At 44.4% G+C, this 72,089-nt stretch overlaps 1 protein-coding gene across 4 annotated transcripts; it reads right to left on the bottom strand.

Annotated features, from left to right (window-relative positions):
• Positions 1–6,104: 6,104 nt before the first annotated feature.
• On the bottom strand, positions 6,105–53,945 carry LOC124015743 (tumor necrosis factor receptor superfamily member 16-like). 4 transcript variants are annotated; one of them, XR_006835215.1, is made up of 7 exons: positions 53,563–53,945; positions 45,941–46,103; positions 35,087–35,449; positions 15,019–15,256; positions 13,662–13,849; positions 6,415–8,779; positions 6,105–6,252 (listed from the first exon to the last, which is right to left on the bottom strand). XR_006835215.1 is itself a non-coding variant. In XM_046331193.1 (6 exons), the coding sequence occupies exons 1-6, from the start codon at positions 53,599–53,601 to the stop codon at positions 8,733–8,735; spliced, it is 1,038 nt and encodes a 345-aa protein (XP_046187149.1). In that variant the 5' UTR covers positions 53,602–53,945; the 3' UTR covers positions 6,105–8,732. The 4 variants fall into 4 exon arrangements, 1 of the variants encoding a protein (XP_046187149.1); XR_006835214.1 differs by having other exon boundaries at positions 6,105–6,279; XR_006835213.1 differs by having other exon boundaries at positions 6,105–6,360.
• Positions 53,946–72,089: the final 18,144 nt, after the last annotated feature.

Below are 72,089 nucleotides of genomic sequence, written 5' to 3' on the forward strand. Positions count from 1 at the left end.
TGTGTGTCCGTGCGTGTGTGCATATATGGCTGTATGTGTGAGTGTGTGTGGCCTCATTTCCAGACTTTTGTATGAGTGAAAGTGTTGTGGGGTGTAGTAGTAGGGGAGGGAGGGAGGGAGTACAATTTGTGTTGCAATGCTGTAGGTTGTGAGCATTGGTACTGCAGCATTGGAAACAGATAATTGGATATAGATGAGTGAGGGTGTGTGTGAGTGGGTGGGTTGAGAGGGGAGTGGGGCAAGACACTTACAGGGTCGGGTGCTCACAGCTGGTCTCCATCCCAGGGAGGGGTATGTCTCTCTTTCCCTATTCTCCCTCTCCCTCTCTCATAAGGCAGAGTGTCAGACAGGGTGGTCCCTCTCCACCTGTGTGGGAGGATGGAGGAATGGAGGATGGGTGGGGCTGTTGGATTTACTCATGTGTTAATTGCTGTGGTGTTCCAGATGGTTTCCTCATGGGCGTTCTAACACCAAGTTCTAACACCAGTTTCTACTAGCCCAGAGAGTAGAGGACAGGAAACCGACATGTTGGATGATGCCCTGTAGCCTGTTCCAGCCATCTCCCCACTCAGGCCACTACAGAGACTTGTAAACAAACACCTGAGAAAACCCAGTAAAACCCAGCAGCAGGAACAGAAACAGAGCGACTTGATAATGATCTCTGTACAGCAGTAGTCCTACCTACCAATCTGTGGTCTATGTTCAGAAAGGGATGAAAGACTATAGGGTGGCTCTGCAGCTGTCTTTGGGTTGACTGCATGTGCCAACACATTCTGGGAGTGTGTTTCTGTGTATGTGAATCACTTTCTCTCAGGCATGCCTTGTTCTAGGCCTACGCCTGTGTCGTCTTCGATCAGGCAATACGATGCCTTCATCAATCACCTTGACCTTATTCTGAACTGCTTCCAACAGGCAAAGGCTCTGCTTACCAGAGTCTGTAGAGACAACAATGTGTGGTAAGAGTTCTGATGTCTCACAGGCTATTCAACATGGTCAGTGGATGAGATAAACGAGACAGTACACCAAGTCAGTACACCAAGTCAGAGTTTCTGTAGCATTCAGGTTAGCAGGGGTGTATTTTTTATGGGCCTAATCATAGAATTCCATATAGAATTGCTATTAATTCAATAGGATCTCTGTAGACCTAGTCGTAAAAATGTGTCATTTAACTTTTAAAATGTATTACCTTTCATTTTGGCATACAAACAACCAATCACGATGCCTTCATCTGATTGTCAAGCAATCACTTCAAAGGAATCCTTTACTAGGCTAACCTCGCACATTCATCCACTCTCAACATACAGTGCATTCAGAAAGTATTCAGACCCCTGGACTTTTTCCACATTATGTTATGTTACAGCCTTATTCTGTAACATTAAATTGTTCAGTTTTTTACCTCATCAATCCACACACAATACCCCATAATAACAAAGCAAAAGCACGTTTTTAGAAATGTTTGTACATTTATAAATAAATAAATAACTGAAATATCAAATTTACGTAAGTATTCAAACACTCAGTACTTTGTTGAAGCACCTTTGGCAGCAATTACAGCCTCGAGTCTTCTTGGGTATGACACTACAAGCATGGAACACCTGTATTTGGGGAGTTTCTTCCATTCTTCTCTGCAGATCCTCTCAAACTCTATCAGGTTGGATGGGGAGGATCGCTGCACAGCTATTTTCAGGTCTCTCCAAAGATGTTCGTTCGGGTTCATGTCCGGGCTCTGGCTGGGCCACTCAAGGACATTAAGAGACTTGCCCGGAAGCCACTCCTGCGGTGTCTTGGTTGTGTGCTTAGAGTCGTTGTCCTGTTGGAAGGTGAACCTTCACCCCAGCCTGAGGTCCTGAGTGCTCTGGACCAGGTTTTTTTTCTGTACTTTGCTCCATTCATCTTTCCCTCGATCCTGACTAGTCTCCCAGTCACTGCCGCTGAAAAACATCCCCACAGCATGATGCTGCCACCACCATGCTTCACCGTAGGGATGGTGCCAGGTTTCCTCCAGACGTAATGCTTGGCACTCAGATATTCAGGTTTTATCACACCAGAGAATCTTGTTTCTCATGGTCTGAGAGTCTTTAGGTGTCTTTTGGCAAACTCCAAGCGGGCTGTCATGTGCTTTTTACTGAGGAGTGGCTTCCGTCTGGTCACTCTACCATAAAGTCCTGATTGGTGGAGTGCTGCAGAGATGGTTGTCCATCTGGAAGGTTCTTCCATCTCCACAGAGGAACTTTGTAGCTCTGTCAGAGTAGCCATCAGGTTCTTGGTCACCTTCCTGACCAAGGCCCTTTTCCTCCGATTGCTCAGTTTGGCATTTAACCCATTTTAGAATAAGGCTGTAATGTATAAAAATGTGGGAAAGGAGAAAGGGTCTGAAGACTTTCTGAATGCTCTGTACATGCATGTCCCGCCTCCAAACAGTGGTGTGTGGAAAGATACTGTAACGAGTGAGTGTTTTAATAAACACATGACACAATAAACACGTAACACAAACAACTCACCGACATGAAAACAGGGTCAATAACACCTGAGGAAAGAACCAAGAGGAGTGACAGATATAGGGAAGTTAATTAAGGAGGTGATGGAGTCCAGCTGAGTGTCATGAGGCGCAGGTGCGCGAGACGATGGTGACAGGTGTGCGGGATAATCATACGTGCATACAAGCATACGAGCATACGTGACAGAGACATCTGTTGCACACAACACCAAACATTTGAATGAGGTTAGACTTATGAAGGTCAGTGTTTGTATATACTTTATACAGTAAGCATAATTAATGACATTACATTTACATCATCCACATTGAATGTAATCTCCTCAATCCCATCTCTGAACGCTTTTCCCCTGATCTCCACATACATCCATTTTATTCATCTTTTCCCCTGATCTCCACATACAACCATTTTATTCATCTTTTCCCCCGATCTCCACATACATCCATTTTATTCATCTTTTCCCCTGATCTCCACATACAACCATTTTATTCATCTTTTCCCCTGATCTCCACATACAACCATTTTATTCATCTTTTCCCCCGATCTCCACATACATCCATTTTATTCATCTTTTCCCCCGATCTCCACATACATCCATTTTATTCATCTTTTCCCCTGATCTCCACATACAACCATTTTATTCATCTTTTCCCCTGATCTCCACATACATCCATTTTATTCATCTTTTCCCCTGATCTCCACATACATCCATTTTATTCATCTTTTCCCCTGATCTCCACATACATCCATTTTATTCATCTTTTCCCCTGATCTCCACATACAACCATTTTATTCATCTTTTCCCCCGATCTCCACATACATCCATTTTATTCATCTTTTCCCCCGATCTCCACATACATCCATTTTATTCATCTTTTCCCCCGATCTCCACATACATCCATTTTATTCATCTTTTCCCCCGATCTCCACATACATCCATTTTATTCATCTTTTCCCCTGATCTCCACATACATCCATTTTATTCATCTTTTCCCCCCCGATCTCCACATACATCCATTTTATTCATCTTTTCCCCGATCTCCACATACATCCATTTTATTCATCTTTTCCCCCGATCTCCACATACATCCATTTTATTCATCTTTTCCCCCGATCTCCACATACATCCATTTTATTCATCTTTTCCCACGATCTCCACATACATCCATTTTATTCATGGTTGTTCTTTGTTCTCTCTTTAACGATGTTCCTTTCTTTGCAATTTCAGCTGACTCATGCTCTTGATTAATGTTCAGGTAGGAAAAAAATACGTTTCAGCATTTGATTAGCGCCTCTATTTGAACGGTCCTGGCTAATCAAATTAAACTATGTAGTGTGTCTAGCTCCCATCTGGTTTGCTGGTTTGGGATCAACCGCACATTCTGATGATTCAGCAATTCATCACACTGTGTGTGTGTGTGTGTGTGTGTGTGTGTGTGTGTGTGTGTGTGTGTGTGTGTGTGTGTGTGTGTGTGTGTGTGTGTGTGTGTGTGTGTGTGTGTGTGTGTGTGTGTGTGTGTGTGTGTGTGTGTGTGTGTGTGTGTGTGTGTGTGTGTGTGTGTGTGTGTGTGTGTGTGTGTGAACCATATCTCCATGTTATTGAACACTTACCTGATGATAATATAATAGAGAACTAGGCTCCAACAGTCCAATGAGCCCTCACATATGGTCCTGTTTTTAACTGTGGTTTGGCTAAGGTCACATGCTCCATACTTTGTGGTTTTAACATTTTATTTTCATTAGCTTGAGGCCTTTTTCAGAAATACTTTGGGGATAATTCTAAAGAGGTACCTTTTGGGTATTTTCATACAGAAAGCCAAAACTGTCAATGAGACACAAACCCACAGAGATTATTCCTGTAACTTTTGATAAAAGATCAGTTATACATGAGGGTCGGGAGAGTTTGTACTGGGTGCTGTCCAATATTGTTGTAATCAAGGAATACCCGGGAGAGATAGCAGACTACCAGTGTTAAACATTGGCAATTTTAGATGTTTTAAGCGAAGAAGCATATTTCAGTGTATTGTGTCCACTATATTTCTTTCCCAAGCAACAATGAATTCACAGTAGGGAATGAGAATCCATCAGCTGACTTGCTACATTATCAACATTCAGTATCGAGGACAAATGACTTGACAAAGGTGCAATTACATTTGTTTTTATTCTATCAGATAATTCATTTGTTTGCTTTTTCAATTTGATAGTGTTTTTATATATTGTAACAACTCTAAGAAATTCACATTTACACAATGCATTTTACACTAGTAGGTAAGTACATGTAACATTCAGCTTTTGGGGGGGGGGTCTGAAATTTCTGTGTGGATTTATTATATCTTGGATATTACCACAGAGAATCACAGTGAATCCTCCTCATACATGGCATGTCTGTCCACAACCTCTGGACAAACTGAACATGTAAAAACATACTGGTCATGCTCATCACATATTGCCACTTTTGCACTGTAGGTAGAGTATATTGTGGTCGGTAAAGTAGGACCACAGCAGATGGCATGTACGTAGATGATGCCATATGGATTTCAACAACATTAGTAGTACGTTTGAACCTATGGCCTATACTTCCTGAAACCTTCATTAACACTCAAATGAAACAAAACACAGATCATACAACAAGTGAGAATAAAAACAGAAGAAGAAGAACAACAGAAAGTGTTCTGAACAGAACTCAAAGACACCTGACTCTGTACACAGGCACTTGTATAACACAGGCACTTGTATAACACAGGCACTTGTATAACACAGGCACTTGTATAACACAGGCACTTGTATAACACAGGCACTTGTATAGCACAGTCTGTGAGTCTTTGCCTATTACATCTAATAAGTGCTAAAACAAGAAACCGTTTACAAAGAAATACTGATTTCAAAAAAGAGAATAATATTCATAACAAAAACAATAGAAGAACATTGAATGTTTTGCATATTTATGTCTGTAACGTTATTCAGCTTTACATTCTTATATTATCGCCCTTCACTCTACCAGTGTCCCCTGCTGTGGAGGAACAGTACAGATTGAGTCATACTGTAGATTCTATATTGACACCTCTATTCACGTGTGAGACAGCACAGTGTTAGATTGGGCCCGTGGGGCCACCAGCCACAGTGAAAGGTTCAGTTGTTCACTAGTCGTTGATGACAATCCCTCCTGTCAGTCAGTGGTATTATGCCAATCTGTTGGTCCACTGGGTCCTACTGCACTTCCATTGTGGAGCAATATGAATCACACTGCTGTCAATAATATTGTGTGAAACACTGTGTGGGTGAAGCCACTGGATATGTCACAAGGAGGCCCCCGGGGGGAATATAGTGTGGGTGTGTTGGTCTGTTTTCTATTCAAAAGCCTCAAAACTCACTACTATGAGAGCATCTTCCCTGCTGTATCTTTGCTACGCCAGATTATCTCTCTCTCTGTCTCTGTCTCTGTCTCTCTCTCTATCTCTCTCTCTCTCTCTCTCTCTCTCTCTCTCTCTCTCTCTCTCTCTCTCTCTCTCTCTCTCTCTCTCTCTCTCTCTCTCTCTCTCTCTCTCTCTCTCTCTATCTCTCTCTCTCTCTCTCTCTCTCTCTCTCTCTCTCTCTCTCTCTCTCTCTCTCTCTCTCTCTCTCTCTCTCTCTCTCTCTCTCTCTCTCTCTCTCTCTCTCTCTCTCTCTCTCTCTCTCTCTCTCTCTCTCTCTCTCTATCTCTCTCTCACACACACACACTCAAAAGTATCTCTGCTAATATCTCTACTTTGCTGTCTACCTACATCTAAATTCAAGCACTATCTACCTACATCTAAATTCAAGCACTATCTACCTACATCTAAATTCAAGCACTATCTACCTACATCTAAATTCAAGCACTATCTACCTACATCTAAATTCAAGCACTATTTACCTACATCTAAATTCAAGCACTATCTACCTACATCTAAATTCAAGCACCAAACCGCACCAAAGGGACCCTGAGTAATCGCATGTCCCTGGGAATCAAACCTGGACTTCAAAGCAGTACAGTTACAGTAAGCGTAGCTACATTGCTAACATCTAATACCTACTGCGTGTTCAGTATGCTGCGTATGCTTCAGTATGCTTCAGATCACTATTGTGATACAGTAAAATGTCACTGCTCTCTCAGACACATGAGAGGTGAGTAATGGTACTGTCACATTGTTGCCACTTTAAAAGCGTTCTGTATGTCTCTGTGCTGTACAGAACAGAGGGATTCAGATGAGAGCCAGCTGACTGAGTGAAGCTAAATGAACCTGAACCCCTGAGGTAATTATACCTGCCTGTCAGGAATGTCTCCCTAATGGCCCCTGTGTTTACACCCATACCCCTACCATACCATACCGCAGCAGACACATTAGCGCCACCGCACACTCTTTAGCACACACACATATCTGCACGTGAGTGTGTGTGTGCAAGTGCTTGTGTTTATTTCAGTGAGACGGAAGTCTCTGACGAGTGAGCAAGTACAATATAATTGATCATTAAGGGGAGTCTTGAGTATAACCTACTATATAGTGTTTGTATATAAACTGTGTACTATTTCTAGACAACTCTCGTCAGGCTACCATGGAACAGCCTCGAATACTGATACTGCAGAGCCTCTTTCTGATGATGTCACAGTTCCATTTTTGGCAGTTGGACATCACATTATGCGTCAGGTCAATGAGTCAGGAATGTTAAATAGTCCAAAAATGCTCCTCACATTGCATATCACAGCTCCTGGGGTAATGGAGCTGCACTGCTGAGGAGGCCTTGTAACTCAAACCACTAAGAGAGGCGGATGCGCCACAAACAGACACGAGAGAAACATCTAGAATCTGTTACATTCAAAGCATGACTCATTCCAACAGAATCCCGGAGTCCATGTTGGATGGAGAAAAGGACTCAAGTGTGTCAGAAAACAGAGGAGGGATGGTGTATCATGTTGCGGTGACGGAATGATGGAATGATCCACAGCCAATGAGAATAGGAGAGCAGTAATCAGAGGCAACAGTCTAACAACAACACAACACAACACCAGTGTCCGTCCCTGTACACCTTAGGAATGTCTGTGTCTGTGGTAAAGAAAAAGGATAGGAGATTTTGGAATGGGTGACTAATGCTGCATTTAGACGAGGGACACAGAAACCGTCATACAAGAAGAAAGCAAGTCAGCACGACGGTATGTGTTGCTATGGTGATTTTGGTAAACAAACAGTGCAAATCAACATCTGGTAGAAAACAACGCTACGACAGACAACAAAAGTTTAAATATTTTAACTCTGGTGGCATGTCCCGTCTACCGTGACCTCAACGGCATTTACCGCCGTGCTCTCATTGAAAACAATGACATGCGGACGCCGTCTACCTCGTACCATCTAAACGCAGCATAACCGTTCCCCCACTGAGTTGTGTTGAATAGATAACAGTGGGATACTATCAGACAGGTTCACATGGAGGATTACAACAAGCTGCTACTGCTGAGGTCTGAGAAGACAGTCTGGGGGTGTGACGGAGAGACTACTGCAGGACTTGCCCTGAGAACACACTCGGATAGGATAGGTACAGATGGAGGGATGGAAAGAGGGACAAATAGTTACACGCTGAGAGAGAGAGAGTACAGACAAGGGTCTATCTACCTCTGAGGCACAAACATTTGATGATGTGAGTGAGTAGGGGGGAATCGGGGGGTGGATGAATAATCATTTTAGCAAATGGTCAAAGGAAGTTGGCAGTGAACTTATGGGGACACAGGATGAAACTCCTTCATGGGATAACATGCTAACACACTTTTCATAATGATTGGTCAACACCAGCTGACAGAAAAGACGGAGACCAGGATATCTAACACAGTGATGCTTCTTGGATTATGGGTGGTAGTGATATTGCAACTTTAGTGACTTGAGGCAGACAGTTGGTTGGTGTTAGGGTTTGGGTTTGGGTTGGTGTTTGGCGTTGGTGTTAGGGTTGGTACTGGCGGAGAGGTTTAGTGTTCAAAGACACACTGGCAGAGTTGGGTTCTGTGTAGAGATACTGGGTCAGCCTCTGATGCTCCAGTCTGTCCAATAAGGGTCCATACTGGGACAAGAGTCCAGTCAGAAACCAGTGGCCACCCTTGGTGAAAAGGGGCGATAATGTCGTCAACTTCCTTGTTGTATCCAAGAAGCCCACTCAGTCCGTTCCCACATCAAGGTTTCCATGGCAACCCCACTTCCCCCTCTCCTCCATCCTGTCAGCGGCTTCTCCTCTTCCTCAGACCTGGGGGGGAGGTGAGTCAGGTCCCCCATCCACCCTCACCACTGAGAGAGAGAGAGAAACATGTTAAAAACATATATGATCAGTGGTGAAACATGCAGATGTTCTCTGGTCGTATGAAGTAACACAATATCAGTGGTCAGCGGTCTATAATGTTGTGTCCACTCTGACACACTTTGCCCTGTAGGGGGCCTTGTGAGGTCACAAACTCATCAACCCCTCCAACTGTTTCACTGAACTCATTACTACAGGGAGTGAGGAAGAGGGACAAATGTCCCCTTTTCCCATAAGCCCTCAACCTGTTGTCAATTGAGGGGTGCCATGGAAACGCTTCCGGAATAAGAGGCGTTTTTTAGAGGAGCTCTGAGCTCACTGGTTGTTTTCTTGTCTTGATCAATGCACCCCTGTGCCAGCCAGAAGAGAGCTCTAATTCTAAAGGTTCACAAGAAGGGCTTTTTTGTATCAACCACGCTATGACATCATCAGGCCTGTTTAAGTGTATGTGGTGCACACAGAGGCGGAGCTTCTGCTACAGTCGATCTTCTCTCATTCTACACACATTCCATTTTTTTCTGAAATCCTCTCTTTTTCCTCTGGCTCTCCTTTAGCTCTCGTTATTCATGTTGATTCTCTCCAGAGTACGTCATGCAGTCTGTGACTTGTTCTCCTTCCTGTTCAGACAGCCATCCTGCAGGCATGACAGACACTGCAGACAGACACTGAGCAGTCTTGCTGAATCATTCTGTCTTTTCATGATAGCAGCAAAATACTTGTGTTCCTCTTCAGGAACTCCACTTTGAATGGTTCATGCAGCCCTCCCTAGACTGCAAATGTTAACCTACTGAGTCAGTTGGTGGCTTCCTTGATAGATATTGTTGACACAGAAAATGTAATGGTTGCTTTAAATGGGAACCACTGTTTCACCCATTCCATTTCTAAGCTATTGACCAGTCTTTATCAGATTAAATTCTACTGGGCATGTTCAGAATAGTCGATCTAACAGTCGATCTTCCATTAGCATGTTCAGCCGTTGCTGATTTGATTTCAGCCCACTCCGAAGCTTTAAAGATAGCTGATTAAGACGGAGATTGAGATCGGTAGTGAATAGGCAATCAACTGCTCTCCTCTTAATGGCAAGAATGGAATACAGGAGACATGCTGATTACTTTCTGTTGCCCCAGGGTCATTTGACCAGCCCTGACCAGCCCTAACCACCACATACACTAACTGTCAATCAGCCGGCAATTACATGTACGTCATTGCCTCTGGCACTTTGAGGCGTTTCACATTCCTCCTCACATTCGATGACCCTCTCTGTGATGGGATTTTGCTTAAACAAGGACTGTGATTTGTGGTTGTCTTACCTACCTCAATTGAATGCACTGACTGTAAGTCTGTCTGGATAAGAGCATCTGCTAAATTACCAAAGTGTACATGCAAAATGTAAATATGACCTGGCCCTAGCTTGTCTGTCTGATTGTCACACTGTACCCCTCCCACCACTGACATCCCTCTTTCTTTTAGAACTGACTCAATACAGACTCAAGTTATTCTATTTTACTCAATACAGAGGTCCCCACTACAATATGTTACATTTATTCATGATTAATACTAATAATGGATTAGCATTTATATAGCTCTTCATTTAGTCTCAAAGTGCTTTGGACAACGCAATACGTCAGTATCTGTCCTGCTCTAAAGCTCTTGCTGTCTACCTCATCCACATCCCAGGGCTGCCTCCTCAACAGAAAGGGCTGCACAAACTACTCTCCTACCCCACTAGCTACTCTCCTACTCTACTAGCTACTCTTCTACTACACTAGCTACTCTTCTTCCCCACTAGCTACTCTCCTACCCCACCAACTACTATCCTACCCATCTAGCTACTCCTCTACCCCACTAGTTACTCTCCTACTACACTAGCTACTCTCCTACCCTACTAGCTACTCTACCAATGCACTAGCTACTCTCCTAACCATCTAGCTACTCTTATACCCTACTAGCTACTCTCCCACGCCACTAGCTACTCTCATACTCTACTAGATACTCTCCTACCCCACTAGCTACTCTTCTACCCCACTAGCTACACTCCTACCCCACTAGCTACTCTCTTATCCCACTAGCTAGCTACTCTCCTACCCCACTAGCTAGCTACTCGCCTACCCTACTAGCTACTCTCCCAATGTACTAGCTACTCTCCTAACCATATAGCTACTCTTCTACCCTACTAGCTACTCTTCTACCCCACTAGCTACTCTCCTACCCCTATAGCTACTCTTCTACCCTACTAGCTACTCTCCTACCCCACTAGCTACTCTCCTACCCCTATAGCTACTCTTCTACCCTACTAGCTACTCTCCTAACCATATAGCTACTCTTCTACCCTACTAGCTACTCTCCTACCCCACTAGCTACTCTCCTACCCCTATAGCTACTCTTCTACCCTACTAGCTACTCTCCTACACCACTAGCTACTCTCCTACCCCACTAGCTACTCTTCTACCTTACTAGCTACTTTCCTACTATACTAGCTACTCTCCTACTACACTAGCGTTGTACTACACTAGCTTTAGCCCACTGCCCCTCTAACCTGGGATGAGCAGACTTTGATTGACAGTTTCTGTGACTACCGTTCAGGTAGAGAATGGGATCAGATTAAGGACAGAGGCACGATGATGAGTGAGAGGTTTGAGTCCCATTTAAGTTTTAAACATCCCTCTGCCCCTTGAGGAATACTCCAGCATAAAGGGGAAGGGGCCTCAGAGGGAAAAGACAGATTGCTATTTAAAAGATCACCAGATTGCACTGGAGAGTAGAGAAGACGTATTATAGATGTCTGTAAGTCTTTTGGGAGTTCTTACCCCAAGGCTGGGACGCGGGGAGTCCTTTTGAGCTTGTCAATCAAAGCACAGGGTATCTTTTATAGATTTTCATATTTCACTTGAAATCTTAATTGACTTGTTTGACTGGGTATGACACCGTCTACAAAGAGTGCTGTGGGATTTTCAGTCATACTGTATGTGTAAAATGTGGTTCATTTGAAAAGGGAAATCCATATGATTTTATGGATTTATTGTACATATTCTCACCCCCTTGGGTGTTTTATATTTTAACAAGTCCCCATTTACTAGTGGAGTAGCCGCCCAGCCCACAGCATGCTGTGTGCAGTACTGTATTTTAATGGCTTCTGCGCCAGAAGACAGAGCTGACGCTAATCAGCAAGACATTAAACACTGTTACTGGATCAGATTTAAACAGGCAGGGGGATCGGGCCTGGCCTCCATCACACAACACCTGCTAATGAGCCAATCGCACAAAGAGACAAGGGTTAAAGGGGCGGGCATCTACTCAATGACCCAATCACATGCTAATCCCCAGGAAAAGATGCCCCCTTTTCTCCATTATACTGAGGCTTTGCATTTCTGAGTGGTGGGGAAATGAATAGAATTCCCACAACACAAAATAAAACAATAGCAGCATTTCCCAGGCTTCCCAGACATCACATGGGTATGGGTATGCATTTAGGTTCTGGGTAAGATCCAAAACAGCAGAGGTCCAGGGTCAGATCAGGGGATGGTGCATAAGTTAACTCAAGATTCACGAACATAACTTTATAATTGTCTTCTGAACTACCTCATTACTACTTCATAACTTCTTCAGTTATGCATTCATGATTGCATAGAGAGAGATGCTGAGTCACTGGATGTGTGGGGCCCCTTAGGCTCTGGCTCAGCACTTAGGAGGTTGGAAAAACAAACTCTTCACTCTGTAGTTGGTCTCCTCTCTTCCTTTTGACGACAAAGCTCTCTCTTTTACTCCTCTGAGTGGATAGAAACTGTGCCACGCCACTGAGACTCCAGAGAGAGAGAGGGAGAGATAAAGAAAAGGGGAGATAGAAAGGGAGGGAGAAAGAGTAGATATGTAGAGAGACACAGAAAGAGAGAGATAAGTTGAAAGAGCTAAAGAGATGGAGAGAGGAGTATGTAGAACATGGTTCTCCTCAGTATAAGAGGACTGACTGTGTCTCTGCCATGGATTTTTAAATGAAAGGAAGGTAGGTTGCTCCAGGCTCTATAGAGAGACCACTTCACATTCCTGAAGCTCTTGCTTTTGTTTTCACTTTCTTGTTTCGTTTAAAAAGTTGCTCTCCTCCTTCACGACCATTCATCATGTATTTCCCACAAGGCAGTGGTGCTGTCTCCCACCGAATACTGGACCACCCTGTCCTCTCTCTCTCTCTCTCTGTCTCTGTCTCTCTCTCTCTCTCTCTCTCTCTCTCTCTCTCTCTCTCTCTCTCTCTCTGTCTCTGTCTCTCTCTCTCTCTCTCTCTCTCTCTCTCTCTCTCTCTCTCTCTCTCTCTCTCTCTCTCTCTGTCTCTGTCTCTCTCTCTCTCTCTCTCTCTCTCTCTCTCTCTCTCTCTCTCTCTCTCTCTCTCTCTCTCTCTCTCTCTCTCTGTCTCTCTCTCTCTCTCTCTCTCTCTCTCTCTCTCTCTCTCTCTCTCTCTCTCTCTCTCTCTCTCTCTCTCTCTGTCTCTCTCTCTGTCTCTCTCTCTCTCACCCAAATATCGAATGCTGGGTCACATGTAGCATAGGTAAAGGGGTATACATTGGTATACACAGATATACACAGATATCAGATGTAAATTGTGTAGACCACTCATCCTTCCCACCTTCATAACCTCCCATGTTAAGACTTCTTTGGTGACATTTCCAAAGTCGTGTCTCAGTATGTACACACAACGGGATAATATCTATATCTACAATAATACAATATGTATCCTAAAATCACTGTGTTACCACTTTCATCTCTATATGCCTAGTCCAGCTAGCATAGAATCTCCATACAGACCCAACAGGTGAACACACACTCATACAGACTTCCATTACAGCATCTAGCTGAGTGTACAGTGTGTGTTGTAGAGCTCACCTATCTGTTCCTGTCTGTGTGTCTGTGTCTGGACCTGGGCTGCATGCTGCTGCTCCTGCAGACTCTGGCTGTCCACTGAGATGCCGCTGTCGCTGTGCAGCTTCTCCCCCTCCGGCGTCACCGTTTGACTGGCTGCTGTGGCTTGGTGGTTGTTAGCCGGCTGTTTGTTCTGCTTGCAGCTGTTCCACCTGGGAAGGTGTGAACGGAGAAGAAGTGAGTCAAGCCCACAACACTGTGTTCCCAGAAGTGGTTTAATTGATGTGATACAAGTAATGGACGTTTTGTGATTGGGATGGTCATCAGGAAACGTGGAAGGGAAGAGGAGTGATCAGTCATCAAACATCTCTGAAAGTCTTCCAGTAAACAGAAAGGACCAGCAGGGAAACAAGCCTTCTGACTTCATAGTGGTTTTATCCTCAGTAATTTTTACTGTAATGTTGTCTCTGGCTGGAACAGCCTCCTAGTCGTAATGATCCAATCTAATCAATCAGTCAATCAAGGCCTTTTAACAGACCGTGTTGGACCTCTTTATACAGTGGAAGGAGACAGATATTAAAGTAGCCCCGTAACTGTTTGTGTTGACGAAGTCGACACTCGGATTTCAACTGGACTGCACTTTACAATTGATACTGGATTTGATGATGAGCTTGTTAACTTGGTACATGGTGTGTTTGAATCGGCGTGTGTGTGTGTGTATGTGACGTGTGCAAATGCTTGTGTGTGTATGTGTGACCTTTGTGTGTGTGACCTTTGAAATGCATTATTGTGTGTGTGTGTGTGTGTGTGTGTGTGTGTGTGTGTGTGTGTGTGTGTGTGTGTGTGTGTGTGTGTGTGTGTGTGTGTGTGTGTGTGTGTGTGTGTGTGTGTGTGTGTGTGTGTGTGTGTGTGTGTGTGTGTGTGTGTGTGTGTGTGTGTGTGTGTAATCATGTGGTGTAACTGGGTCAATATCTTGCCATTCCACAACAGGCCTGAATATTACACCATACAATCGGGCTCCCTGCCTTTCTTTAGCCATGGGCTACATCACTCAAACACCATCCTGTCTGTCATTCCCCTTCCCTGACAAGTCAACCTCTCTGTCCTAGTTCACTCTCTCTCCCTCCTCCAGCCTGAGCCCACTGTCTGCATACATGTATCATCCTCCCTGCTTTGTCTCTGGTCCTATCTGTGTGATAGCTGCTTCTATCTGTGTGATAGCTGCTTCTATCTGCGTTGCTTCTATCTGTGTTGCTTATATCTGTGTGATAGCTGCTTCTATCTGTGTGATATATTATTCTATCTGTGTGATAGCTGCTTCTATCTGTGCTCATATCCTATCTCCCTGCTTTGTCCATGCTCCCACTCCATGGCCCCTCACCTTTTGAAGACGATGTAGGCCACCAGCCCCACCACCACAGCAGCCAGGATGGAGCAGTAGATGGGGATGAGGTTCTCGTTGAAGCCCGTTCTGATGAAGTGAGGGCTGGGCTGGGCCGTGGTGCTCTCTCCCCCCGGGGAGGGGCTGCTGGAGCTGTCTGGTGGGAAGATGTCTGTGAAAGAGGGGGAAGACGGGTCCAGGGGAAAGGTGGGAGAAGTGTAGGACGGGAGGAGAGGATCTAAGGAGAGTGAAGGAAGAGAGGAAAATGGAGAGAATGCTATTATATAAGAGAGGAAAAGGTCATTTTCGTATGAGGTCATTATTTTATGGTAAGAATGTTTTATTTTAAAAAATCACACACTTAACCAGCAGTAATTAATAGCCAGTTTAGGAATGCATTATCATTGGCTAAACAACCTACATCAAGTCTCCTTGGAACCAGCACATGGTACTGTAGTTAGCACACTGGTATATCAAAAAGGTCATTTACAATGGGGACCAGGGAAATAAAAACAAACCAAAAAGATACGTTTCCCCATCATGAAAAAATTACATTTCATAAACTATAACTGTATACATCCTTCTTCAAGTAGTTCTGAGCCTGGGTTTAGTCACAACGATGTCCCTAAGCAGATGATTGAGTGACAGTGCACGCACACATGTGAATGCTTGTTCTTATAGGCAGATGGGCTCCGGCTAAGATGCTATCTGGGGAAAAAGGGGGAATGCTTCTAGAGGACGAGGAGATGGGAGAAAACTGTCCCTCACCCACATAATAACCCAAGCCCAGCAGCACATCATGACTCTCTCACCAGGGTCGCATCCCAAAGGGCACCCTATTTCCTACATAGTGCATTACTTTTGACCAGAACTCATAGGGCTCTGGTCAAAAGTAGTGCACTATTATAGAGGGAATAGGGTGCCATTGGGGACGCAGTCCAAGTTCTTCTCTATATGGGAGCATGACTGTGATCTCTGTACATAACATGACACACACCATGTGGAGTACCCACAGTACAAAGTCAGGGGCTTTAGAGAGTCAGTGTGTTCAGCTTAACCTCTGGTGCTGCAGGCCAGGCCTGGGAGGGCAGCAGTAGGAACTCTCTCTCTCTCTCTCTCTCTCTCTCTCTCTCTCTCTCTCTCTCTCTCTCTCTCTGCTACTGGAGGGGTCTGGTTTTCATCAGGCTTAACTCACTAAAGAGGAGACATTTTTATAAATTGTCCCATTTCCTCTCTCTCTTTCTGTTTCTCTGTTAATTGCATTAATGAACAACTGCTATTTTTCAGTGTGCCAGCAGCACCATTCACCATGGCTGCCCAGAGGCCTTCATGCTTCTGCTTCCCTTGGCAACGTACATACAGCACAGGACAACTCAGTCATGTTCTTTGTAGTGGTTACCCTGTTATCTGCTGTGTCACGCACTCCTACTATGTGTGTTGTGTAATAAAACTGTTATGCTTCAAGCATTAGATGTAGTTACAGAATGTCTGCCAGTATCCACACCCCGAGGGGAGTGTGGTGGATGGTGGAGATGGGCCTTGTCTCTCTCTGTGGTGGTGTGGATATGAAGGAGTAATCCCCAACAGAACAGAACCCCATGCAGGCTTCCTCATCCCGCAAATAATATGATTTATAAACACTGTGTTTTATAATCACCAGGTCAGACCTAAAAGTCGGAAACATTCCACAGGAATGTTGGTCTGTTGACACCAGGCAGGATGTTGGTCTGTTGACACCAGGCAGGATGTTGGTCTGTTGACACCAGGCAAGATGTTGGTCTGTTGACACCAGGCAGGATGTTGGTCTGTTGACACCAGGCAGGATGTTGGTCTGTTGACACCAGGCAGGATGTTGGTCTGTTGACACCAGGCAAGATGTTGGTCTGTTGACACCAGGCAGGATGTTGGTCTGTTGACACCAGGCAAGATGTTGGTCTGTTGACACCAGGCAGGATGTTGGTCTGTTGACACCAGGCAAGATGTTGGTCTGTTGACACCAGGCAGGATGTTGGTCTGTTGACACCAGGCAAGATGTTGATCTGTTGACACCAGGCAGGATGTTGGTCTGTTGACACCAGGCAGGATGTTGGTCTGTTGACACCAGGCAGGATGTTGGTCTGTTGACACCAGGCAGGATGTTGGTCTGTTGACACCAGGCAAGATGTTGGTCTGTTGACACCAGGCAGGATGTTGGTCTGTTGACACCGGATGGATCCGGCGAGCCTGGCACCGACGATCAAACCAGACTCAAAGTCACTTAGGTCACTCGTTATGTCCATTCTAACATTCAAACGAACAGGAACTGCATGCCTCGATGCCTGGCTGCCTGCTTAAGATAGCAAGCCATGGCCAAGTGACTCACTGTCTGTAGGAGCGATCCATTTTTGTGAAACGTAGTGGTGTACTTAATAAACTGGCTGGTGAGTGGATATTTCCACACTATGAGTGAGGTTGGTATAATACTGTGAAAATTATGATAATGCCATTTAAAAAAAAAAAAAAAAGAGCTTTGAAAATACTGCCTGAAATTTCTGCCTGTTTTGGTGGGATGGAGTTTGGACATCACCAGGCTGTAAATTAGTTAATAGACCAATAAGAAAGAGTTCCAAACCTCTCTGCCAATAACAGCTAGTTTTCAGTTTTCCCCACCCCACTTGAGAAATTGCTCTTTGCTAAGAAGCTATTTTTCTTTCTTTTTGACCATTTTAATTCAAAACGATCACTGTAAAGTACTTACTCGTTACACAGAAATGATTTGATTTTGAGATAAAAATGTCTGCACTGGAACTTTAAGAACACAGTGAAGTATGAAATGGCAGTCCTGGTCAGTGATGTGGTCTCTTGACAGTTTGACACAAAGTTAAGCAGTGGACTATCACAATAATAACGAACTGTCGAAATTCAGCACTTCTTTTTATTACTGACAAGGCTGTTTTTCAGATTTTTTTCTCCACATTGATTGAATGCATATTTATTTACGCTCCCCAGGGACACTGATGGGAATCTTAGGGTACATTTGTTCAATTCTGCAGCTTGTTAAGATATCTCCTGGCTGTTTCCTTGGCGATGACAGGACATTCCTTTGTCTGTAGGGAGGGATAGGTTTACTGAAACTGTAGAGAATACCGTTCCACACTGGACACTCCCTGCTCACAGCCACATCACACCAAGACACAAAAATTAAACTCAACCTATTTAAAGGCATGGTATCGATTGCAGGGAATTATTTTAGGCCAAGGTCAGGTCACAAGTGATGTTGCCAGTAGGAATGGTAGTCACGTTTCCAGCCTGTCAGTCCCAGTGCAGGTGTAACAGAACATGCTTGAACTTTCAGGAAGTGCGCTTCTCCTTCCATCTCTATTCACCAATCAGTTACAGTCGGTTTAGCATTATGGTGATAAAACAAGAGGATCCCAAAGATGAGATTTCCACAATCACTTCAAATTCCCCTCTTTCCACTTTTTCCACTGTGTGAGTCATACAGTGCATGCAGCGACTACGTCAGCCATATAATTCTACAATGACCACACACACACACACACCATTTATTCACACCTTTGAAGACGGTGTGTGTGAGTTCTGATAGCCGTGTCCATTTCATCCGTTACCCTACGGATGGCAATCTGGGGTGATCACAGTGAGTCAGAGTGACTCAAAACTCACTGTCAGCAACACAAACTTTCTCTTTTCCTCCTTCTAGCTGTATATCATTTTTCTCTCCTTCTTTCTATATTCCTCTGAACCCCTTGCCCTCTTTCTCTCTCTTTCTCCCCATTCTCTTTCTCTCTCTTTCTCCCCATTCTGTTTCTCTCTGTTTTTCTCTCATATCTCACGCTTACCTGCATGTATGCATCTGCCCTGTGCTGATCTAGAAAGTAAGGCAGTTAACTGGGAAATAAACCTGCGGCTCCAGTGCCTGTCTCGGTCGGCTAAGCGTGTTACCCAGAGGCAGCCGTGGTTTAACTGTTTTATTTCAGCTTCAATGGATTTAAACGTCTCTGAAACAAATAAAACTTCCCTGAGCTTTTATGAGCCCAGGCTGGTGAATAACTGTTTATTATGGGGAGTGGAGGAGGATAGAAAAATGCTATTCAATTTTATTTTATTTGGCATTTTAGTTTTTTAAAGTTTTTTAATTGTAAAGTTAACCCTATACAATGCCTTCAGAAAGTGTTCGTACCCCTTGACTTACTCCACATGTTGTTGTTATAGCCTGAATTCAAAATGGATTAAGTAGATTTTTTCTTCGACACACAATATGACAAAGTGAACATGTTTTTTCAATTTTTTTGCAAATGTATTAGAAGATGAAATACAGAAAATTCTCACTTACATAAGTATTCACACCCCTGAGTCAATACTTTGTAGAAGCACCCTTCGCAGCAATAAGCATTTTCAGGTCTTGCCATAGATCTTCAAGTAGATTTAAGTGAAAACTGTAACTAGGCCACTCAGGAACACTTACTGTCTTCTTGGTAAGCCACTTTAGTGTAAATGTGGCCTTGGTTTTAGTTTACTGTCCTGCTGAAAGGCAAATTCATGTCCAAATGTCTGGTGGAAAGCAGACTGTAGTCCATTCCATTTATTTTTTTATCCTGAAAAACTCCCCAGTCCTTATTAATTACAAGCATACCCATAACATGAAGCAGCCACCACTATACTTGAAAATATGAAGAGTGTTACAGGTGATGTATTTATTTGCCACAAACATAACACTTTATATTAAGGGAAAAAAGTACATTTATTTGCCACATTTTTTGCAGTATTACTTTAGTGCCTTGTTGCAAACAGGATGCATGTTTTGGAATATTTGCATTATGTACAGGCTTCCTTCTTTTCACTCAATTAGGTTAGTATTGTGAAGTAACTACAATGTTGTTGATCGATCCTCAGTTTCCTCCTATAACTGCCATTAAACTCTATAGCTGTTTTAATGTCACCATTGGCCTCTTGTTGAAATCCCTTGTAACTGAGTTAGTTGTAGTTAATAACTTCCCCATGATCAAAGGGATATTCAATGGGATATTTAACCCATCTTCCAATAGGTGCCCTTCTTTTTGCGGCATTCGAAAACCTCCCTGGTCTTTGTGGTTGAATCTGTATTGAAAATAGACTGCTCAACTGAGGGACATTATAGATAATTGTATGTGTGGGGTACGGAGATGAGGTAGTCATTCAAAAATCATGTTAAACCCTAGTATTGCGAACAGATTGAGTCCGTGAAACTTATGTGACTTGTTTAGCATATTTTTACACCTGAATTTATTTAGGCTTGCCATAACAAAGGGGTTGACTACGTCTACATTTCAGCATTTAATTTTGAATTAATTTGTCCAACAACAAAAAAAGTATAGAAACATAATTCCACTTTAACATTATGGGGTATTGTGTGTCGGCCAGTGACAAAACATCTCAATTGAAAACATTTTAAATTCAGGCTGTAACACAACAAAACATGGAAAAAGTCAAGGCACTGTATTCCCTCCTTGGTTCCTTGCAGTCAAGTTGGGGTGGAGGACAGTTATCAAACACACCACACGCACAATGACCTCTTTATCTATCAGAGAACACTCTCCCACTGTCTCATTACGGCCTATCTCTATCTGCCTAGGCCTCTTGTAAACACCACACACACACACACACACACACACACACACACACACACACACACACACACACACACACACACACACACACACACACACACACACACACAGACACACAGACACACACACACACACACACACACACACACACACACACACACACACACACACACACACACACACACACACAGACACACAGACACACAGACACACACACACTCTCTCCTTGGATGAAATGATTCAAGTTGTCGTTCTGCTTTCCATAGAGAGTGAGAGTTAATAGGGAGAGTGGGGGTAGAGAGTCAGAATGGGACAGTATTAGGAGAGTGTATGGGAGCGAGGGGGAGAGTGGGGGAGAGAGGAGGGGAGGGGGAGAGAGGAGGTGAGAGGATGAAGGAGAAGAGGAACAGAAGCACTGCTGTAAAGTGCTCTGATTAGCAGGAGTAATTACACTGCAGCAGTGAAGCACTGAATGACCCACTCCTCCCCTCATCCCTTTTCCCCCTCTATTCCCTCGGCCTAACCACTCAAGGCTGCTCGGGGAGAAAGGGGGAAGGAGAGAGGGGAGGAGAAGAGAGGCTGAGAAAGAGAGAGTGGGGAAGAGATAAGGAGGGAGAGATACTAACTAACCGCATGGTGGAGGAGAGAGACCGCTGAGCTGAGAGATGAAGAGATGAACAGAGGGGGAAGGAGAGAGAGATGTGAGCTGAGAGAGAGAGGGAGGTGAGCTGAGAGAGAGAGAGAGAGCGAGAGAGAGAGAGAGATGTGAGCTGAGAGAGAGATGTGAGCTGAGAGAGAGAGAGAGATGTGAGCTGAGAGAGAGAGGGAGGTGAGCTAAGAGAGAGAGAGAGAGCGAGAGAGAGAGAGAGATGTGAGCTGAGAGAGCGAGAGAGATGTGAGCTGAGCGAGAGAGTGATGTGAGCTGAGAGAGAGAGAGATGTGAGCTGAGAGAGAGAGATGTGATCTGAGAGATGTGAGAGAGAGAGAGAGAGAGAGAGAGAGAGAGATGTGAGCTGAGAGAGAGAGAGATGTGAGCTGAGAGAGAGATGTGAGCTGAGCGAGAGAGTGATGTGAGCTGAGAGAGAGAGATGTGAGCTGAGAGAGAGAGAGATATGTGATCTGAGAGAGAGAGAGAGAGAGAGAGAGATGTGAGCTGAGAGAGAGAGAGATGTGAGCTGAGAGAGAGTGAGATGTGAGCTGAGAGAGAGAGATGTGAGCTGAGAGAGAGAGAGATATGTGATCTGAGAGAGAGAGAGAGAGAGAGAGAGTGAGCTGAGAGAGAGAGATGTGAGCTGAGAGAGAGTGAGATGAGAGCTGAGAGAGAGAGATGTGAGCTGAGAGAGAGAGAGATATGTGATCTGAGAGAGAGAGAGAGAGAGAGAGATGTGAGCTGAGAGAGAGAGAGATGTGAGCTGAGAGAGAGAGATGTGAGCTGAGAGAGAGAGATATGTGATCTGAGAGAGAGAGAGAGAGAGAGAGAGAGATGTGAGCTGAGAGAGGATGAGAGAGGGATGTGATCAGAGAGAGAGAGAGAGAGAGAGAGAGATGTGAGCTGAGAGAGAGATGTGAGCTGAGCGAGAGAGTGAGCTGAGCGAGAGAGTGATGTGAGCTGAGAGAGAGAGAGATATGTGATCTGAGAGAGAGAGATATGTGATCTGAGAGAGAGAGAGAGAGAGAGAGAGAGAGAGAGAGAGAGAGATTTGAGCTGAGAGAGAGAGAGAGATGTGAGCTGAGAGAGGATGAGAGAGGGATGTGAACAGAGAGAGAGAGTGAGAGTGAGATGTGAGCTGAGAGAGAGATTTCAAGCTGAGAGAGAGAGATGTGAACTGAGAGAGAGAGAGAGAGAGAGAGATGTGAGCTGAGAAAGAGGGATGTGAGCTGAGAGAGAGAGAAAGAGAGCTGTGAGCTGAGAGAGAGATAGGGATGTGAGCTGAGAGAGAGAGAAAGAGATGTGAGCTGAGAGAGAGTGAAAGAGATGTGAGCTGGGAGAGGATGAGAGAGATGTGAACAGAGAGAGATGTGAGCTGACAGAGAGAGATGTGAGCTGAGAGAGAGATGTAAAGCTGAGAGAGGGATGTGAGCTGAGAGAAAGAGAAAGTGAGCTGAGAGAGAGGGATGTGAGCTGAGAGACAGAAAGATGTGTGAGCTGAGAGCGAGAGAAAGAGATGTGAGCTGAGAGAGAGAGATGTGAGCTGAGAGAGAGAGATGTGAGCTGAGAGAGAGAGATGTGAGCTGAGAGACAGAAAGATGTGTGAGCTGAGAGAGGGATGTGAGCTGAGAGAGAGAGATGTGAGCTGAGAGAGAGAGATGTGAGCTGAGAGACAAAAAGATGTGTGAGCTGAGAGCTAGATGTGAGCTGAGAGAGATATGTGAGCGAGATAGCGAGAGAGAGATTTAAAGCTGAGAGAGAGATGTGAGCTAAGCGAGAGAGAGATGTTTATTTATTTTACCTTTATTTAACTAGGCAAGTCAGTTAAGAACAAATTCTTATTTTCAATGACGGCCTAGGAACAGTGGGTTAACTGCCTGTTCAGGGGTAGAACGACAGATTTGTACCTTGTCAGCTCGGGGGTTTGAACTTGCAACCATCCGGTTACTAGTCCAATACTCTAACCACTAGGCTACCCTGCCGCCCCGTGTGAGCTGAGCGAGAGAGAGAGAGATGTAAGCTAAGCTGAGAGTGTCTAAGTCTGTGTGGGTCTTGCTGCAGAGTGTTCGATGCTCATAAAGGTCACTCAGTGAAACCTGAGTGTGAGCAGGAGAAACCCCAGCACTCTTATCGACCCTCCAGTCCACACAGAAAAGCACAGCACATCTGATGCTGCTTTTCCCTGTCTCCCCCCCCCCCTCTATAATCATTCTCTCATTGTGAGTGATTGCCACTTGGAAACAGCTGGATATGAAGGGAGTATGTGAAAATGCCTGCCTGCCACACACACACACACACACACACACACACACACACACACACACACACACACACACACACACACACACACACACACACACACACACACACACACACACACACACACACACACACACACACTGTGTCAGCGAGATTGAACTCTAGTATCACACACATTGACTGAGTTAGGCCTAGATTCAATCAGATCAAGCGTTAACCGGCGAAGTCTGGATCATTTTTTATTGCAAAAACGGTTTGAATGGTCCACTGGCTCCCAGAGGCAAGATTTTGATTGGATGTTACATTGCAAGAACCCTCCCCCACACTCCCGTAGAAGGGGTGCTCTGTGTTATGTGCGTCACTGATATCTCTCCAGTAGTTGTGGCATATGATAGTTTCAAGTTATGAAAGTCTGCGATTTATTTTCATTGAATTTGAAAGTGGATTATACTGGTAAAGTCAAACATCACAACACGTTCTAAACCACTCTGGTTACAGACTTTTTTCCCTGTCTCCCATTCATCGACATGGCTGCTTTTTTCCCTGTCTCCCATTCATCGACATGGCTGCTTTTTCCCTGTCTCCCATTCATCGACATGGCTGCTTTTTTCCCTGTCTCCCATTCATCGACATGGCTGCTTTTTTCCCTGTCTCCCATTCATCGACATGGCTGCTTTTCTCCCTGTCTCCCATTCATCGACATGGCTGCTTTTCTCCCTGTCTCCCATTCATCGACATGGCTGCTTTTCTCCCTGTCTCCCATTCATCGACATGGCTGCTTTTTCCCTGTCTCCCATTCATCGACATGGCTGCTTTTCTCCCTGTCTCCCATTCATCGACATGGCTGCTTTTCTCCCTGTCTCCCATTCATCGACATGGCTGCTTTTCTCCCTGTCTCCCATTCATCGACATGGCTGCTTTTCTCCCTGTCTCCCATTCATCGACATGGCTGCTTTTCTCCCTGTCTCCCATTCATCGACATGGCTGCTTTTCTCCCTGTCTCCCATTCATCGACATGGCTGCTTTTCTCCCTGTCTCCCATTCATCGACATGGCTGCTTTTCTCCCTGTCTCCCATTCATCGACATGGCTGCTTTTCTCCCTGTCTCCCATTCATCGACATGGCTGCTTTTCTCCCTGTCTCCCATTCATCGACATGGCTGCTTTTCTCCCTGTCTCCCATTCATCGACATGGCTGCTTTTCTCCCTGTCTCCCATTCATCGACATGGCTGCTTTTCTCCCTGTCTCCCATTCATCGACATGGCTGCTTTTCTCCCTGTCTCCCATTCATCGACATGGCTGCTTTTCTCCCTGTCTCCCATTCATCGACATGGCTGCTTTTCTCCCTGTCTCCCATTCATCGACATGGCTGCTTTTCTCCCTGTCTCCCATTCATCGACATGGCTGCTTTTCTCCCTGTCTCCCATTCATCGACATGGCTGCTTTTCTCCCTGTCTCCCATTCATCGACATGGCTGCTTTTCTCCCTGTCTCCCATTCATCGACATGGCTGCTTTTCTCCCTGTCTCCCATTCATCGACATGGCTGCTTTTCTCCCTGTCTCCCATTCATCGACATGGCTGCTTGCTGCACTTTGTTACCACCGCAAATATCGAGAAAATTGCTCATTATATTTGTTTTTGTAAAGGACCCAAAAAACTGAGGCAGTGGGAGAACCTAGAAAGTAAATACAAAAACAATGTATTATTAGCTAGCTAGCTGGCTACCGTAGGCCACTTGTAGGGTAATGCCAGGTGTGCACCATAGGACTTTCAAAATCCTAACAAGGCTGAGCCTCTCACTGTCACGTCCTCACCTTAGTTCCTTTTTTATGTCTCTATTTTGGTTTGGTCAGGGCGTGAGTTGGGGTGGGCATTCTATGTTTTTCATTCTATGTTTTGTTCTGTGTGTTGTATTTCTATATGTTTGGCCTGGTATGGTTCCTAATCAGAGGCAGCTGTCAATCGTTGTCTCTGATTGAGAACCATACTTAGGCAGCCTGTTCCCACCTGTGTTGGTGGGTAGTTGTTTTCTGTTTTTGTATTCTGTACCAGACAGAACTGTTTCGGTTTCGTTCATTCTCTTTTGTTGTTTTTTCATTCAGTGTTCAATTGATAAATAAAGATGAACACGTCTGCACCCTGGTCCTCACCTTCTTCAACCCACAACAGCCGTTACACTCACACTAAACAACAGTCTTTCCTGTAGTATTTTGTTGTCTTGCCAACATAACCACTAACATAACCACTAACCATGTGGCACAGACATGGCTCACACACTAAACCATGTGGCACAGACAGGGGACACACACTAAACCATGTGGCACAGACAGGGGTCACACACTACAAGATTCCTCACTTGGTCGTGAGGATTGTTGATGGCACGTTCTATGGTATATTGGTGATCACACAATTGAATTGTGCATCCCGCCACCTACTATGCCGGAGGGAAACAGGATTCCCCAAAAAACAAACTACCCAAAAATAAAGAAATAAAGTAAATCAAAACTTTTTGGTTAAAATATAAAAACAGATCTGATCCCTACACAGGCTCAAGAGGAACCTGGAAGGGCAGGTCTTCCGGGGCCAGTACCCCTTGAAAGTCTTCAGATGTCAGTTTGTCAAGTTTCTTAGACTTCTTTGAGACTTGTCCTGTATAGCTTATAACTGTGGAAATAAATGCAACAAATTCCACCCTTTTAACACACAGAGTATCTTTTGTCTGGCAGAAAACATTTACTACAGGCTGTGGTGTATCCAGTACCATATCTTCACTTATGCTGCTCAGGTCAATAGAATTCTGGTCTGACCAATCGGATTCCACACTTCAAGATTGCTTTGATCACGTGAACTGGGATATGCTCCCTATGGCCTCAGACAATAACAGTGTAACATACGCTGACTCGGTGAGCGAGTTTATTAGCAATGGCAGCATTCGCACGCAACTGAAAGCGCTAACAACCGCTTTTAATCATGGCAAGGCGACCGGAAACACAACCGAATACAAACTGTGCAGCTATTCCCTCCTCAAGGCAATCAAACGGGCAACGTGTCAGTATAGAGACAAAGTAGAGTCGCAATTCAACGGCTCAAACACGAGACGTATGATGCAGGGTCTACAGTCAATCACAGATTACAAAAAGAAAACCAGCCTCGTCGCGGACACTGACGTCTTGCTGCCAGACAAACTAAACAACTTCTTTGCTCGCTTTGAGGACAATACAGTTCCACTGACACGGCCCGCTACCAAATCCTGTGGGCTCTCCTTCTCCGTGGCCAACGTGAATAAAACATTTAAATGTGTTAACCCTCGCAATGCTGCAGGCCCAGACGGCATCCCTAGCTGCGTCCTCAGAGCATGCGCAGACCAGCTGGCTGGTGTGTTTACGGACATATTCAACCAATCCCTATTCCAGTCTGTTGTCCCCACAGAATTCAAGATGGCCACAATTGTTCCTGTTCCCAAGAAAGATAAGGCAACTGAACTAAATGACTATCGCCCCGTAGCACTCACTTCTATCATCATGAAGTGCTTTGAGAGACAAGTTAAGTATCATATCACCTCCACCCTACCTGATACCCTAGACCCACTCCAATTTCCTTACCACCCCAATAGGTCCACTGACAATGCAATCGCTATCACACTGCCCTATCCCATCTGGACAAGAGGAATACCTATGTAAGAATGCTGTTTATTAACTACAGCTCAGCATTTAACACCCTGGGTCTCGACCCCGCCCTGTGCAACTGGGTCCTGGACTTTCTGACGGGCCGCCCCCAGGTGGTGAGGGTAGACAACAACATCTCCACCCTGCTGATCCTTAACACTTGGGCCCCACAAGGGTGTGTTCTCAGCCCTCTCCTGTACTCCCTGCTCACCCATGACTGCGTGGCCATGCACGCTTCCAACTCAATCATCAAGTTTTCAGACGACACTACAGTGGTAGGCCTGATTACCAACAATGACAAGACAGCCTACAGGGAGGAGGTGAGGGCCCTCGGAGTGTGGTGTCAGGAAAATAACCTCTCACTCAACTTCATAAAAGCAAAGGAGATGATCGTGGACTTCAGGAAACACCAGAGGGAGCACCACCCTATCCACATCGACGGGACTGCAGTGAAGGAGGTGGAATGTTTTAAGCTCCTCGGCGTACACATCACAGACAAACTGAAATGGTCCACCCACACAGACAGTGTGGTGAAGAAGGCACAACAGTGCCTCACGAGCCACTGCCTGTCCACCATAACACCACTTTAATAATGTTTACATACCCTACATTACTCTCATATGTATATATGTTAGATTACTTGTTAGATTTTACTGCATATTTGGAACTAGAAGCACAAGCGTTTCACTACACTTGCATTAACATTTGCTAACCAAGTGTATGTGGCCAATAAAATGTGATTTTACTTGTTTTCTCAATTCTTTTAATCGCCTCCGCATAGGAGATTTGACTAACAGCTCTAACTTTTGCCACCTTCTTCACCTTCACAGGGCACTCCAGGAACTCAGGATCATGATCCCCACCACAATTGCAACACCATCATCTTTCTACACACCATTCTTCAGAATACTCACACACTTGAAATGTCTGCACACACTTGAAACGTCTGCACACACTTGAAATGTCTGCACACACTTGAAATGTCTGCACACACTTGAAATGTCTGCACACACTTGAAATGTCTGCACACACTTGAAATGTCTGCACACACTTGAAACGTCTGCACACACTTGAAATGTCTGCACACACTTGAAACGTCTGCACACACTTGAAATGTCTGCACACACTTGAAATGTCTGCACACACTTGAAATGTCTGCACACACTTGAAATGTCTGCACACACTTGAAATGTCTGCACACACTTGAAATGTCTGCACACACTTGAAACGTCTGCACACACTTGAAATGTCTGCACACACTTGAAATGTCTGCACACACTTGAAATGTCTGCACACACTTGAAACGTCTGCACACACTTGAAATGTCTGCACACACTTGAACTGTCTGCACACACTTGAAACGTCTGCACACACTTGAAACGTGGCCAAATCCTTTAATATTCTTACACTGCAGTGGTTTGGGAACGAAAGCTTCCTACATAACCAAGCTTCACAATGCGTAGGTATTTCCTCTTTATCAAAAACCAACAGAATCGACAGACTTTCTTCTATTTCTCCATTCCCCCAGCGGTTCAGACGCCGGGCACAAACCACACCAGGAATTCTCTTCAGGTATATTCAACCTGAACATCTGTCGTCGCCCCCTGAGATGACTCTTTTAACAGGTGCTCTACTCTGACGTTCAAAACATAAAACTTCTGTTGTCCGGATTCGTTTGTGTCCCACTGAAATCTTCCTCTGCTCTTCAGAAATACAATGAATCAAAATACGCCATTTTAGACACCTCAAACGGGTTTCCCACATATGCATCCTTACTCAACAAACGCATCCCAACAAGAAGCAATTCATTATCATTCACACACGTATCCTCCACTCCAATTTGAGACAATTTCAACTACTGTTCTCCATTCAGAACATTCATCTTCACCAAAATTACCCAACGTGTTGCTTGATTCCAACTCACCATCCACTTCCGCCGTCTTTCTACACTCTAATCAACACATTGAAATGAAAGTGGACATGTAAACGTTGCATCATCTGCTCAGATGACAGATAAACCAATACATTTATTGACCCATTTTACTCATTGATATTGGTATGAGTGATGTTTCTGTTGTTTTATAGATCTACACAAGCTGCGGTTTGCTATTTAGAGTTGATGAACTAGACTTTCCATTGCAACAATGATGTCATTTCATTTAACGTAGCTACAACAAGCTTTGGCTCAAAGCAGCCTCAAAAATGTTTTCAGTCAGACATTCATGCTTGCCACACAGAGTTAAAATGTCTAGCCAACATTTTGAATTGAATAACATTGCTTGTGCACTTCAGAGCTGTAACGATTTAACGTTTTGGTTAAAGGCAAGTATAAACACATACTAGTAGTAGTCATCGTTCCTGCTGGAGAGTCTACACATTCTGGGTGACGCAAAACAATGTCAACATCTCACTGGCTTCTTCTCTGGCGAGCTCTCATTGGCTATTGCTGATCACAGTTCTAAAAGCTTGTTGTTGCACATTTCACACTACAAGAACATTGCAGATTTTGCTCCGATAAAATCAAACATGTCTGAAAATATCGGAATGTCTGGGACTGCTCGAAGACGAGATCGGTAGCCCTCAGATTGCGTCCCTGACCCGTTCAAGTTAAATGAGCGTTGGTGACGGCCGCGCACCCTGAGTAGGCAACGACATGGGGGTTTTGTCTCAGATTTCAGGGACAGCTAAAATTGTGTAGTGTACACCCGGCATAACTCAATTGAACTGCTAATTAGTTGACTTTACACACTGTTAAGATAAGTTAATTAAATGTCATCAGCTAGCAAACGTCCTATTAGCTTGCTATCTTGATAACCATAACCATGGAAGAGGGTGAAATTGAATATCCAGCTGTCAGTAAAGGGAGAGTGTAGGCTACTGGACAGGGCAGGTAATTTTGTGGCAGGACATTATGAAAAGATTGTCCAGTTCCAGTACCTAGAGGGGAAAAGTTTGAGGACAGCGAGATAATTACAACATAATATTCTGTAATTGAAGTATAATGAAGCCTGTTTCTTGTGATGTTTTCTGTCTTCAGATATGGAACACTGTGAAAGCCTGTTTGTGTCACAACCTGATCTGTTTCACCTGTCTTTGTGATGGTCTCCACCCCCCTCCAGGTGTCGCCCATCTTCCCCATAATCCCCTGTGTATTTATACCTGTGTTCTCTGTTTGTCTGTTGCTAGCTCGTTTTGTTCATAAAACCTACCAGCATTTGTTCCCCTGCTCCTGCCTGTTTTCGTGCTCCTGTTTTCTAGTCCTTCCCAATGTTGACCGTTCTGCCTTCCCTGAGCCTGAGACTGCCTGCTGTTCTGGAACCTTTACATGCTCTCTGGATTATTGACCACTGCCTGCCCTGACCCTGAGACTGCCTGCCTTGTCCCTGAGACTGCCTGCCTTGACCCTGAGACTGCCTGCCCCTATTGTTGTAATAGACTTTTGTTGCTTCGACACATTCTGCATCTGCGTCTCACCTAAACGTGATAGTTTGCCGATGAAGAGAGAGGCCCCAATGAATGTTCCAAGAGACTTAGGGTATATTCTATATGCCATGGGTCATTGTGGCTAGCTACTTCTTGTCCCTCATGCTAGCCTTTACAACCAAATATCACTTCAGAAATGTCAACATTTTAAATATTGACATGGCAGCATTGTAGACCATTTCTCCCCTCTTGCTGCAGATTGAACTGATCTAGAAATAACAGAGACATGCTGTTAAAACCTGCATGCTGTAAATGTTCTCAAATGTTTTGTCACCACTGCTTGTTGTGTAAATGTTGTCCTCATTCACTGTTGCTACTAATCTGATGAACACCAAATTTGTCCTCATAGACCACCGGGGTGTCTTGGGAACAGAACAGTCATGGCAATGGTTTGATGGCGTCCACATGTTTCCGTGTGACCTTATGGGTGTATGACTGTGGCTCCTTTCACATGCCAGAGTCCCCCTGACACACCACACAGGGCAAGGTCACCCAGAGCCACCCCATACTGCCACTACTGTCCCTAGCACTGTCCCTAGTCCTGTCCGTGGCCAGCGGAACACAACACAGGGTCACAGAGAAGAAGACAGAGCCCCGAGGTCAGAGGTGAGAGGCGCTCTGGTTGTGTGCTGTCTTTATCTCCACGGCTGGTGGTCCTCTATATGGTACAGCACAAGGCTGCATTGTACCCTACTGTACATCACTCATAATAGAAGGCCTGACATAGATGTTCACTCACTGTATGAGTCACACATGGTGCGGTTTGACGGTTTGACTGGGTTTCTGCAGTCCATCTGACTCTCACACAACTTATGAGTGATATAAGTGATATTCCCAATTCTCACATTTAGAGAGAGAAAGCGAGTGAACACTGTATATAGAAATAATATGACATTTGAAATGTCTTTATTCTTTTGGAACTTCTGTGAGTGTAATGTTTACTGTACATTTTTATTGTTTATTTCACTTTTGTTTATTATCTACTTAATTTGCTTTAGCAATGTTAACATATGTTTCCCATGCCAATAAAGTCCTTGAATTGAATTGAATTGAGAGAGAAGAAGGTAGTGAGGAAAACAGAGAAGGGAAGAGAGGACACAATTTCTTACACTTTCATGTCTGGACTAGTACATGTGACTATGAATTGGGAAGGTTCTGGACTTGTTCATGTAATTATGAATTGGGAAGGTTCTGGACATGCTCATGTGATTATGAATTGGGAAGGTTCTGGACTAGTACATGTGATTATGAATTGGGAAGGTTCTGGACATGCTAATGTGATTATGAATTGGGAAGGTTCTGGACATGCTCATGTGATTATGAATCGGGAAGGTTCTGGACACGCTCATGTGATTATGAATTGGGAAGGTTCTGGACTAGTACATGTGATTATGAATTGGGAAGGTTCTGGACTAGTACATGTGATTATGAATTGGGAAGGTTCTGGACTAGTACATGTGATTATGAATCGGGAAGGTTCTGGACACGCTCATGTGATTATGAATTGGGAAGGTTCTGGACTAGTACATGTGATTATGAATTGGGAAGGTACTGGACATGCTAATGTGATTATGAATTGGGAAGGTTCTGGACTAGTACATGTGATTATGAATCGGGAAGGTTCTGGACATGCTCATGTGATTATGAATTGGGAAGGTTCTGGACATGCTCATGTGATTATGAATTGGGAAGGTTCTGGACATGCTCATGTGATTATTAATTGGGAAGGTTCTGGACATGCTCAGGTGATTATGAATTGGGAAGATTCTGGACATGCTCAGGTGATTATGAATTGGGAAGGTTCTGGACATGCTCAGGTGATTATTAATTGGGAAGGTTCTGGACATGCTCAGGTGATTATGAATTGGGAAGGTTCTGGACATGCTCAGGTGATTATGAATTGGGAAGGTTCTGGACATGCTCAGGTGATTATGAATTGGGAAGGTTCTGGACATGCTCAGGTGATTATGAATTGGGAAGATTCTGGACATGTTCAGGTGATTATTAATTGGGAAGGTTCTGGATATGCTCATGTGATTATGAATTGGGAAGGTTCTGGACATGCTCAGGTGATTATGAATTGGGAAGGTTCTGGACATGCTCAGGTGATTATTAATTGGGAAGGTTCTGGACATGCTCAGGTGATTATTAATTGGGAAGGTTCTGGACATGCTCAGGTGATTATTAATTGGGAAGGTTCTGGACATGCTCATGTGATTATTAATTGGGAAGGTTCTGGACATGCTCATGTGATTATTAATTGGGAAGGTTCTGGACATGCTCAGGTGATTATGAATTGGGAAGGTTCTGGACATGCTCATGTGATTATTAATTGGGAAGGTTCTGGACATGCTCAGGTGATTATTAATTGGGAAGGTTCTGGACATGCTCAGGTGATTATTAATTGGGAAGGTTCTGGACATGCTCAGGTGATTATGAATTGGGAAGGTTCTGGACATGTTCATGTGATTATGGTGCTGGGACATGTGTCCTCTTTTTTCCTCACTACCTTCTACTCTCTCTCTGTCTCTCTCTCTCTTTCGATCTCTTTCTGTCTATCTGTCTCTCTTACTCTTTCTCTCTTCTCTCATTTTAATCTCCCTCTCTCTGAACAGAGATGTCCCTGGCTGATCAGAAGCAGGTGTTTCTGCCTTTTTGAGAACCCAGAAACAGCTGTCAGTTTGCCTCCTAAATGACACGTTCCTCACTATGTAGTGTACTACTTTTGACCAGGACACGCTACAGGCTCTGGTTAAAAGCAATTCACTATATAGGGAATAGAGTGCCAATTTGGACATAGCCTATGTGTGGGTGAGAGAGTGGTTCCTCCTCTCCTGATCTTTCTGGATTTATCTTTTCTCAATCTGTTTCACAACTAACTGAGAACTTCCAGCCGCGGCCAAGAGATGACAGAACATTAAAAGAAGAGCGATTTATGTCCCCATCTGCCTGAAAAGCATCTCCAGCACAGTGCAGCAGGTGTCCACGGATAACCCACTTGCATTTGCAACGTGGCATTTCTGGCCCAGGCAGCATCCAAGCCCAGCACACAAACCTCACCCAAGTCGCCCATCCAAAAAGTAACTAATCCTAGTAAGTGTCCAAGTTCCAAGTTCCGAACCGAATATCCAAAACCATTACGGAAATATTTTTTCCAAAACCCAAAATGAATGTCCATGATCCAAAACCAATATCAAGCCTTGTTTTGATCACCTTTACAAAACCTTGGAACGTTCTAGTCCTACTGTACCAAAGGTCATCTGGAGGTGGCATTAAGGACTTCTGTTATAAATTTGATAATTTCCTTCATACAGTATATTTACTGGAACTCAAACCTGCTGGTCCCATAGACCTAACTCAGCCTGTGGAGCCAACGCAGGTCCCATAGACCTAACCCAGCCTGTGGAGCCAACCCAGGTCCCATAGACCTAACCCAGCCTGTGGAGCCAACGCAGGTCCCATAGACCTAACCCAGCCTGTGGAGCCAACGCAGGTCCCATAGACCTAACCCAGCCTGTGGAGCCAACCCAGGTCCCATAGACCTAACCCAGCCTGTGGAGCCAACCCAGGTCCCATAGACCTAACCCAGCCTGTGTAGCCAACCCAGGTCCCATAAACCTAACACAGCCTGTGGAGCCAACCCAGGTCCCATAAATCTAGCCCAGCCTGTGGAGCCAACCCAGGTCCCATAAACCTAACCCAGCCTGTGGAGCTAACCCAGGTCCCATAGACCTAACCCAGCCTGTGGAGCCAACCCAGGTCCCATAAATCTAACCCAGCCTGTGGAGCCAAACACATTACTATAAACCTAACCCAGCCTGTGGAGCCAACACATTACTATAAACCTAACCCAGCCTGTGGAGCCAACACATTACTATAAACCTAACCCAGTCTGCTACCAAAGCAGGGAGGTCCATATCTTGCAGCAGCAGTGGACCTCCCAGAGGCTGGGCTTATTATTCACTGACATGGCTGATTTCATGCCACATCCACCCTACTGGATTGACAGCTTCCTGGGTATGTTCTCCAGTGCTGCAGCCTGCCCTGTAGTGCAGCCTGGCCTCTAGTTAGAGCGTTTGGAGATTATGCACTGTCTCTGTGTTGACACTCCACCACTTCTTGACCTCTGTAACCACTGTTCTGTTTTTTCTGCAGTCTGACAATTTGGCCTGCATGGCCCTCTGACCCTGACTGTAGAACAGACACATGTGGAAGTCACCCCTGTTGACCTCCTAAATTCACATGAGAAAGAAAACATTGTGATAGAGACATACAGGCCTTTACTATACGACCCTGATAGGACAGGAGGGCAAAGGTTACCATAAGTTCCCAGACGTTACTGCTACTGGCTAGTGTGCAGGTTGTGATAGTGTATGTTGCTGTGAGTGTGCGTTGATTCTCTTACTATGACAGAAGGAGTCGCTGATGGGGGTGCAGGCGCTCAGCTCCACCTCGATGCCCTCATCACATATGGTGCAGGGCAGGCAGGGGTCCAGGGAGCTGTCCCGGTCAGAGTAGGTGTCGTCTATACACTCCTCACACACCGTGTCGTGGTTGTGCTCGCAGTGTGCCAACACGCCCTGGCCCGCCGGGCACACCGTGCAGGGCTCACAGCGCCCAGACACCTCATTCAGGTAGTAGTTGTAGTCACACACGCAGATGGCATTGTTGGAGTCAGTGCAGGGCGTCTGCATGCGCATCAGACCTGTACACATGGTGCAGGGGATACAGGTGTCTGTGTGGCTGTAGGTCTCTGAGTAGGTCTCGCCTAGAGGAGAAGAAAGAGGGGGATAGAGAACAATGAGGGGAGGATGAGACAGAGGGGAGAGGGGGGTGGAGGGAGGAGAGAGAGACAGTCAGTCTAATGACATGAATCATGTTTACTGCTGCTGTGTTCATCGAGAGGGGACACACAGTGATCCAGTGGGCTCTGGATGATTAGTGTTCTGAAGGGGTCTGAAGCCCACCGTGCTCATTACTAGATTGATCTCTATGTGGACTGTACCGACTGTACTGTAATGATATAGCTCTCTACTGCTCTGAACAGAAGATGAGTGGGTTTGGCACAAATGATCACTGGCAATTTGATGCTTTGCCACTCTTCATCATTTTAAAGTATGTTTCAAGATATTTCTGAAAAGAATACATACGTCTAACAACATTGAGATGTATAAACGTAGTGCACGCCATACGCATGTTTCCCATTGTAAATCAGACTTGCCATGAAACTGTGCGTGTGTGAACAAGCATTATAACTCTGCCAGGAAAACGCCCTCCATTCACCTGACTATAACACACTTCAACACACTTTATTTGCTGTATGATGTGGAACTATTGGAATTGGGCCAGGGGACGGCAGTTTCTCAAAGAAAGAGCAATGGCCAATTTGATCACATTTCTGTAGAGGTGTGGGCAGAATGTTTTAGTCTTTTACAGTGACTTTTTCAAACTAAACATGCATGCTGCCTATACCAAGTGCCAAACAATTACCCTATTGATTGTATATTCAAAAATGTTTTAATTAAAATGCTACAGCCCACACTTCTTTGCAAAAGACTAATTGTTTTGTTTATCGATATATTATTGTGTTTCTTCAGTATCTCCTGCCTTGGGTCTTTGAGATGTCGCACTCCTATCGCACAGCAATACTGTAGACTAAACCCATACTGGCAAGTCTTTTACACAAGCTACTGGTATATTTACTGTGTAGGAAGAATGTATTAATATTTTTCAGTAATTTATGCTGTTTCTGGCTGTAAAGGGCAGTCATTTATGCTGTACCTGGCTGTAAAGGGCAGTAATTTATGCTGTATCTGGCTGTAAAGGGCAGAAATTTATGCTGTATCTGGCTGTAAAGGGCAGAAATTTATGCTGTATCTGGCTGTAAAGGGCAGAAATTTATGCTGTATCTGGCTGTAAAGGGCAGAAATGTATGATGTACCTGGCTGTAAAGGGCAGTAATTTATGCTGTATCTGGCTGTGAAGGGCAGAAATGTATGATGTACCTGGCTGTAAAGGGCAGTAATTTATGCTGTATCTGGCTGTAAAGGGCAGTAATTTATGCTGTATCTGGCTGTAAAGGGCAGAAATTTATGATGTACCTGGCTGTAAAGGGCAGTAATTTATGCTGTACCTGGCTGTAAAGGGCAGTAATTTATGCTGTATCTGGCTGTAAAGGGCAGAAATTTATGATGTACCTGGCTGTAAAGGGCAGTAATTTATGATGTACCTGGCTGTAAAGGGCAGTAATTTATGCTGTATATGGCTGTAAAGGACGGTCATTTATGCTGTATCTGGCTGTAAAGGGCAGAAATTTATGATGTACCTGGCTGTAAAGGGCAGTAATTTATGATGTACCTGGCTGTAAAGGACGGTCATTTATGCTGTATATGGCTGTAAAGGACAGTAATTTATGCTGTATCTGGCTGTAAAGGGCAGAAATTTATGATGTACCTGGCTGTAAAGGGCAGTAATTTATGCTGTACCTGGCTGTAAAGGACGGTCATTTATGCTGTATATGGCTGTAAAGGACAGTAATTTATGCTGTATCTGTCTGTAAAGGACAGTAATTTATGCTGTATCTGGCTGTAAAGGACGGTAATTTATGCTGTATCTGGCTGTAAAGGACGGTAATTTATGCTGTATCTGGCTGTAAAGGGCAGTCATTTATGCTGTATCTGTCTGTAAAGGACAGTAATTTATGCTGTATCTGTCTGTAAAGGACAGTAATTTATGCTGTATCTGTCTGAAAAGGACGGTAATTTATGCTGTATCTGGCTGTAAAGGGCAGTAATTTATGCTGTACATGTCTGTAAAGGGCATTAATTTATGCTGTATCTGTCTGTAAAGGACAGTAATTTATGCTGTATCTGTCTGTAAAGGACGGTACTTTATGCTGTATCTGTCTGTAAAGGACGGTAATTTATGCTGTATCTGGCTGTAAAGGACGGTAATTTATGCTGTATCTGGCTGTAAAGGACGGTAATTTATGCTGTATCTGGCTGTAAAGGACGGTAATTTATGCTGTATCTGGCTGTAAAGGACGGTAATTTATGCTGTATCTGGCTGTAAAGGACGGTAATTTATGCTGTATCTGGCTGTAAAGGGCAGTAATTTATGCTGTATCTGTCTGTAAAGGACAGTAATTTATGCTGTACATGTCTGTAAAGGGCATTCATTTATGCTGTATCTGGCTGTAAAGGGTAGTAATTTATGCTGTATCTGTCTGTAAAGGGCAGTAATTTATGCTGTATCTGTCTGTAAAGGACAATAATTTATGCTGTATCTGTCTGGAAAGGACGGTAATTTATGCTGTATCTGTCTGTAAAGGACGGTAATTTATGCTGTATATGGCTGTATAGGACGGTAATTTATGCTGTATCTGTCTGTAAAGGACAGTAATTTATGCTGTATCTGTCTGTAAAGGACAGTAATTTATGCTGTATCTGTCTGTAAAGGACAGTAATTTATGCTGTATCTGTCTGTAAAGGACAGTAATTTATGCTGTATCTGGCTGGAAAGGACAGTAATTTATGCTGTATCTGTCTGTAAAGGACAGTAATTTATGCTGTATCTGTCTGTAAAGGACAGTAATTTATGCTGTATCTGTCTGTAAAGGACGGTACTTTATGCTGTATCTGGCTGTAAAGGGCAGTAATTTATGCTGTATCTGGCTGTAAAGGACGGTAATTTATGCTGTATCTGGCTGTAAAGGACAGTAATTTATGCTGTATCTGGCTGTAAAGGGCAGTAATTTATGCTGTATCTGGCTGTAAAGGACAATAATTTATGCTGTATCTGGCTGTAAAGGACTGACACTTTCAGACAGAGAAAACAGTGGCCAAGTGTTGTGGACTTGTCAACAATGTTTAGATTTCAATTCTAAAAATAAAACAAATTGATTTTCGTTCTTCTCACCAACAGCAAATGGTTGCATCTTGTGATTTTCGTTCTTCTCACCAACAGCAAATGGTTGCATCTTGTTATTATGTTTTTATGAATAAGCATTTTCTCATATCCCCCATTTGCACAACATACTTCCTTGCCTGCTTGCAATACAATACTACAACTAACAGAAAATGTGCGTGGAGGAAAGCACATTCTCAAGCCAAGTTCACTTTTTATAAATGACAACTGGCACACACATGTTTTGTGTTATATCTTGTCGCTAAGCAATGTTTATGACTATTTGCTGAGCCAGTTGTAGTTGTCTTTATGAAGTTCCATTAGTAGAATGTGCTCTTCAGGAATGTTGGTGCTAGAAGTTGAACCATGAAGGTGTTGACCCCAAACTGGGTTATTCTCATGCTGAGAGTTCTTAGCGGTACAAAGTCATTCATTAATATTGCATGTTCTTATAGATTTTTTTCAGATATAATTGGAACCCTGCTGAATTATTCATATAGTCTGTTATTTTTGTGGCTGTAGGAGGTGAGAGTGACGTTTGACGGGAGAGGAGGGGAGAGGAGGAGAGGGAAGAGAGGGAAGAGATAAGGAAAGGAGAGGATAAGAGAGGAGAGGAGGAGAGGGAGGATGAGAGGGAGGAGAGGGAAGAGGAGAGGAGAGGATAAGAGAGGAGAGGATAAGAGAGGAGAGGAGGAGATGGTGGAGAGGAGGGGCAGGCTGGTTTGAATAACAGAACAGCGGGATCCCCACCAGGTATAGGGTTCTCCAAATCCCTCTGTACTCCTGTGTGATGCTCTTCTAAATGGGGAACAGGAGAGAGGAGGCATCTTCTGCAATGTAGAGCTTTAGAGGCTTCCCTTGCTATTAGAAACAACAAGTGATGCATGTTTTTGTGTGTCTACATCTGTGTGAGAGTAACTTGTGTGTGTGTGTGTGTGTGTGTGTGTGTGTGTGTGTGTGTGTGTGTGTGTGTGTGTGTGTGTGTGTGTGTGTGTGTGTGTGTGTGTGTGTGTGTGTGTGTGTGTGTGTGTGTGTGTGTGTGTGTGTGTGTGTGTGTGTGTGTGTGTGTGTGTGTGTGTGTGTGTGTGTGTGTGTGTGTACATGTCTGTGTGCACATGTCTGTGTGTGTGTCTGTGTCAGGACGAGCAGTGAGAAGTGTTGGATGGCAGTTGTTGTTGTGTTCAGTAAGAGAGAGAGAGCGTATTGCTGGTGTGAAAAGCCCTGCAGCAATGTCCCAGCACTTGCCTTGCCTTGTAAACTCCTCCAGCATGTAAACATAAGCACAGCCTGAGCCTAATATCTCTAACACCTTGTAAATAGCAGCACAGCTTACTACCTGACAACACAGGGTGTCATCTCCCTTACTTTAAACACACTGGAAACAGAGGATGTGAAAGGTAACGTCATTGAAACATTAGTGGAGGATAAACAGAACAGGATTGGATAAAACAGACTCATACTGTGACAACAGGATTGGATAAAACAGGCTCATACTGTGACAACAGGATTGGATAAAACAGGCTCATACTGTGACAACAGGATTGGATAAAACAGGCTCATACTGTGACAACAGGATTGGATAAAACAGGCTCATACTGTGACAACAGGATTGGATAAAACAGACTCATACTGTGAGAACAGGATTGGATAAAACAGGCTCATACTGTGACAACAGGATTGGATAAAACAGGCTCATACTGTGACAACAGGATTGGATAAAACAGACTCATACTGTGACAACAGGATTGGATAAAACAGGCTCATACTGTGACAACAGGATTGCATAAAACAGGCTCATACTGTGACAACAGGATTGGATAAAACAGGCTCATACTGTGACAACAGGATTGCATAAAACAGGCTCATACTGTGACAACAGGATTGGATAAAACAGGCTCATACTGTGACAACAGGATTGGATAAAACAGGCTCATACTGTGACAACAGGATTGGATAAAACAGGCTCATACTGTGACAACAGGATTGGATAAAACAGACTCATACTGTGAGAACAGGATTGGATAAAACAGGCTCATACTGTGACAACAGGATTGGATAAAACAGGCTCATACTGTGACAACAGGATTGGATAAAACAGGCTCATACTGTGACAACAGGATTGCATAAAACAGGCTCATACTGTGACAACAGGATTGGATAAAACAGGCTCATACTGTGACAACAGGATGTTATTTCCTCTGAGTTTCCAACACCAACCATTTGATGTAACACAGTGAAAAACATTGACGATGGTCCAAAATTGGATGATCCAAACATGACAATATGTTACAGACCATCAAAAAGACGATCAAATGGTAAATATAAATTCATATGTTTCATAAAAATCAGGGAACATGTGACAGGGCAATGGAGAGACCTGAGGTTGAGCTCCCTCCACTGACAGGTGGTAGCCCTGGTCCAGTGTTATTGTTCTCTTACATTTATTCTCAGCAGGCATTTGGCAGTGAGTGGTTCAGATGGTGGTCTGGTCTCTTTATATGGCTCTGGCTAGAGGTAGCAGAGCAGCTCTGACATTGACTGAGTGGGTGGGGCCTTCGATCTGGTGGATAAATAACTGACCTTGGGTAAATAATGATTTGAAGTAGGACTCAGAGCCTTTGTTTTCTTTTCAGTCAGGCTTGACGGTACAACCTTTCCTCAACCTCCCCAATTATCCCGCAGTGCAACAGGCCTCTACCTAATTTTAGCTCGCATGCATAAATCCCTATGCGATCATTGTATATAAACATGTCTAAACGTGACTGAATGCTCCAGAACCACGCACATGTGTGAGAGAGAGAGAGTGTGTGTGTGTGTGAAGGATGATGTTCCGAACCACACTGTCTCTCAGTAAATCAGTTACCATGCCCGTCACTAGATATCTAGCAGTATGATCCTCATGGTTCCTCTCAACCTGACCACCCTCCTCTAGATATCTAGCAGTATGATCCTCATGGTTCCTCTCAACCTGACCACCTCCTCTAGATATCTAGCAGTATGATCCTCATGGTTCCTCTCAACCTGACCACCCTCCTCTAGATATCTAGCAGTATGATCCTCATGGTTCCTCTCAACCTGACCACCTGCTCTAGATATCTAGCAGTATGATCCTCATGGTTCCTCTCAACCTGACCACCCTCCTCTAGATATCTAGCAGTATGATCCTCATGGTTCCTCTCAACCTGACCACCTCCTCTAGATATCTAGCAGTATGATCCTCATGGTTCCTCTCAACCTGACCACCCTCCTTTAGATATCTAGCAGTATGATCCTCATGGTTCCTCTCAACCTGACCACCTCCTCTAGATATCTAGCAGTATGATCCTCATGGTTCCTCTCAACCTGACCACCTCCTCTAGATATCTAGCAGTATGATCCTCATGGTTCCTCTCAACCTGACCACCCTCCTCTAGATATCTAGCAGTATGATCCTCATGGTTCCTCTCAACCTGACCACCCTCCTCTAGATATCTAGCAGTATGATCCTCATGGTTCCTCTCAACCTGACCACCTCCTCTAGATATCTAGCAGTATGATCCTGTCAGCAGTTAGTGATTGAAGGCTGAGGGATGTAGTGTAAATGTGCCAATTCAGCCTGAGAAGGCTCCTCCTCTCACATCGAAGTGTTTCGACCCCATTAGATTAGCATCATTAATAATGCAGGTCTGGACATCCTTAAGTTTCTCCTGTGTCCATCCTCTTTCATCTTCTCCATTGTCTGCACTATCCTGCTGTGTTATTCTAAGGGGCCATGGCCAATGGCCATTTCCCCTCTAATGTCAGACAGCTTTCCTTCCTTAACTCTTTTCTCTCTTACTGCTATGCTAACATAACATACTGACCTTTCACTGGCTCTTGTTTCTCTGTAGGGCTATACGTTAAACGTTCTGAAACCTGCATGCCGGTTTCTATTTGTCTTTTAAAACTTGAAACATTTATTTAACAGTGTGTAATTATCGCCACGCTTCAGTGGTCTGCTTGGCTCGACCCCAAGGTGTACAACATCTGTTTAGGGTATTATTAACATTCCTGTAATGCTATTATTAGGATGTTTAAAAGAGAAGTCATATCTGGTGACAGTTATGTTATCCCTCATTAGCTCACCTAGTGCTGTTGTGGGATCAGTGGAGTAATGCAGTAGTTTCCGTTGTAGGAGCCACAGGGGACTCTCAAACTAATTTCTCCTCATTCCCCCCATTACCCACTGATCCACAATCAGTCAGTCCTCTTTTACACACTCCATTGACTAAGATAGCTGTGGTTCTCCTCTCTCTATGTCCTTCTCTCTCTCTGTCTCTCTCTCTCTTTCCCTCTCTCTCTCTCTAAATCCCCAACTGAACCCCATTCAGTCAGAGGACTTTCTAAATGCTTCATTGACTGGCCTTTTCTCTCTTCATCCCCACTGATCCCCAGTCAGTTGCAGCCCCCTTTGTGATGCTTCACTGAGAAGCAACTCTGTATGTGCTGTGTCCCATGACAGGCAGAGAGAGAGAGAAAGTGGAAAGGACTGATAAATATTTTAGCGGTGCTGACGTTGGCAGGCGTCTAGACCTGAAAGGATAGGGCAATGAGGAGGGGAGGTGTTAGCGGGACAGGAAGTAGAGTATCCAGAGAGGAAGAAGAGGTAAATAAAGATGCACCCATATTTACCATGAAACTGTAAATGGATGCTCTGAATGTTGTTTCACCTTTTAAAATATTAATACCTGCTCTTTATGAAATACTGCTTCTATCTACGGATATAGCTTTTGTTATTCAGGATTAAGCTCCGTGCTTTCAGCCACTGACATGCATTTATAACACTCTCAGGCCCTATTTTGTTAGTGTTTCAGGGATGCATCAAGCACAATAAGATTTTATTGGGACAAACAAAAATGGACAGGCAGAGAATAATTGTAAATTGACTCAAATTGTCACAAACTAATGCAATTCTGCTAAATTGTGGAATGTTTACCACATTGATACCACATTGATACCATGTCTGTATCGTGGCTCAGGATAATAGTTTTCTAGTGCTTCCCGAGTGGTGCAGTGGTCTAAGGCACTGCATCGCAGTACTAGAGGTGTCACTACAGATCCGGATTCGATCCCGGGCTGTGTAGCAGCTGGCTGCGACCGGGAGACCCATGAGGTGCGGCTGACTTCCGGGTTAAGCGAGCAGTGTGTCAAGAAGCAGTGTGGCTTGGTGGCGTCGTGTTCCTGAGGACGCATGGCTCTCGACCTTCACCTCCCCTGAGTCCGTACAGGAGTGGCAGCGATGGGACGACACTGACAACATTGTTTTCTGCATCCCTGTGTAGGATATCAAATGGACGTGACGCACTGGTATAATTAGTCTGTTTAAATGTGTAAAGATGCAGTCATATAGCACCATGCAAGATGAATGAGCAGACCCTGCTCTTTGGTGCCTGATGCTCCCTCAGACCAGTTGTTGTCCCCGTTACAGTCGATGAGTCACATAAAGACTGGTAGGGGATGAGAGTGGAGCGCTCTGTAGTGGTTTATTATTTCCCATTAAAAAAAGTGACAGCATTTATACATTTTAATTTATAAATTAAGGACTCTGGGGGCAGGGTTCAGTCAAACCTTAGAATACAAGTCCATATTAGGATGTCTCTGCTGCTTTTGCAGAGAAGCCAAGCGGCTCCAGTTTCCTGCTGTAATCCATCACTTTGTGTAATTTGCTAATAATAATGATTAATTAGTCTCCATTCGTCATCCCCTCCTCTTCCATTTCCATTTCCCCTCCCTTCCAGCTGTTCTTTTACCTCTCCATGTACACTGTCTGGTTGGCTGTTCCCCAACTGACCAGCTGCTGTGGATGAGACTTTGATCTTAAACTGCCAAGCTACAGGAATGTTTGGAGGTTACATTAAATAATATGTGCATACCATGTCTTTACACGTTGTTGGGCAGCAGTTCACAGGCATCCCAGGCCCGTGTTGTGTGTGTAGGAGCTTGTTATGGTAATACTATATCAAGCAGCAACACAGGCCATCTTCTGACTAAATTACTTAATTGATCTAATTTTAGACCTCGTCTGTTCTGTGTCCTGCTCAAATTGTGTTGGAAGACACTGGCATTCCTGGGATTTGTAAAGGACCTCAACTGAAGAATACTTTGTCTGTGAATTGTCACAGTTGTGAAAGAAGATCCTATTTGTACGACTCAGTCAATAGAGCAGACCTGAACCCAGTCATGGGTCACAATGCACTCTGACATTCTGCTCATCCACCACAACCATGCAGTGACCTTGGGAACTACATTTTGACTTATAGAAGTGCTGTAGAATCCAGCTGACTCTCTCTCTCTCTCTCTCTCTCTCTGGATTCTATTTCTATGTTATGCAGTGACCTGTGAGAACTACAATTTTAACTTCTACTATGCATCTTAGCTACTGTAAAGGACAACAACAGAAAGAGAGAGAAAGAGAGGGAAAATGGTGAAACAAACCCTGAGAAGAAGTGCATATGTATGTTTGCATAAAGGCTCTTCCTCTCTGTAGGACGTTGTTGCACAACATTGGCACCTCTCCCGTCCCGTTTTATCCTCCCTCTGAATCAAAGGGTTTCAGCCTGAGTTGTAAGTGAACACATTTGGTCCCACTTACAGCCGTCAAACATAGGAATCCCTGCCTGTTTCTAGAGAACACTTTGTTAGTAAAGCAGGGACAGAAGGATTTTTTTTGTTATGTGCAAATTGGACAGTAAAATTTTTGTTCAGGCTTTGATTGGATGGTTTTAGACGGTGGGGTATTAATGTGTAAATTGCCGTTGATGGTGTAAATGACTGCATATAAAGTCAAATGTATAGTTCAGCGATTTTTATGCCATGGAAATCATTGCGGTGGGTAAGTCCAAACAGTGTAAAGAAAAGTTCTAATATACTGTATATGTACTTAAATACATTTTCGGCATATAAAAACACTTTTATTGTGTACTTAAATGACTAAAACCAGACATAAAGTGTGTAAAAAAGATAATGGACCTATATATTTTTTGATAACATAATCATTGAGAACTAACAATCCCCAAAATAAAAACTAGACAGACAGGGAGAATTGAAAATTCTAAAAACAATGAATTTACCATTATAGATTTTGTTATTATGTTTGAGCAAAAAAACACAACATTAGCCATTCTTTACCCTGCCAAGATGGGGGCTTCTAAAATGATGACGCGCCAACGGGCCAACCGCGCCCCCTGCCATGCCCACCACCTAAGCCCCTTTTTGATCCAGAAGAAAACCTCTAGTTGTGCACCTGAAAATAGCTGTGTGTTCGTGCCTGTGTGCATGTGCATAATACAGTATGCCTGTATAGATGTGTGCTTGTACATTTGAAGGATGAACTCACTGTCTAGGCACTGGGCACAGACGGTCTGGTTGGCACCACACCTCCTCACCACCCCCTCTCCAGGTGGGCACACCTCGCAGCACTCTCCACCCTTGGTGTACTGGCCTGAGTCACAGGGCACCTGCACCGCCCGCTCCGTCTTAGAAGCCACCAACACCCCAACCTGCCACAGACAGAGGAACAGACAGAAGGGTGTTAAAGCAGAGGTCCCCCATAATACTGGCTCATAGAGGGGAACAGACAGAAGGGTGTTAAAGCAGAGGTCACCCATAATACTGGCTCATAGAGGGGAACAGACAGAAGGGTGTTAAAGCAGAGGTCACCCATAATACTGGCTCATAGAGGGTAACAGACAGAAGGGTGTTAAAGCAGAGGTCCCCCATAATACTGGCTCATAGAGGGTAACAGACAGAAGGGTGTTAAAGCAGAGGTCCCCCATAATACTGGCTCATAGAGGGTAACAGACAGAAGGGTGTTAAAGCAGAGGTCCCCCATAATACTGGCTCATAGAGGGGAACAGACAGAAGGGTGTTAAAGCAGAGGTCCCCCATAATACTGGCTCATAGAGGGGAACAGACAGAAGGGTGTTAAAGCAGAGGTCCCCCATAATACTGGCTCATAGAGGGTAACAGACAGAAGGGTGTTAAAGCAGAGGTCACCCATAATACTGGCTCATAGAGGGTAACAGACAGAAGGGTGTTAAAGCAGAGGTCCCCCATAATACTGGCTCATAGAGGGGAACAGACAGAAGGGTGTTAAAGCAGAGGTCACCCATAATACTGGCTCATAGAGGGGAACAGACAGAAGGGTGTTAAAGCAGAGGTCCCCCATAATACTGGCTCATAGAGGGTAACAGACAGAAGGGTGTTAAAGCAGAGGTCACCCATAATACTGGCTCATAGAGGGTAACAGACAGAAGGGTGTTAAAGCAGAGGTCCCCCATAATACTGGCTCATAGAGGGTAACAGACAGAAGGGTGTTAAAGCAGAGGTCCCCCATAATACTGGCTCATAGAGGGTAACAGACAGAAGGGTGTTAAAGCAGAGGTCACCCATAATACTGTCTCATAGAGGGTAACAGACAGAAGGGTGTTAAAGCAGAGGTCCCCCATAATACTGGCTCATAGAGGGTAACAGACAGAAGGGTGTTAAAGCAGAGGGGAACAGACAGAAGGGTGTTAAAGCAGAGGTCACCCATAATACTGGCTCATAGAGGGTAACAGACAGAAGGGTGTTAAAGCAGAGGTCACCCATAATACTGGCTCATAGAGGGTAACAGACAGAAGGGTGTTAAAGCAGAGGTCCCCCATAATACTGTCTCATAGAGGGGAACAGACAGAAGGGTGTTAAAGCAGAGGTCCCCCATAATACTGGCTCATAGAGGGGAACAGACAGAAGGGTGTTAAAGCAGAGGTCCCCCATAATACTGGCTCATAGAGGGTAACAGACAGAAGGGTGTTAAAGCAGAGGTCCCCCATAATACTGGCTCATAGAGGGTAACAGACAGAAGGGTGTTAAAGCAGAGGTCCCCCATAATACTGGCTCATAGAGGGTAACAGACAGAAGGGTGTTAAAGCAGAGGTCACCCATAATACTGTCTCATAGAGGGGAACAGACAGAAGGGTGTTAAAGCAGAGGTCACCCATAATACTGGCTCATAGAGGGTAACAGACAGAAGGGTGTTAAAGCAGAGGTCCCCCATAATACTGGCTCATAGAGGGGAACAGACAGAAGGGTGTTAAAGCAGAGGTCCCCCATAATACTGGCTCATAGAGGGTAACAGACAGAAGGGTGTTAAAGCAGAGGTCCCCCATAATACTGGCTCATAGAGGGTAACAGACAGAAGGGTGTTAAAGCAGAGGTCCCCCATAATACTGGCTCATAGAGGGTAACAGACAGAAGGGTGTTAAAGCAGAGGTCCCCCATAATACTGGCTCATAGAGGGTAACAGACAGAAGGGTGTTAAAGCAGAGGTCCCATATAATACTGGCTCATAGAGGGTAACAGACAGAAGGGTGTTAAAGCAGAGGTCCCCCATAATACTGTCTCATAGAGGGTAACAGACAGAAGGGTGTTAAAGCAGAGGTCCCCCATAATACTGGCTCATAGAGGGTAACAGACAGAAGGGTGTTAAAGCAGATGTCACCCATAATACTGGCTCATAGAGGGTAACAGACAGAAGGGTGTTAAAGCAGAGGTCCCCCATAATACTGGCTCATAGAGGGTAACAGACAGAAGGGTGTTAAAGCAGAGGTCCCCCATAATACTGGCTCATAGAGGGGAACGTTTTGAAGGCAAAAATGACAACCAGATGCGTATTACAACCATGTTCCTAATCTAACCTTGTATCATGATTCGCAATAATTCATTTTGTCTACATCTAAATCAGAGACTAATTCTTCTACAGAGCAATACATTGTCCCATCCTCAGAGAGCCTTTAAAGGCACATAAAGGCAAGCCTCAAGGTGCTCACCCATGACTGGTCCAAGTAACACCTATAAACATATGTGCCTAATGCACAACCTCATGTTGCATGTTAGCACTTCAATATATCCTCCCCATACACACACACACACACCCATGCATGCACACACTCGTGCACACACACACACTTCCCCCCAGAATTCCTGTTCCGATCATCCATGTCCAGCCCACTGCCCTTCACACTGAAGCTGTCAGTCTGCAGGGTGTTTACAAAGACTCCTGAACCCATTCATGTATAAGGAGAAGATCTACCTTTGTTTTTCTAATACTTGATTTTTGTTTTCTTCCCCATAGGGGTTACTCTCCTCCTTATTTATTCGCTTGTAGTGCAAGTGTTAGTTGAAAACTGCTGGCTGGAGCATACTGCAACGGAGCTGTCTACGGGGCTATTGGTCAGACTCTGTACTGTTGATGGAGGGCCTGGGAGAGTTAACGTCCTTGTTTTTCTCTCTAATTGCTAGGTGTGGTAAAAGACAGATTCCTCTCTGGAATTTGCATAACATGTCCTCATATTGCACAACTTAAAACTATAAATTCACACACGCACGCAAAGGCATACACACATGCTGCTTCCTGCTACACACAATCTTCTCTCTGTCTCTTTATTTCCAGTCTTTTTCTCACTGTCTCATTCCACTCTCCCTTCTCTGTCACTTCCTCTCTCTCGCTCTGATATAAATGCCAAACAGCTTCACAAGCACAAGACTAAAGCATGTTTTCATACATACAATACATTTAAATAAGGAAACAATCATGTGAAGCACATTCTGAAGTCATAATCATCAAAACCATTAGACTGAAGCGCTTTAATGTTTAATGCCTCACATTTTACTAAGAAAAACTGCTGGTCTCACTCTCACTGAAATGCCTTCTCTCTCTCTTTAACTGTCTCCCTCTATCCCCCTCCCTCAGCCCCTGCTTTCATTCAGAAACAGATGCACTGAGAGCAGCCGCCAGCACAGCTCTCTCTCTGTCGATCGACTCTCATCCGTTCTGTACATTTCTCCCTCTCTCTCTTCCCTCTCTCTATCTTCTCTGTGTGTGTGTGTGTGTGTGTGTGTGTGTGTGTGTGTGTGTGTGTGTGTGTGTGTGTGTGTGTGTGTGTGTGTGTGTGTGTGTGTGTGTGTGTGTGTGTGTGTGTGTGTGTGTGTGTGTGTGTGTGTGTGTGTGTGTGTGTGTGTGTGTGTGTCCCCCTAGTGATATCCCCCACATAATCTCAAACCCTCTTAAGGGCGAAACTTTGGTTTTAGAAGTGGGGGGACATAACTTTTTTATTTAATTTTTATCCAGTCAGATAAACACTCCAAACAGTCTACCCGACCTCTTGGATTGATCTGCATGGTCCTAAAGCACACCGTTGCCTCGTTTTGTACCACAATCCAACGATAAAACCGAGGAGGACAAAAATGCAATTTCAGATTGCATTTGTCCGTCCGTCCCCCCCACCGTCCCCAGTGAGTTACGCCTGTGACCCCTCTACTCTTGGCATGTCCCCCTCTGTTGGAGAATTGCCCAAAGCATTGTTAAACCACACATAAGCATATTTTCTTAACCTCTGTTTTTATTTGAATATGGTCTTACACTATAATCACCAGGTCGGTGAATGTGAACTTGGAATGCCGCCCAAACCCCCAAGTTTATAAACTGGCAATTTACCAGGTTCACCTCCGATAAGGAGCCTGCTACTCTCAACATGATCTGAGTGACTGAAAGGTGCTGCATGGTCAATCTGACGTCTGCATTGGCCGTGCAGCATTTAGGGTGATATGGCCTCTGCAGAGGTCAGGGTAATCATACTTCTTGAGCTTAGCGGAGCAGCGCAGAACTGTTGTGAAGGAAGTTGTCAAAGAAGTGAGTTTGTGTTTATACAGGACCTCCTGACCTACAGATGAAGTCGGAAGTTTACATGCACTCATATTGGAGTCATTAAAACTCGTTTTCAACCACTCCACAAATGTCTTGTTAACAAACTATAGTTTTGTCAAGTCGGTTAGGACATCTACTTTGTGCATGACACACGTAATTTTTCCAACAATTGTTTACAGACAAATGATTTCACTTATAACTCACTGTTTCACAATTCCAGTGGGTCATAAGTTTACATACTGTACACTAAGTTGACTGTGCCTTTAAACAGATTGGAAAATTCCTAAAATGATGTCATGGCTTTAGAAGCTTCTGATAGGCTTATTTACATCATTTGAGTCAATTGGAGGTGTACCTGTGGATGTATTTCAAGGCCTACCTTCAAACTCAGTGCCTCTTTGCTTGACATCATGGGGAAATCAAAATAAATCAGCCAAGACCTCAGAAAAACTATTGTAGACCTCCACAAGTCTGGTTCATCCTTGGGAGCAATTTCCAAATGCCTGAAGGTACCACGTTCATCTGTACAAACAATAGTAGGCAAGTATAAACACCATGGGACCACGCAGCCATCATACCGCTCAGGAAGGAGATGCGTTCTGTCTCCTAGAGATGAACGTACTTTGGTGCGAAAAGTGCAAATCAATTCCATAACAACAGCAAAGGACCTTGTGAAGATGCTGGAGGAAACAGGTCCACAATTATCTATATCCACAATAAAACAAGTCCTATATTGACATAACCTTCAAAGGACGCTCAGCAAGGAAGAAGCCACTGCTTCAAAACCTAAAAAAAAAAGCCAGACTACGGTTTGCAACTGCACATGGGGACAAAGACCGTACTTTTTGGAGAAATGTCCTCTGGTCTGATGAAACAAAAATATAACTGTTTGGCCATAATAACAATTGTTATGTTTGGAGGAAAAAGGGGATGCTTGCAAGCCGAAGAACACCATCCCAACCATGAAGCTCTGGGGTGGCAGCATCATATTGTGGGGGTGGCAGCATCATATTGTGGGGGTGCTTTGCTGCAGGAGGGACTGGTGCACTTCACAAAATAGATGGCTTCATGTGAAAATTGTGAAAATTGTGTGGATATATTGATGCAACATCTCAAGACATCAGTCAGGAAGTTAAAGCTTCCTGCAAATGGGTCTTCCAAATGGACAATGACCCCAAGCATGCTTCCAAAGTTGTGACAAGGACAACAAAGTCAAGGTTCTCGAGTGGGCAGAACTGAAAAAGCGTGTGTGAGCAAGGAGGCCGACAAACCTGACTCAGTTACACCAGCTCTGTCAGGAGGAATGGGACAAAATTCACCAACTTATTGTGTGGAAGACTACCCAAAACGTTTGACCCAAGTTAATAAATTTAAAGGCAATGCTACCAAATACTAATTGAGTGTATGTAAACTTCTGACCCACTGGGAATATCACATGTCACATTCTTAAAATAAAGTGTTGATCCTAACTGACCTAAGACAGGGAATTTGTACTAGGATTAAATGTCAGGAATTGTGGAAAACTGAGTTTAAATGTATTGTATGTAAACTTCCAACATCAACTGTACCTATCATCAACCAATCATGTCAATAAGGAGCTATACGGAGCCCTCCGCATTGTGACAAAATTTGAGACGCGCATAGCGACACGGTACGGAGCTCATTTTTGTCTCTGCGTGCATCCCCTCCGTAGACTCCACAATTGCATCACACCAACCATACAGAGCCTCCGACCACATTGCTGGATCAAGCATAAATTGGCTTTAAGTCTTTAACTCAAATGTGTAGAATAAGGCAATGCCCTCACACATACACACACACACACACACACACACACACACACACACACACACACACACACATACACACACACACACACACACACCAGCCTTGAGATGCCTGCTTTGCACTCTCCCTGATTTCATAGTCAATTAGCGACTATTTCTGAATCTAATTCTACAAACATGCTCTATACTACCACAATGTTGTAAAGAAGCTGTCAAAACAGACTGCTCCTGAGTAATGTAGAGGGCTGTGCACATGGTGAGTGCATAAACAAGCCTTATGAGATCAGCAGGTCTTGAAATATCAGGAGGATTAGCCTATGACAGCCACTCACCAAATAATAGCAAATAGTTTGTAATCATCCCCATCACCATCACCATTATCATCACCCAACTATCGAAAATTCACACTCATGTCATGAATTCCTCAAAACTTTCTGAACTTCAGATAACAGTCACTACCTCCACTTCAACAGAAGCCTGCTTCCGTAAAAAGAGAAAATATGGGTATTTTAGGATTTCATAACAGGTTCATGCATAAAAACTGTTATTAGATCACTATGGACTGAAATGTTACGGGTTTGATCAGTCATCAGTAAATGGCACAGATCTGTTTCATATATGCATAGTCAGTGTTGGGGAAGCTACTCTGAAAATATATTTTACCAAGCTACCAATGAATTCACACTGGAAGAAGTTAAACTGGGTATATGGGTGAAGTAGGCAATCATTTTCAATTTTTCAGCATTAGACCTGCCTAATTCTCACTTGAAACGTTTTTTTGTTTCTTATGCTAAATTACACATTCTCTTAATATATGACCTCAATTGCAATTTGTTATCTATGGTATTTCAGGTGCACATATTGACTTTTTTTCAGAACAAGTTTGGATGTAGTGAACTACTTTTTCAAAGTAACTTTAGCTAAGTCAAATATATATTTGTCTTAAGGGGAGCTTTGGTGAGGCTTAACTTCTTCCAGTGTGAAGTAATTGGCAGCTTGGTAAACTATATTTTCTGAGTAGCTTCCCCAACACTGAGTATGCATATTTACCGATGACTGAGCAAGCCTTTCATTTCAGTCCGATGTGATCTTACCACAGTTTTGAATGGATGGACCTGCTATGAAAACCTACATTGTAATAGGAACCTTGGGCTATGGCACCTGCCTATGAAAACCATTCAGGATGGTTGTTCTATAAATGATTCAGATGAAGAGCATGGGGAACTATAACTGTTATTATAAAACTCACATTCAGGTATATTATGCTCAGTTCTGAGATGGGGGGGGGGTAAACATGACTAATTTGCCAGCAGTAGATGGAGAAATACGAGGGACAGTGCAGGGGTCCCCAGTCCAATACAACTACAGTGTTATAATGCAAAGTAATAAGAAGCAAACAATGAACACGTTTCTCCCATGCTACCTATTCAATCAAATGAAATATATCTTTATGAAATCAGAGTAATAAATCATGCCACTACTCACCACTCCAAACAACATCACCAATGATAAGGTACCCGCCATGCTTCGGTTTCCTACAGTGTCATAAACAAATAGACTATACTAAATGGATACTGCAAAGGAACATACAGGACGAATTGTTCATTTTAATTCCAGTGGCAATTCTTTATCAATGAGTCCGAAGTGAATTCCCCATGCTCTTCGTTGTGGTGTAGCGTTCGAGACCTTTTGAGAGTGAGATGCGTCGCATTGGCAGGTCACTGGTGTGTGCGTGAAGCGTCCGGGCGCAGACTGACTGTACTGAGCGCTATCCAGCAGTGCACTGCGGAGGCAAGAGTCGTGCACGAACTGAAGAGAGGCACGTCTACTCCTTCCCGATTTACGCTGTGACTTCTGCAGTAGTCGACTTGCACGATCTACACCTGGGATCATCAACTAGATTCAGACGCGCGTCATTCTTTTCTTGAGTAGATGGTTGGGGGGCAAGAACATAATGACAAATAATTTGTAGACCGCATTAAGCACAAACAGATATAATATTTGACTAAAACATAACAATTCCAAACTTTGCTTGCATTTGTATATGGTAATGCGTCTCTGTATTATGCATGGACATACTTGGGAACAGATATTCCAAATTAAAAATAACTTGGAGCTGATTTACATTGTTTTTTGTCCAACAATGAAAATGCAACAAAAAAAACACACAAAAAACACCTGAGGTACAAATTCGGCACTCGGGCCGCGAGTTGGGCGACCCTGATCTACATAGACAAGAGACAAGGATCAACTGGAGTCACTTTTCTGACACTTCATCTGTATCTCGCTCTCTCTGTCCCTCTCTTTCTCTCTATCGCGCTCTCTCGCTTTCCCTCCAAAGCGTTGCATTGCATGTTGTTTGCCAAAAAAAGCATACCGGAAATCTACTTGAAATCTACTGCGTTTTTCACATGCAGTTTTATTGATAATTTCTCATTTATGTGGTCTGTATTATTGCGTCAACTGTATATTAATGAATGAATTTCATGAGCTGGTGCACACCCCAAAGGTTGGTAGAGGTGCTGACCAATGGCGAGCAAACTATACAACAAAACAAGAGAGTGGCATACTCCATATACAAGCTCCCAGTAATGTATTGGGTAACCCACCAACGTTTTGGCATCACTGTGCCTTCTTCAGGGTCTGGTGTCAAGCACATCATCATTCTAGACACAGCTTGATTCTTGCGTTTTCTACATGGTCACGTAGTAAGGTACCTAGGCCTATAGCCTGCAATATTTACCACCCGCACCCCCCAAAAAAAATATATACAGTATATGTAGCGAACAAAAGTGGGAAGCAAATCCAGGAGTGAAAGGCAAACACCCTACGCATTGCGCCAATAGGGTTAACCCACTTGGTAGGAATTGTACAGTGGGTCATATAGCGAGGACCGCAATACTGCCCATTTCGAACCAGTAGGCACGTCGACTTTCTTTCAAACCCCTTCACAAGTATCTCTGTGCCTTTCGATGGCCTAACGGCCGACATCCGACTTGACACCAACGTAGCGAACAGAGGGAGCGGCAAGCGAATCCTGGTCTCCGGCGTGAAAGGCAAACACCCTATGCATCGCGATAATAGAGTTAACCCACTTGGTGGGATGTTTAACATGGCTCAAAGAGCTAGGCTTTTTACCAGCCACACCACAGCCTCTTACACAATATAATGATACACCACAGCCTCTTACACAATATAATGATACACCACAGCCTCTTACACAATATAATGATAGACCACGGCCTCTTACACAATATAATGATACACCACAGCCTCTTACAGAATATAATGATAGACCACAGCCTCTTACACAATATAATGATACACCACAGCCTCTTACACAATATAATGATACACCACAGCCTCTTACACAATATAATGATAGACCACGGCCTCTTACACAATATAATGATACACCACAGCCTCTTACACAATATAATGATAGACCACGGCCTCTTACACAATATAATGATACACCACAGCCTCTTACATAATATAATGATACACCACAGCCTCTTACACAATATAATGATAGACCACGGCCTCTTACACAATATAATGATACACCACAGCCTCTTACACAATATAATAATAGACCACGGCTCTTACACAATATAATGATACACCACAGCCTCTTACACAATATAATGATAGACCACGGCCTCTTACACAATATAATGATACACCACAGTCTCTTACACAATATAATGATAGACCACAGCCTCTTACACAATATAATGATACACCACAGCCTCTTACACAATATAATGATACACCAAGGCCTCTTACACAATATAATGATAGACCACAGCCTCTTACACAATATAATGATAGACCACGGCCTCTTACACAATATAATGATACACCACAGTCTCTTACACAATATAATGATACACCACAGTCTCTTACACAATATAATGATACACCACAGTCTCTTACACAATATAATGATACACCACAAGAGGGAGACTACTTCCCTTGCATAGTTACTCATCCCTGAAGTAACACTACTGTGAGTAATCAGGCTATCAAGGTAAGACAGTTCAATGAGGGATGTGCACTTTCAAGAAAGAAACAACTGAATTAATATTGACTCATGTTTTACAATCCATTTTATAACATAATTTCTTGTCATGTAATTTCATACCAAGGCTTACAACCGTTAACCTACCACTTGTACTTATGGTACCATGACACAACACCATATGGTAAGGGAATAGAGTGAGAGAGAGTGTGAATTTACAATTGAGCCATTATGCTCATACATATACCTCTGGGATATGCTCTGTATTGAACCTGTCCATCAAAGCAGATCACATGGTCCATTATGTGGAGTTTTTGGACAGGCTCCACAGTCCTTGATGATACACTAAATTTGGGAAGGCCACTGAAAGACCACTAATGCACGTCTGAGTTCTATAATTGTGTGTACTGCTCATTGAGGTATTTACACTTAAAGGCAAACCAGTGTTGATGGCTATTGAGCTCGGACAATTTGGCCAGCAGAAGCCACCAATCAGGTTGCAGCACACTGAACCTGCTACCGTCACGTCCCACCTCCACTATAACCTTATTGTCCCCCTGATCCTGTCTGGCTCCACCCCTACTGTACCTACAGTGGGGCAAAAAAAGTATTTAGTCAGCCACCAATTGTGCAAGTTCTCCAACTTAAAAAGATGAGAGAGGCCTGTCATTTTCATCATAGGTACACTTCAACTATGAAAGACAAAATGAGGGAAGAAAATCCAGAAAATCACATTGTAGGATTTTTAATGAATTTATGTGCAAATTATGGTGGAAAATAAGTATTTGGTCACCTACAAACAAGCAAGATTTCTGGCTCTCACAAATCTGTAACTTCTTCTTTAAGAGGCTCGTCTGTCCTCCACTCGTTACCTGTATTAATGGCACCTGTTTGAACTTGTTATCAGTATAAAAGACACCTGTCCACAACCTCAAATAGTCACACTCCAAACTCCACTATGGCCAAGACCAAAGAGCTGTCAAAGGACACCAGAAACAAAATTGTAGATCTGCACCAGGCTGGGAAGACTGAATCTGCAATAGGTAAGCAGCTTGGTTTGAAGAAATCAACTGTGGGAGCAATTATTAGGAAATGGAAGACATACAAGACCACTGATAATCTCCCTCGATCTAGGGCTCCACGCAAGATCTCACCCCGTGGGGTCAAAATGATCACAAGAACGGTGAGCAAAAATCTCAGAACCACATGGGGGGACCTAGTGAATGACCTGCAGAGAGCTGGGACCAAAGTAACAAAGCCTACCATCAGTAACACACTACGCCGCCAGGGACTCAAATCCTGCAGTGCCAGATGTGTCCTCCTGCTTAAGCCAGTACATGTCCAGGCCCGTCTGAAGTTTGCTAGAAAGCATTTGGATGATCCAGAAGAAGATTGGGAGAATGTCATATGGTCAGATGAAACCAAAATCAAACTTTTGGGTAAAAACTCAACTCATCTTGTTTGGAGGACAAAGAATGCTGAGTTGCATCCAAAGAACACCATACCTACTGTGAAGCATGGGGGTGGAAACATCATGCTTTGAGGCTGTTTTTCTGCAAAGGGACCAGGGCGACTGATCCATGTAAAGGAAAGAATGAATGGGGCCATGTATCGTGAGATTTTTAATGAAAACCTCCTTCCATCATCAAGGGCATTGAAGATGAAACGTGGCTGGGTCTTTCAGCATGACAATGATCCCAAACACACCGCCCAGGCAACGAAGGAGTGGCTTCGTAAGAAGCATTTCAAGGTCCTGGAGTGGCCTAGCCAGTCTCCAGATCTCAACCCCATAAAAAATCTTTGGAGGTAGTTGAAAGTCCGTGTTGCCCAGCAACAGCCCCAAAACATCACTCTAGAGGAGATCTGAATGGAGGAATGGGCCAAAATACCAGCAACAGTGTGTGAAAACCTTGTGAAGACTTACAGAAAACGTTTGACCTCTGTCATTGCCAACAAAGGGTATATAACAAAGTATTGAGATAAACTTTTGTTATTGACCAAATACTTATTTTCCACCAAATAAATTCATTAAAAATCCTACAATGTGATTTTCTGGATTTTTTTTCTTCTCATTTTGTCTGTCACAGTTGAAGTGTACCTATGATGAAAATTACAGGCCTCTCTCATCTTTTTAAGTGTGAGAACTTGCACAATTGGTGGCTGACTAAATACTTTTTTGCCCCACTGTATCAGCTGAGGGGGTCTGCTCTACTCTATGGGCTGAAGCCCCCTTGTATTGGCAGGCTGGTTGGGTTTCACTGTTGAGATCTGAATACTCTCCTTTATTGATCTCTGGACACATCAATGATCCCACATCCTCCATCCTCCCAGAAGACCAGCCCCCACTCCTCCCACCCCCATGTCCCCCATCCAGAGGACACGGGCCAACCAGTCGCTTTCATCTAAAACATTGCATAGGAAATAGACAAGTAAGAAAGTATTCCACTGTGTCACTGACCTTTCCAGATGGTGTCACTCAAGTTGTTTTTGTTTGTATGCATGTAGCCACAATATGACTCTTCAGACTATATTATTATCCATTATGGTAGGTGGTAGGCTTGTTGTCATACACTTGGTTGGTTTGTTAAGATGGTTGTCATGGCAACTTGCTAATGGATAAACAGCCCATTGATAGAGGTGATGATGAATATGATGGTGATGACATGGTTATGGAGGTGAATAGAACATCTTGCTGAAATGTATCTATCCATAGATAGCAAATAGCCAGTGAATGAGAGCTCTTTAAGTAGTGTTATGTATATGCTGCTGGTGTGCTGACAAGGTCGTCTATGAGTCATACATTATTCTCTCCCCACATATCATGTTCCTGTCCTTGTGATTAGTCAGCATACTGTAAGCCAATGTCATTCCACTCGGCAAGGTCACTCATAAAATATAGTCTTGATACAGATTTGATGAGGCTGAACGTTTTAAAGGTTTGCATTGGTAAAGTAGCTGAATGTCCTATTCATTAGAATAAGTAATGAAACATGATACGTTTCTTAAAGTACCTTACTCATGACTTTGCCTCATACACTCTGTTACAGTTTGGTATGGTAACATGGACAGTCTCACTAAGAAGAGACTAGATATGGTTGTTCTGAAAGCCTCAAAGATTACTGGCTGTCTTGGGACCTTCCCTCTGTGAGCTTTCTGTACACCAAGCACACCTCCAAATGTGCAGAAACAATCATCAATAAACCCTCCCATCAATCCAGTTACTTCTTTCAGTGTTTTTCCCTTTCAGTGTTTCATCCCGCAGCAGTCAGAACATTGAACTCCCTTCGATAATATAGAGCTACACTAGATGGCCAAATGTATGTGGACAACCTTTCAAGTTCGTGGACTCACCTATTTCAGCCACACCCGTTGCTGACAGATGTATAAAATCGAGCACACAGCCATGCAATCTCCTTAAAAAGACAGTGGCAGTAGGATGGCCCGGTACTGAAGAGCTCAGTGACTTTCAACGTGGCACCGTCATAGGTTGGGACCTTTCCAACAAGTCAGTTTGTCAAATTTCTGCCCTGCTAGAGCTGCCCCAGTCAACTGTAAGTGCTGTTATTGTGAAGTGGAAACATCTAGGAGCAACAATGGCTCAGCCGTGAAGTGGTAGGCCACACAAGCTCACAGAACAGGACCCTCGAATGCTAAAAATCGTCTGCCCTCAGTTGAAACTACGACATTCCAAACCGCAACTGGCAGCAACATCAGCACAATAATGTCAGTGGTGAGCTTCATGAAGTGGGTTTCCATGTCCGAGCAGCCCCAAACAAGACTAAGATCACCATGCGCTATGCCAAGCGTTGGCTGGAGTGGTGTAAAGCTTGCCGCAATTCGACTCTGGAGTCGTGGAAACGCGCTCTGTGGAGTGATAAATCCCGCTTCACATCTGGCAGTCCGACTGATGAATCTGGCATTCGGGGATGCTAGGAGAACGCTACCTGTCCCATTGTGTAGTGCCAACTGTAAAATATGGTGGAGAAGGAATAATGGTCTGGGGTTGTTGCTACAGAATACAATGACATTCTAGATAATTCTGTGCTTCCAACTTTGTGGCAACATTTTGGGGAAGGCCCTATCCTGTTTCAGCCTGACAATGCCCCCGTGCAGAAATGGCTTGAAAAGATCAGTGTGGAAGGTCTTGACTGGCCTGCGCAGAGCCCTGACCTCAACCCCTTCTCACAACTTTGGGATGAATTGGAACGCCGACTGTTAGCCAGGCCTAATCACCCAACATCAGTGACCGACCACACTAATGGTCTTGTGGCTGAATGGAACCAAGTCCCCGTGGCAAAGTTCCAACATCTAGTGGATTTAGAGCCTATCAGCACAGTGTATTGGAGTTAGAACCCATCAGCACAGTGTACTGAAGTTAGAGCATATCAGCACAGTGTACTGGACTTAGAGCCCATCAGCACAGTGTACTGAAGTTAGAGCCTATCAGCACAGTGTACTGGACTTAGAGCCTATCAGCACATTGTACTAGAGTTAGAGCCTATCAGCACAGTGTACTGGAGTTAGAGCCTATCAGCACAGTGTATTGGAGTTAGAGCCTATCAGCACAGTGTACTGGAGTTAGAGCCTATCAGCACAGTGTACTGGAGTTAGAGCCTATCAGCATAGTTTACTGGAGTTAGAGCCTATCAGCACAGTGTACTAGAGTTAGAGCCTATCAGCACAGTGTACTGGAGTTAGAGCCTATCAGCATATTGTACTGGAGTTAGAGCCTATCAGCACAGTGTACTAGAGTTAGAGCCTATCAGCACAGTGTACTGGAGTTAGAGCCTATCAGCACAGTGTACTGGAGTTATCAAATCAAGTCAAATGTTATTTGTCACATACACATGGTTAGCAGATGTTAATGCAAGTGTAGCGAAATGCTTGTGCTTCTAGTTCCGACAATGCAGTGATAACCAACAAGTAATCTAACTAACAATTCCAAAACTACTGTCTTATACACAGTGTAAGGGGATAAAGAATATGTACATAAGGATATATGAATGAGTGATGGTACAGAGCAGCATACAGTAGATGGTATCGGGTACAGTATATACATATGAGATGAGTATGTAGACAAAGTAAACAAAGTGGCATAGTTAAAGTGGCTAGTGATGCATGTATTACATAAGGATGCAGTCGATGATGTAGAGTACAGTATATACGTATGCATATGAGATGAATAATGTAGGGTAAGTAACATTATATAAGGTAGCATTGTTTAAAGTGGCTAGTGATATATTTACATCATTTCCCATCAATTCCCATTATTAAAGTGGCTGGAGTTGGGTCAGTGTCAATGACAGTGTGTTGGCAGCAGCCACTCAATGTTAGTGGTGGCTGTTTAACAGTCTGATGGCCTCGAGATAGAGGCTGTTTTTCAGTCTCTCGGTCCCAGCTTTGATGCACCTGTACTGACCTCGCCTTCTGGATGATAGCGGGGTGAACAGGCAGTGGCTCGGGTGGTTGATGTCCTTGATGATCTTTATGGCCTTCCTGTAACATCGGGTGGTGTAGGTGTCCTGGAGGGCAGGTAGTTTGCCCCCGGTGATGCGTTGTGCAGACCTCACTACCCTCTGGAGAGCCTTACGGTTGAGGGCGGAGCAGTTGCCGTACCAGGCGGTGATACAGCCCACCAGGATGCTCTCGATTGTGCACCTGTAGAAGTTTGTGAGTGCTTTTGGTGACAAGCCGAATTTCTTCAGCCTCCTGAGGTTGAAGAGGCGCTGCTGCGCCTTCTTCACGACGCTGTCAGTGTGAGTATTATGTCAGTTAGAGCCTATCAGCACAGTGTACTGGAGTTAGAGCCTATCAGCACAGTGTACTGGAGTTAGGGCCTATCAGCACAGTGTGTACTGGAGTTAGAGCCTATCAGCACAGTGTACTGGAGTTAGGGCCTATCAGCACAGTGTACTGGAGTTAGAGCTTATCAGCACAGTGTGTACTGGAGTTAGGGCCTATCAGCACCGTGTGTACTGGAGTTAGGGCCTATCAGCACAGTATTTTGAATTTTTAATATTTTATTAAGATCCCCATTAGCTGTTGAGAAAGCAGCAGCTACTCTTCCTGGGGTCCACACAAAACATGAAACATGACATAATATAGAACATTAACAGACAATTGATGAGTTAGGGCCAATCAGCACAGTGTGCACTGAGGCTGGGACCGGGCAGGTAGAGGCTGATCTAAGAGTTGGACTGTTCCTTATGAGGTCACAGCCTGGTGTGCATTTCAGCATGGAGTGGAGAGAGTGGACACCACATGTGTGTATGTATTGCTAAGGGAATAGGCTATCACCTGAGAATGGTTACAGAAAAGGCCAACCTCTAAAAAGAAGAAATATGGTTCCCTGACATAAAAGAGTGGCGGTTCAAATAGTTTGTAAGTATAGATAGGCGGGGGGGAAATGTGAAAATGTGGACTTAGCCAAGACGGCAGTAGGGGAGCATTTTTCATTGGCCAGCCATCTTTGTGTTGTCACATTAACTTTGGCATTATCGTAACCCTGACAGATTGATGGAGTTCTGTGTTCAGATTGGATGTCAAGGGTTCAAAGAGGATGATGGAAAAGGATGCACAAAATGATGATCCCATCAGGACCATTATATAAATGCCCCCTCTCCCCCTTAAAGTGTTATTATAGGAACCACATTCAGGTGGAGTTGTTGATTGCTAAGAAACCTGAAGATTCTGCATCGTTCTGAAATTGGTTTTCATTAGAACATCAGGTTATGGGGGGAACTCCGTGCAAGACTCCATGCTCCCCCCTCAATCATTATGTGATGCTAAGTGCATTAGTTATGTGTTAATCAGCCCTCTCGTTAATGGACTGACTAATGATATCCATTCTGTTTTGGGGCTTGCTGTCAACAATTCCAAAATCACAGATGACTGTAATCTCTCCCTGTTTCTTTTAGGGAACAATCTTTTGTTCTAGTTATGTGTGTGCATGCATAACTCTCCCCTGTGAGTGTTTTTGCTAGATTGAGTCACGTTTACTATGCTTTGTACTATACTGAATTCCTCTAACTGACATGGACAGTGAATTCAAATGACAGCTCTGTATAAATCAAAGGGAAAAAGCTAAACTCATACAGCATGTTATACAGCACCCCTCGTCTTGCATTGTGTGGCTATACTGTATCTTCAAAGTGTAAACTCATACCTCATGTCTCGAGTCACAGTCCTCCTCTGACATCTTTGAGGCCAGTGGGAGTTGGGCTGGAGCTGGTAGGAGGCACTAACCATGACCAGACATTGACCCAATCTACCCCTTGACTCTGTGGCTCAGAAGGGAAAGCTAGTGCAGTTATGGGTCATATTATAGCTCCCTGAGATGCTCATTCTATCTGGGAAGAGACAAGGGAAACCACGGGCCAACCACTGTCCAAGCCCAACCACTGTCTCCACACAGCCCGTGATGGTGCAATGTGTTTACACTGACTCGACCCACGTACCCACTAACACCACCTTTCTCAGCTCACTAACCCAGCACCCACAATACTATCATAAACAATGGGCAGGTGTTATGTAATGGTCCTGAGTGGTTGTATAAAGTCCCTCGACCCTGTTCCTGGTTACAAGGCTGGCGACAGGCCCGTGTCACCCTTCCGGCTCACGCCTGCTCCCCTGCGGTCATCTCATAAGGCAGCAGCACAAAGCCAAACAGAATCAGTGGTCAGGGTTGTGGCAAGGTGCACTGAGGCTGGGGAGACCAGGTTGTAAAGCACCTGACCTGTTAAAGGGGATGATCCTGAGGATATCACAGGGAAGTGGCCATGGCTCCCTGTGTTTGTACAGGTGATAGAGACAGACCTGTCTATTACAGTATGGTTTATCTGGCCATGAGAGCATTGAGGAGTGAGAGGGTGTCAGACAAATACAGACATGGTGGTCCTCTATTGGTCCTGAGGATGTGGTCAGAGAATTCAGCAAACAGGATGGAAGTCCAGTGTGCCCCTGACATCCCCCAGATGTGAGAAGGATGTTGTCTGTAAGCAGGCAGGTCAGTTAATAAACACAGCATCCCATTTCCACTGGTGGGATACATGCTAGGTTGTTCATGTTGTGTGTGTAGATTAGAATGGAAAACTCCCCACTGGGAACACGCTGGTTGAATCAACGTTGTTTCCATGTCATTAAAATAGAATTACTTTGAACCAATGTGGAATAGATGTTGATTTGACGTCTGTGCCCAGTGGGTCCTGCCTCCCTTCTCCTACTGATTGTGCAGAGTGTCGTAGAGCACATGGGGGCACATGGAACCCAACCTGGTGGATGGATGCATAGCAGTATTTTGCAACTGGACACTCACCACCACATACTGGCAACAAAAAAGAGGAGTGATTCTCTTTAGTCTCCCTCCTGCTCTCCCCTCCCATTCTAAACAGTCTGGTTGAGCTACTAGCTCTAATCAGCTAAATGGATGGTCTGCTCTGGGTGAATATTGATGATGTTGGGAGGTGGGGACCTTGAAACCTCCCCTGGGGTCTTCTCGGGGGGGAGGGAGATTATTATTGCATATTGTTGTGGCAGAATTAGAATTTTCCGCAACAATACTGTTACTATTGTATTGTGTAAAATGGTGTGTATAATATGGTGTGTATAATATTTCAAGAACAAATCAGTAATGTATTTTATTATGAGTATATCAGTATCAGTAGTTTGCTATTTGCACTGTGATATGGTTTCATTTATATCTCTCAATATATACAATATGTATTGAGGGGAGGGGGTGGTGTCACGTTCGGTACTGCGGTCGAGGTCACTGGCCCTCTAGCCATCGCCAATCTACTTTTCATTTTCCATTCGTTTTGTCTTTGTTTTACACACCTGGTTTCAATTCCTCAATTTCCCTGCCCCATCCACCGCTGCCCCCTGGACTCTGATCACTTGGCTACATAGCTGATGCACGCTGGACTGTCCATTAATCACGTTACTCCATTCTCCTTGTTTGTTTTATCTGTCGGCCGAGTTGCCTAGTCAATGCCATCTCACCTGCTGTTGTTATGCTAGCTGATTAGCTGTTGTCTCACCCACTGTTTTAGCTAGCTTTCCCAATTCAACACCTGTGTTTACTGTATGCCTCGCTGTATGTCTCTCTCAAATGTCAATATGCCTTGTATACTGTGTCACGAACCGGCTCAAAGCCCGTAACAAAGGGAGACAACGTGGAGATAAGGAGTAGCAAAATCTATATTTATTAAATAAGTAACTAAGTGTAATATACAATGGTGTGTGTAATCAGTAATCAGTAGTGTAAGTGAGTGTTTTGCATGCATGAATGTGATAATGCAGGGTGATGAAAGGTGCCAAAGCAAACAAACAAACAGCCACCAAGAACCACAACACAATCTACAACGGGTGTCTGCATGGAGAGAGTCTCCTCCATGAATGTGGAAGAGGTCTATTTATCCTGGGAGACACCTGGCCCAGGTGTTTCCCATGTAGCTGACGACCCTCTCAACTCCGCCCACCGGCATCCTAATAAGGAAACAAGAACAACGACAGAATACGGCAGACAGAGTGGGAGGGTCGTCACATTCCCCCATAAAACCGGGGACCAACAAGGACCCCGGAACAACATACCAGCCTCCCGCGTCCCAAATTGACACAGGCCTCTGCGTCCCAAATTGACACAGGCCTCTGCGTCCCAAATTGACACAGGCCTCTGCGTCCCAAATTGACACAGGCCTCTGCGTCCCAAATTGACACAGGCCTCTGCGTCCCAAATTGACACAGGCCTCTGCGTCCCAAATTGACACAGGCCTCTGCGTCCCAAATTGACACAGCCTCTGTGCCCCAAATTGATGAGGGTTACGTGTTCACACTTACAATTTGCCCCAGCCAACCTCCTCCCCAGACCTCAGCAACCTTCGCACAGGAAGCAACATTTAAGAGGAAAGAAACAAGACCAGGAGGGAGCAGACAGGACAGAGAGAACATGACAATACGAAACAATGGTCAGTCACGTAAACATTAGGAACAGGGCGCACGAGAGAGCGCATCAGCAATCACGTTTTCAGTCCCCGGATGTGCCTCACATCGAGATGGAATGATTGTAAAAATAAACACCATCGCATTATCCTCTGGTTTGGACACATCATGGACCTCAAAAAAGTGAGGGGGTTATGGTCGGTGTAGACCACAATAGGTACTACCCTGCAATATACAATCGTCAGGACCAGGAACATCTTCCTCCTCATGCACAGGTCTAGCACGACAAGAACCCAAGGAAACAACGGTATCAGCCAAAAGAACAGGTTTACCGTCCTCTGTAGAATCCCACTGTTCAGTCTCAGAGGAACGTGCATAATAGGGTTTTAACAGATTTACATGGCACAGCTGGTGTGCTTTCCTCCGTTCTGGAGTGGCAACTAGATAATTTTGCTCAGTGTACTGCCGCACCACTGTATATGGACCTTGAAATTTGGCTTGAAAAGGAGAACCAACAATTGGCAGCAGAGCAAGAACCTGGTCACCTGGACTAAAGTGACGAGGCTCAGTTCGGCGATCAAATATGCCCTTCATCCTCTCCTGTGAAGATGATAACTTCTCTTTAGCCATTTCACCAGCGGCATACAGCCGTCGCCGGAAATCACACACATACGAACACAGGGACTGAGGAGGCTCGGGAGACTTCCAGTCATCCTGGAGAACAGATAAAAGTCCACGCACCCTATGTCCAAACACAAGGTCATTTGGACTGAAACCTGTGCTCTCCTGTGAAACTTCCCTAGCGGCTAACAGTAACCAAGGCAACCCCTCCTCCCAATCCTTATCCATCTCAGTACAATAAACTCTCAACAAAGACTTAAGTGTTTGATGGAAACGTTCCAGTGCTCCTTGACTTTGCGCGTGATAGGCGCTAGACACATTGTGTTTAATATGGAGCTGTTGAAGAACCTGACCAAACAGATTAGAGGTAAAATTAGATCCTTGATCACTCTGAATGACCTTAGGGATTCCAAACAATGAGAGAAACTGAGTCAAAGCTTTTAACACCGATTTAGTCGTGATAGATCGGAGAGGATAGGCAGCAGGAAACCTAGTGGTCTGACACATCACAGTGAACAGGTAACTGCTACCCTTTTAGAACGAGGCAGAGGACCCACACAGTCAATAATCAGATACTCAAAAGGTTGGCTGAGTACAGGAATAGGAAACAATGGTACTGGTTTAATAGCTTGATTAGGCTTACCAGTTAATTGACAGGTGTGACAAGTTTTGATAAAATCAGAAACATCCCTCTTTAATCTAGGCCAAAAGAAATGTCTTAATATGCGATTGTAGGTTTTCCTCACCCCCATATGTCCAGCAACGTCGCTGTGAGAAGTTTCCAACACCAACTCACGAAGCTTAACTGGTACAACAACTTGACTAATTGCCTCCCCCAGAAAAACACTATCATGAGACACCCACTTTCTCATCAGGACATCCTCTTGGAGGAAATAGCCATGGGCGACATCTCCCAACTGTTCTATAGGCACAATTTGATCACGCAACTCTTCCAACGTGGGGTCATCCCGTTGAGCATTGATTAGATCTGAGCGGGTTACAGATAACGGGATAACAGGGAAGACAGTGACATACTTTGTATTATTATCATTAGTCGGCGCAGTGACTAGTTCGCCACGGCTCATAGAACGTGTCACTGCACACGCAGAGAACACCTCTGGGAAACTCTGTACACTCTCATCAGGAATCCCAACAAATGACGGCTTAGTGGAAACCACTAGAGATGGAAACACGACTGGCCATACACGCTCACCTGCCAAGTTATTCCCAAGGATAACGTCGATACCCTCAATAGGCAACGAAGGACGCACCCCCACAACAACTTCACCCTTCACCAGCCCACAATCCAACATCAGTTTATGCAATGGAACTGACATAGTGTTCAAACCTATTCCCCTAATTAGAACACTATTCCCTGAATCAGTCTCAGCAGAAAAGGGTAACACAGACTCCAACACAAATGATTCAGAGGCACCTGTGTCTCTCAGGATCTTCACTGGCACTAAGTCTTTACTTCCTAACATAGACACAAAACCTTCTGTAATGAAAGGTAAATAGTCTGGATCAATATGGACTTTCACATTCTCCTGGGCCTGAGGAAATGAGTCAAGAATGAACTGATGTGGAACAGGTGCAGCTAACGCAGCAGGCTTAGATTTAGCGTAAGCACCCTTTGACCTGAGAAGTGGACATTCGTTTTTCCAATGACCTGAACCTTGACAGTAGTGACACTCCTGCCCAAAGTCAGCCTTACCATGGGAGTCAGGTTCAACCCTAGTTGAATAGAACTCTGCCCGAGAACCAAAGTATCTCGGTGAGCGAAGCCCAAATCTATCCGAATGCCCCCACTCTTTCCGAATACGGGGTTTTGCAAAGACACTTTTGTGAGTCAACACATACTCGTCCGCCAAAACCGCAGCTTCAGCAACATTCTTTACTTTCTGTTCATTAATATAAGTGGCAATACGATCAGGAATTGTGTCCTTAAATTGCTCTAACATAATCAGATCACACAGCCCTTGGAAAGTCACAACTGCAGAGGCGGAACACCAGCGATTAAACTGTAAAGATAACTGTCGCGCAAACTCAACATGAGTCTGGTTATCGTCCCTTTTTAAAGTTCTAAATCGTTGGCGGTAAGCCTCAGGGACCAATTCATAAATCTGTAACACAGCTGTTTTAACTTTATCATAACTGGCACTGTCGTGTACACTAAGAGCTGAATATGCTTCCTGCGCTTTACCAGTCAGCACACACTGCAACATTAAAGTGCGGTCAGAATCAGGCCAACTCCTAGCGTCAGCAACCCGCTCAAACAACGAAAAGAATGTCTCGGGGTCCCTTTCATTAAACCGAGGCAATAACCGCAAGTTCCCAACAATATCAAATGTCTCTGGGGCATGACCAAAAGCGGAACTACCCCTAGGTAAATCTGGGTCACCTTCCCAAAACAAACTCTCCCCTGAGATCTTTCCTTCCCTAACCAACTCTATACGTTCTTGTTGCAACTTGATTTTAGCACGCTCCATATCTTGTTTAAATGCCAATTCCTTTTCATATTTCACACGATCATGCTCTAGCTTCTCACGATCATGCTCTAGCTTCTCACGATCATGCTCTAGCTGTAACAAAAGCAGTTCTTTCTGCTGTTCAAAAAGAAGGCTACTAGGATTAACCGATGGAATGGCCATTGTAACGTTATGGGGAGACAACAAATCCTCAGCAGAGGCTGGCCCGGTGGTAACTTCAAGAATACCACTCTCCATCAGATTGGCTTTCAATATCAACCTGATAGAATTCTTTAGACGTTTATCACTAATCTCAACCTTGTAGTGTTCCGCGACCTTCAACAGCTGTTCTTTAGTACCTAAATCTAACAATTCCTCTGATGGAGAGCGAATGAACTTATCTACATAAGACGCCATAATCACACAAATTTTTTTTTTATCGCTTTTCCCTTCTGCTGAGCACACCAGAACACAACCCGAGAATTGACAATCACCCTGAGCACCACAGAAGAGAGATGAGATATGGAGCTTCCCCAAAACCTACAATAACTCAACCCTAGTCTTCGTGCAGATTTGCGGTGGGAATTTACGCACTGTAGCCCGCTGGCAAGGAAATAGAACTCCCCAGCATGCTGGCAAATTCCACCAAGCCACGGATGTGCCCCCGAGACAACTGCTCAGTCCACAGACACCACACAAAAATAACAAACATTAACCATGCCCAACATATTCCAAAAAATGAAACACGTCGCTAAACCTATCAGGGGAAAAAGGCTATAGCTCCGGGTAGCAAGTTCCACTACCCTACCCAAATCTCCCACCGAGGTACACAGCAGATTACTCACTTCAGACTGACGTCCCAACAGAAAGTAAAACAAGAGTTCAGGCTAGGCAGGGCCTGGAAACTAACCATTATACTCTCTCCAACACAGCACACAAACCAAACAACAAAGGCAACCAATACTGGGCCGATCACACTCAAACACAATATTCAATCCAAACACGTACCTCCACGGTCTCCCAAACCAATAGTTCAAAGATCCCGGACGAGCCCCCACTTGTCACGAACCGGCTCAAAGCCCGTAACAAAGGGAGACAACGTGGAGATAAGGAGTAGCAAAATCTATATTTATTAAATAAGTAACTAAGTGTAATATACAATGGTGTGTGTAATCAGTAATCAGTAGTGTAAGTGAGTGTTTTGCATGCATGAATGTGATAATGCAGGGTGATGAAAGGTGCCAAAGCAAACAAACAAACAGCCACCAAGAACCACAACACAATCTACAACGGGTGTCTGCATGGAGAGAGTCTCCTCCATGAATGTGGAAGAGGTCTATTTATCCTGGGAGACACCTGGCCCAGGTGTTTCCCATGTAGCTGACGACCCTCTCAACTCCGCCCACCGGCATCCTAATAAGGAAACAAGAACAACGACAGAATACGGCAGACAGAGTGGGAGGGTCGTCACAACTGTTGCTCAGGTTAGTTATCATTGTTTTAGTTCACAATGGAGCCCCTAGTCCTATTCCTCATACCCCTGATACCTCCTTTGTCCCACCTCCCACATATGCGGTGACCTCACCCATTACAACCAGCATGTCCAGAGATAAAACCTCTCTCATCATCACCCAGTGCCTGGGCTTACCTTCGCCGTACCCGCACCCCACCATACCCCTGTCTGTGCATTATGCCCTGAATATATTCTACCATGCCCAGAAACCTGCTCCTCTTATTCTCTGTCCCCAACGCTCTAGGCGACCAGTTTTGATAGCCCTTAGCCGCACCCTCATACTACTCCTTCTCTGTTCCGCGGGTGATGTGGAGGTAAACCCAGGCCCTGCATGTCCCCAGGCACCCTCATTTGTTGACTTCTGTGATCGAAAAAGCCTTGGTTTCATGCATGTCAACATTAGAAGCATCCTCCCTAAGTTTGTTTTACTCACTGCTTTAGCACACTCTGCTAACCCTGATGTCCTTGCCGTGTCTGAATCCTGGCTCAGGAAGGCCACCAAAAATTCAGAGATTTCCATACCCAACTATAACATCTTCCGTCAAGATAGAACTGCCAAAGGGGGAGGAGTCGCAGTCTACTGCAGAGATAGCCTGCAAAGTAATGTCATACTTTCCAGGTCCATACCCAAACAGTTCAAACTACTAATTCTGAAAATTACTCTCTCCAGAAATAAGTCTCTCACTGTTGCCGCCTGCTACCGACCCCCCTCAGCTCCCAGCTGTGCCCTGGACACCATTTGTGAATTGATTGCCCCCCATCTAGCTTCTGAGTTTGTTCTGTTAGGTGACCTAAACTGGGATATGCTTAACACCCCGGCAGTCCTACAATCTAAGCTAGATGCCCTCAATCTCACACAAATCATCAAGGAACCCACCAGGTACAACCCTAACTCTGTAAGCAAGGGCACCCTCATAGACGTCATCCTGACCAACTGGCCCTCCAAATACACCTCCGCTGTCTTCAACCAGGATCTCAGCGACCACTGCCTCATTGCCTGTATCCGCTACGGTGCCACAGTCAAACGACCACCCCTCATCACTGTCAAACGCTCCCTAAAACACTTCTGTGAGCAGGCCTTTCTAATCGACCTGGCCCGGGTATCCTGGAAGGACATTGACCTCATCCCGTCAGTTGAGGATGCCTGGTCATTCTTTAAGAGTAACTTCCTCACCATATTAGATAAGCATGCTCCGTTCAAAAAATGCAGAACTAAGAACAGATACAGCCCTTGGTTCACTCCAGACCTGACTGCCCTCGACCAGCACAAAAACATCCTGTGGCGGACTGCAATAGCATCGAACAGTCCCCGCGATATGCAACTGTTCAGGGAAGTCAGGAACCAATACACGCAGTCAGTCAGGAAAGCTAAGGCCAGCTTCTTCAGGCAGAAGTTTGCATCCTGTAGCTCCAACTCCAAAAAGTTCTGGGACACTGTGAAGTCCATGGA

This window comes from Oncorhynchus gorbuscha, linkage group LG26 (genome assembly GCF_021184085.1).
Source record: "Oncorhynchus gorbuscha isolate QuinsamMale2020 ecotype Even-year linkage group LG26, OgorEven_v1.0, whole genome shotgun sequence".
Classification (NCBI taxonomy): Eukaryota; Metazoa; Chordata; class Actinopteri; order Salmoniformes; family Salmonidae; genus Oncorhynchus; species Oncorhynchus gorbuscha.

Excerpts from the sequence above, each read along its gene's own strand:
- LOC124015743 (XM_046331193.1), bottom strand. The coding sequence starts at position 53,601 with ATGGCGGGTACCTTATCATTGGTGATGTTGTTTGGAGTG. Across the intron at positions 35,450-45,940 it reads CTGTGCCCAGTGCCTAGACA|GCGAGACCTACTCAGAGACC; the intron begins GTGAGTTCATCC and ends CTTCTCCTCTAG. Across the intron at positions 13,850-15,018 it reads GCCTACATCGTCTTCAAAAG|GTGGAACAGCTGCAAGCAGA; the intron begins GTGAGGGGCCAT and ends ACACCTTCCCAG.